General features: G+C 45.5%; 2 long non-coding RNA genes across 2 annotated transcripts; both read right to left on the bottom strand.

Moving 5' to 3' along the window:
* Positions 1 to 31,023: 31,023 nt before the first annotated feature.
* On the bottom strand, positions 31,024 to 40,834 carry LOC146204917 (uncharacterized). Its single transcript, XR_014703012.1, has 3 exons — positions 40,706 to 40,834; positions 38,869 to 38,956; positions 31,024 to 31,133 (listed from the first exon to the last, which is right to left on the bottom strand). It is a non-coding gene; the product is annotated as an uncharacterized LOC146204917 (long non-coding RNA).
* Positions 35,602 to 37,785, bottom strand: LOC146204918 (uncharacterized). Its single transcript, XR_014703011.1, has 4 exons — positions 37,659 to 37,785; positions 37,485 to 37,587; positions 36,170 to 36,211; positions 35,602 to 36,081 (listed from the first exon to the last, which is right to left on the bottom strand). It is a non-coding gene; the product is annotated as an uncharacterized LOC146204918 (long non-coding RNA).
* Positions 40,835 to 72,089: the final 31,255 nt, after the last annotated feature.

Here is a 72,089-nt window from a genome sequence, read left to right as displayed (position 1 = left end):
AGTAAAATTTCATATCCTGCTTCAAGTTCGGCGTCCTCCGTCTCTCTGTGTGCGATGTCGCCTGCCAAGTCGACGAGCATCTCGAAAAGTCGAGGCGCTGAAGAGCAGAACGAGCCTGACATTACTGGCCCCCACGCCCGCTCACGTCACCGTTAAGGAGGACCGGGAGGTCGTAATTTCTGGAGCTCTCCACTAAGGGGTCCCCATAGTCTTAGTCGCTTTGGGATGTCAAACCCCGTCAAATCAAACCAACCTGAATCACTGTATAGTGCAGCAAAAAACCGCTACCTACGTGCCCAGACTAACATTCATTTTCAATGCTCTGAAGCAGCCATTTCTCCCCTCCCCCCCCCCCCCCCCCAAAAAAAAAAGAAAAAAAAAAACCATGGAAGAAGGAACGTCGTAAACAGACAACGTTTTATGTACAAAGTATTTTTCTGATATCTACTCTTCTAAGTGGTCAAACTGCTTTTACTATTGTAAACAGAAGGGCTACAGCTATCCCGCGAACACTGGAAAAAATTAACATCGGCGCCTACGTGAGATCTAGACCCTAAATATTAAGAGCTTCTAGATAACGTTATTAAATTTGAATAAAACGAACACTGGAAATCATACTGAACTTCACGCAGCAGTGAGCAGGAAACAATTCTTTTTAGCAACATTGAATAAATAAGCCCGAGAGGCTGGTTTGATTCCGCTAGCCGATATGTAAACAACCGGGTTTGTTATTTGTCTGGCCCCATTTTGAGCCGAATTATACATTGTCGAGTATAGCTGTATCAGCAAAGCAGAGCGTAACTATATTATACCAGGTGAAACAAGCAGGCGCCGGAAAATAATCAGCATTAGCTGGAATAAGTCGTTAGCTTCAATAAGCAGGAGAGAAAGCAACCTGACGTTTTAGGATAACAGCATTAAAAAAATTTCCCCACCGTTAAGTAAAATGCCAAGAGTCACGCAAGAATGCAGCAACCATTCTAACACACATATGTGAGGTCTTTCCTTTCTGAAGCATAACGTTGAAGCCTAAAGACTTATTTTCTTTCTCTCTCTAGAAGCGCTATCGGCTTGCAACACCGAAAAATATAATACTTACCAAAACACTTTTAAAGATCAGGAATAAACATTTCACAGGAAAGAATCTCGTACACGTGTCTCCAGAAAATGTGAAAGATGTGCAAAATTGGAGCGCATTTACAACAATACTGTCAATTCCACTCAATCTAATTACTTCGGCATGCATACTCTCCTTGCGATGAAAATATGCAACTAAAAAACTCGTGCATCTTCTCTGATCCAGATTCTGGCGCACGAAAAGAAATGCACTGCACTGGTGCTTTCTCACTTACGTTCTGCCTTCCATAGATTTCTTTCTTTAGGCAGATCCATGAAGAGATTGCAGATTCCATTCTTACTGCTTTCTTTCGCGTGCCATTTCAAAACAGCATCGCATGGCTTCTCCTCTTCCCCCTACCCCACGCACATTTTGCTTAATTCTTCAGCGTTGGAAGTTTAGAATCTTATTTTGCTTGTTAAATAACTTTCGTTTCAATTTTTCCTTCATTCTAACGCTCAGGGAGCATCAAGATTGAAGCATCGATAGGTAAGTCTTGTAGGTTCCTCATACCAATTTGTTTTCCAGCCAGACGCCTGCATGGCAATACTTTCGCAATAGTGCTTACAGGAGACAATTGGCTTTCTCAGTTGTGCGGCGATGCTGCTAGAATGAATTCTTGTCAGCATAAAACCAGTCGCAAAAGCACCGCTCATACTTCTTAGGCTTCCTCTCTTCCTCTATATCACGAGACCGAACCCCTAAGAAATACGGACGGGCCTGCATGTCTGTAAGGTCGAGCTCTTTCTTTCATCTGTAGAACTGCTGAATTAAGTATTGAAGCTTGAAACACTGCCATGAGAGACTTTCAGTATTGGACACGTCAACTGCGTTTTTGCAAATATAGGTCGCTACAAATGCACCACAACTTATCGCCAGAAGGTCAGAACAGTATTGCGTTAAATACCAGTTCGCAATAAACTAAAGACTGAGATTCAGTGAAGTTTTAATATTATGGTATTGCCAAGGAGCACTCGCTCAATATGCATTAGGAGCAATATCAGAGCGAAAAACGTTAGACCATTCACGCTTACTAAGTATGTAAAATAAGGACATTTTTTGTATTTGCTGATTTCATGTTTTATAATATGCAAAAGTCATTCTGCATTTCAGCGAAGCAATAACACGAAAATTTCCCAATTTTCTGCAAAAGGAAAGTTGTTCTGATATTGCTCACGAATACATCCTGTCAGTAAAATCAGCAGGTTCGTTGTGTTCGACGAATTCTTCTGCACCTCTTCAAAGGAATCGTTGATTTGGCAGGCGACGTGTAGCTCGCACACACAATGAGACGAAGGACTACGAACTTCCAGTAACAAGACGAAACTTAACTTTGTGTAACAAAAACACGAAGTAGAGAAAACGTATTTACAAAAGACAGAGAGGCGGCTACACTTGACAGAAGACTGACTCACGCTACACCATGCTCCGCGAGCAGGCGCGTTAATTGACATTGACACTCATATAAACGCGGCTTGTAGCCGTGTTTATATGAATGCGACGGTAGCTCATCATATTTCTTAGCGTATCTCGATAAGACGATGCGCGATCGTTTACATGTGCCGCTTCAAGTTAGTGGCGCCGCTCAGCGTCGCATTTTTCAGTGAGAGCGAAACGGACCGTACTCTTCTGAAGGTTGCGTTCCCACGCCACCACGGTGCCTCCCGCTGAAGCGGACAGCCTCTCTTGTCGGTCTTGCGATACGCGCGTTATATTGCCTAGAATATACCTTCGTCAAGCATCCAGCCGCAGCATTTCGTTTATCCATTTTTTTTATTACTTTACCGGCGCAGACTAATGCTCACGACTTAGCTATACACCATGTCCTACATACAACAACTACAGCGTGCCCTCGGATACTATAAAGCCTGCAGCGAAGCGCCCTTGCTTGCTACAAGACATGCTGCAGGGTGGATTGGCAACGAATAGATTTTAAAACAAGGAGTGAGTAATTAAATGGATTTTAATACAGCGCAGGCTTGAACAAGCGTGCCAGAGCTCTCGAATAATGCCCGGCTGTGTGAAGGAAGCTAAGTGTTAAAACAATACCTGCTTTAAAAACATTTTCTCATAGACCCACAGTTCACCGCTTCAGAGCCCTAGAGAAGTATGTCGGTGTCAAGCATCTCCCCGTTCATCGACAAAAAGCGTGCTGCATCACACGGTAGCGTTTCATTTAACATAAACCAGCCGTAGGGGCAGACGTGCCAGCTTACTGGCCGCGATTAGCCAGAGATAGCAAGTAATATTGGGGTACGTGTAGCCAAATTTTGCAGCCATAAAGGCGGTTAGAAGCGCTGTGGAGGTTACGTGATGTACCTACGCCAACCGGAACGCTGCGGCCGAACTTTCATTCTCTGTTGGATGACTTGAAAATGCACTTGATTGCGCTACCGATCTTGAATCGAGTAGCTGACCGATGTTAATATTGCTTATGATTGCGAGAAATGCTGTTGCTTCCTCGTGAGATAGAGAACACGTCCAGCGCATGCCCCGCCCTCCGACATCTTGCGTGCCATCTGCCCGTCTGTACGCCGCCAGTGCGGGACGGATTTGACCGGAAGTGAGCACTGGCGTGCCTTCCCAACATTCGCCGCTCTGTTTACATGCCCCGCGAAAGTCCTCTTCCCCCTCTCGATCTACCCCAGTCCGGCGAATTAATGCGATGCGCTTTCCTGGCGCAGTGGGCTGGTTTACATGACGGCGATACGCCAGGAAGTAAATACGATGCGCTCTTGTCGCATTCATATAAACCTTTATGACTACTTCTCAGCCGGGGCCTGCATACTACTGCTACCGTAGCTCCGCCAAGAACCAGAACCGGCGATCGCCGCGCGACGCGCGCTCAAATAACCGCCGCCGAATGTTCGAGACGTGGAGAAGGAGCGCCAACAGCGCACAGCTGCCAAAGCTAGGCTCCTTTCCTCCGGCTCGTTAGAGAAACCTAAAACTTACTAGAAGCCATGGGCTGTACACGCGGCCTTCTCAAGGACATGAAGTGAAGATGACCGAGTCCGTGCGATGGCCAGCGTGCCTTCACGCCAAAGTCGACGGGAGCGAAGAGTCCCAATGTGGTGTCCAGGATTGCGCAATCCGCTGCTCTTGCTTCTGGAAGTTACTCGGTCCTTCCATCTACGCCGCTTTCTTCGGCGTGCGCGTCGAAACATTAGACAGTAGACCACCGCGTAGTGATGCAGAACTATCGGTAAATTGACTATCCATAGTATCGATAGTTTTTTTGAAACTATCGTTACTGTAAAAAACTATCGATAGTACTACTATCGATAAACTATCGATAGTGCAATCGATAGTGCAATCCATAGTACTATTGATAGTGCTATCAATAATTATGCAGTTTTTGGCCAACGATATTGCCAAAAGATTTCCTGCAACCAACTATCAGCAGTACTCATTTTGTGTAATTTATGATCAAGTTTAGGCGTTTGAGATAAATAATTTAATTCCGCAATGAAAGTGCCGGATTATGTCCATCAATAAATTCGTACTCAAATGTAACCTTTTAAACCCAAGCAACAAATTCGGTGCTCGATGCTTTTATTTTTAAATCACAAAATGCAAATATAAACTTGAAGCAGCGCAGTTCCGCACACTTGTTACGGCCTCCTCTTCGCTGTGAATGAACAGTTCAACAGTTCTCGTTTTCAGCCAAGCATTCTGGTCAAAGAATACAAGCATGTCAACTTTCTTTCCCTTCAGCGTGCTCCTCCTTTCTGAAATTATCTGTCCAGCCGCTGAGAATACGCGTTCTGCCGGTAGCGACGTTGCTGGAACGCACAAGCACTTCCTAGCCACTTCAGAGAGCGGCGTTGCAGAGCATTGTCAAGACCTCCAGAATATATGACCTCCAGAGCAACACAGGCTAAAATTTCGACTAAAAAAACAAGAATCGGTTTCTAACAATGCTGCTCTTACGAGTTCCGAAGAGTTGGCAATGATTAGACTGCCGTAATCGACATAGTCTGCGTCCAGAGGTTGAACGTTCTGTACAAGCTTACCTGGCACAACCGGCAGTTGCTACTGTTTTGAAAGCAGCAGCTATGCAACAGAGATCACGGATCTCGGCAAAAAACGTTTTTCATAATCGGCACGCATACCCGCTGAATTGTTAATTTCAACCGATTTCGGCTCAGAAGCAGACACGCAAACGTTGCGTCTCGGCTCGTTGCTACCAGCACAACTAGGAAATTTGCGACACTTAACACTATCCAGCAACTCTACCTGGTGTAAAGATTTGTCGAAAAAAAGATTAACAAAATGACGTCACCAGAGCGGCGAAAATTGCACCGCGCGGCTGGCACGGCTGGCACTGCACCGTGCTTTTCGAGCAGAATTCGCGATTTTGTTATCGCCGCGGTCGTAACCATGGCGCCGAGCATTGTTGTCGGCCGCTCCGGAAACACGTCCCTAATGCTAATGTTTTTTCAACTCGACTGCAGATCTGCAGATCTCGGTGATGCGTAGAGTACGATAATTGAGAGTCCTGTCGTATTTACCACCACCATCATACCATACGCTCAGGGAAGCAAGTTTTGCTGCAATGAGTTCTCACGATTGATTTTATTCTATCAATAGCACTACAAAAATTACTACCGATAGTACTATCGATAGTACTATCAGCAGCACTATCGAAATCGCACTATCGAAACTACCGACGGACTATTGATAGTAGTATCGATAGTGTTTTTACCATCGATATTTCGATAGTGACCCAACTATCGATAGTATCGATAATACTATCGATAGTTTTGCATCACTACCACCGCGGCCTTAATTCCCTTGACTAATTCCAAATGCAACGTTGCGGGAGGGTTTTTATTCAAGCCTGCGAGCGTTTCACACGCTTCACGACATTTTTCGGGTGTATTGCAACGCACGGCGCAGGAATTAACCCTGAACAATTGCGCTTCAAAAGCAATTGAATACGGTTCACCCCTTAGCAGCAATATTACCATTCTTACAAGACCTCGTGCTGTGTAGAGATGTGCAAATCGATACTGATGCTTTTTTTTTTTCAGGTGCAAATTGGTGACGACCCATTGTGTTTCAGTCTAACGTCTACAGTTTACAGCGTGTATTGAACCGCTTACATTGAAAGCGGAAGCAAGGACATTAACGTTAGCGAATGCCTAGGCACTGCCTATCATGGTTTGCGGCAGCCTAAGGAGCCCATTGAGATCTGAAGGACGACCATACACGCTTTGCAGGCTTCGGATGCCAGATGCAATGCTTCAATAAACCCGTCCGAACGCCAGCTGCATTGAGGCAAGGAAGCACCGAACTCCAGCGGACATGACGTCACTACTGCCTGTTACGTTACCAGAGAGACTTCATAATTCCGTCATACGATGACTTCCTCACCGTGACGTGGTCAAGATTGGTTTACAAGTCCTGATTACGACTTGTGCGACTGTGGGTGATTACTGGTCACATGATGTACTCTGTACGTAATTCTACTACATGTCTTCTATTCATAACAATCACCATCAAATTAGTTATGCTGAGTCAGGGCGTTGCATTCTTGTCATGCTTAGTCTTACGGATTAATATAGTACACTCTCTCCGCTATTCAAGGCGGCATTTTTTTTCATGCGCATTAATGACCACCAATCAATTAATCATGTTAGCTATTACATAACATGATAATCAACTACCATGCACATTGTGCCATGCGCGATCATCCGCCGAAATGCAACCGCACGTACCATGACTGCTACCACAAACAAAAAGCACACAAGTATACCAACCGAGTATGACACTGTCAACAGCAGCGGCAAAGTGCCTTAGAGGGCTCCTTATGCTTTCGCATAAAAATAGATACGGTTTTATTCAGCCTATTATCAGCTTACGGCATTTAAAATGGAAATTAACGCGTCGAACATTTTATTGCTCGGACAGAGGGGGCCAGCAAAGGTCGACCGAAGTAACTAAATCGTTTTTATTCCAGCGGACATATAACCCCCTACAAATGGTTGCTGTCACGGTGGCGGCTACATCCTTTGATGTGCGCGCACGCCATCTCATGTTTCCATCTCTCCTCAGTATTTCTAATGCTTCCGTGCATTGCACACGGCGCGTTTTAAAACAGCGAAATAAATACGAGACTGTGACGGCAAGCGTCCACGATCAAAGAATTCCGGAACACCGTTTATTCGACTTCGCAATGAAGATATGATATTTTTACCGCGTTACCAATCGCAGTAATGTTTCCCAAGGCGGCGTTGCAGTCTGTTGAAAGGAGAGGCATCAGGGAAAGACGGAGAGGAGGAAACCAGATGGCAGGGCGCAGAAAGAAAAAAAAAAGTTCGTCATACCGAAAGGAATTATGACCATCGGCGCCATAAACACGCTATCATTGCCTCGGGCGGTATTATACGTATTACTCGATCTCTGCCGAGACCTCTAAAGCCAACGGCTTATTTTTTTTTTCGCAATAAATGAAAAACAAATGCAGACGTATCGTATCGGAACAGCCGTTTTAGAAGCAACTGGTTTCACAACTAATTCTTTCAAATTTGGCCATTTCTCTAGGACATGTGAACACAAAGGGACGCATGAATGGGTTTTTCAAACCTGTGGCATTTCGCGAACAGAATCATCTAGATACCTCGGAGTATCTCTTGCGACGAATATCAGCATAGCGAATAATCTATTCGAAGTTTCTATACGATATTTAAACTCCATAGCACTAGCATATGAAAGCCCTATAATGATTATCCACCTGCAAAAACCAGTCTCATGGAGACCTAAAAGAAAAATTTCCTTTAGCGTTCGCTGCAAGGTGTTCCTGAAGAAAATCCAATGTCAACACTTTAAAAAATACACCTTCAGTGCCTCCAGTTTTCTGCACGGAGTACAGCTGACACCTCAGGGTATAAAAATGATCTTTCCCGCCATCCATGATTTAAAAGTGCACTTTGATCGTAGCCGTCATCCCTTCGTCCTGCGACGTGTTTTTTGAAAAGGTCGCAAAATAAAAATAAACTGTTTTAAAGAAATACAAAGCACATTATTATGTGTCACACTTTCCCTGTATATCTCAATTACTGCGCGGCAGCCCGGTGCGCTCGGCGAGCAGAGCAGCACCTACTTTAATGTTCGCCTCATGCAAGAGTGGAAATGCCAAACAAGAAAGCAAAAGAGAGCTTGCTAATGAATATTTTGCGGATCATGTCACATGATCGCCTTTCAATGTTTGTTTGTTTTTTATTTTAATTTGATGAAATGCAAAAAAACATTCAATATTTCATTTTATTTTGACGCTATTTTAAAAAAATGGAGCTGCCTGCAAAGGTCAATACCTTTTCTAAGCATAGGGCCGAGTCTTAACTTATCCCAGAGAGCAATACGGCGTGTGGTTGGGCAAGTTGATGGACATGCCAGTGGAGATGTAGGAGCGCAAATGCACAAAAACAGCAAAGCACAGGAGAACATTGACCCTGCCGTTGCTAGGACGTTTCTTGTGTGGATTTTCTACGAGAAACATTTTCTACGGCAAGTCTAGGCGGGCATTCCCTGCCAGCAGGCGGCAGACTATAGTTAGGCGGAACGTACCCTGATTTCTTTCCGCTTACAAACCACATGAAGAAATTAACCAACTAGAAATTCCAACCACTACAGCTGATCCAATCACAACCGCGGTGGTACTTATACAGCGTAGTTTGTGAACAAATACACAGTATCCGACAGCGCACGGGCTCATTTGATGAACAATTCTTGTACGATTTGTCCCACATATGTGGTGGTGAATAAAATACGTTGAGCGCGATTGCTGCTCGCGTGCTTTTGAATACCCCTCGACGTTTCCAAGCAAACTTGACTATACAGAACGCACCGGAGGCCACACGTGAGTGCCAGCGTCGCTGAATGCATACATGCGTTTGCACGATCAGCAGTTTGTTCTGTTGAGCTCAGTAACACCATATAGTTTCTTTCACACCCACGGAGACTATTTTTGTGACCCATGCGCTTCGGAACGAGGCTCAGGCGCACGCGATACATCGCAGACAGCGGAACGTATCTACATTTCGGATGGGAGGCGAGGCTCAGCGCGATGGCAGAGCTCGCGGCCTGCCGGCCGGCGTGGCACAAACTATACCATAGCCTCCTTTGAGGCTATGACTATACCGTCCACATCACAGTGGCGCCTCTTGTTGATCGGACTGCAGACAGGTCATGAAATGACGTCACTGCAGTTCATTTTTCGCGGGCACCTTGAATATGGAAGTGTCTAAACGTTCATTGGTGATTCTCTAAGCAGTGTAGCCAGCTTTCCAGGCATTAAAAAAGCTGATAGTGTTTCCAAGTTGTAATCCATTCATATTCCTTAGTTGGATAGTTCCCACTGTAGTGTGCGTTTGAGGAGAAATTTTCCTCAAAAGCTTTTTTTGCCTAATATTAATGCTTAAGCATTATTATTAGGCAAAAAAAGCTTTTGAGGAAAATTGGTCAACTAAATTGTACCATTTGTAGCTTAATTCCACCTTTGCAAATCTGTCGCCTTTTTTTTTATTTTAGTTCTGAGATAGCTGGATGTTTTCATGTCCCGAATGCAATGAATATGTGAAACACAGTGCCTGCTTTTGGGCTGCTGGACATGGTTCTAATTATAAGTGCACCGCGAAATGGTTTTGTTCGTCTCATCTAGCACTCCAATGTGCACAACTTAGCAAATAATGTTCCTCCTTTAGCATGTAACCTTTCGATACAATTTTAAATCTGGTACATCGTATTCAGTGGTTGGTCGTGTTTGCGCCATGGAGTAACTGCGCTGGGATCGTTGCAATTACAGCGCGAGTGTTTCGAAAGCGCGTGTTTTTTGGCTCCAGACAGCTGAAATGGTGCACGTAGTCAAAGCGTCGACAATAATCGCATTTGCGAAATGTGAAATTATTATATAGCTATGACTAATACACGGTCGGCTACAAATATCTTATAAAATAGTTCAGTCTGCGTTCTCAGTATGGCTGGTTCTTTAGAAAGTGAAGGACAGCTATTGGTGATGTTATGTATCCGAATGTGCAAAAGCGTAGGTTGAGGCTGTGTACCGAGGTCAGACAGTTTTCGGCTTTTTTCGTGGGACCATAAATTCTACAACTGTGAATGATTCGTAGGGGACACTATGGAGCGGTATGCATTGATTTGTTTACTTATCTTTATTACAATTACCTACAGCGCCCATTGGGCATTATCGCAGGGGGATTAATTGCAAACGTAAACATAAAGCAAAACATCGAAAGCCGGAAGCGAAAGCATATATTCAGTTCTAAAGTAATAAAAAAAATAATAATAATTCAAACTCATTTTAGCGCACAGGACGGAAACACATTCAATGCCAAGTGTAAAAGACACAAAGGACAAAAGTATTGTTACTCGGATTCACAATGAAGTGCACTGCATGTAGGCAAAACATGTTTAAGTAATGTTCTTAATAGCAGGTGAAAAATTAGGCACAGATACTACCTCATCCGAGAGTAAATTCCAAACTGAAATTGAGCGCGGAAAGAATGAAAACTTATGCATTTATGCGACTTTAATATGGCCTGATTTTTTCGGAATTGTCCTGTCTCTAAGACTGATAATGAGGTTATTTGAAACATATGTAGCTATCGATTCCAGTGTTACCGTTGTTAATATTGTTCAAAAGCTTTAAACGGAAGATTTTCCAGCGTGCGGAGAGCAGTTTCCAATCTAGACTTCCCCTGATTCGAGAACCTCTACTTTTGAAGTCAAAGATGTACGTTCCGAATCTTACAACCCTTTTTTTAACACGTTCTACCGTGTCATTGCTTGCTTAGTTTGTGGGGTTTAACGTCCCAAAGCGATTGAGGCTATGAGAGACGCCTTAGTGGAGGACTCCGGAAATTTCGACCACCTGTGGGTCTTTAACGTGCACTGACATCGCACAGCACACGGACGCCTTGCTTGTCGCCTCCATTGAAAAGCGGCCGCCGAGGCCGGGATTCGATTCCGCGTCCTTGGGAACGATAGTCGAGCGCCCTAACCACTGCGCCACCCCGACGGGACACGCTCAAACTTATCTTCAAGGCTTTTTGTGAAAGGAGTCCAAGCTACGCACGCGTATTCTAACACTGGCCTGATATTTGAGAGGTACAATGTTTCCTTCAGGACCTTTGGTGCACACTTGAAGTTTCTTTGAAAAAAAAAAAGTGTAAAAGGCGACATGCTTTAGCGCATGTAGTTTGAATATGACTTGTCCAGTCCACTGCCGCCGTTAATGTGACACCCAGATATTTGTCTTCGGCGAGACATTGTACTAGAGCATTATTTAAGAAGTATTAACTAGAGAATGTTTTCTTTTTGTTCGTGAACTGCACATGATAGCATTTTGCAATATTCAGGTCTATTTTCTATTAAACACACCAAGTACATAATTTTTTCAGTTCAAACTGTAACACGCTCATATCTTCTGAACATGACACAGAGGGATATACAACGCAATCATCTGCTTACAGTGTCACTTTCGAAGCAAGACCTTCAATCAAATCGTTTATATAAACGAGAAACGGGAGCGGCTCTATGCCGGATCCCTGTGGCACACCTGACAAAACTTTACCCGCTTGTTCGTCACGCCATTTCGGGCCACTTTTTGCTGCCTTTCGTGCAAGTAATCTTTAAGCAAGCCGTAAAGTGAACCAGGAAGACCAATATATGACAATTTGTGTGGAAGTAAGTTAAGCGGCACTACGTCAAACGCCTTCCCGAAATCAACAAAAACAGCATTTATATGTGCACCATTGTTAAGACCATATGCTACGCCATGGATGAATTCAACAAGTTGTGTGCTACAGGATAACCCCGAGCAAAATTTTTGCTGGGTTGGAATGAAAAAAAAAAAATAACGCGGTGATGAAGGTGCTTAATACGTCCAGAATAAACATGTTCCAAAGATATAAAACAAACAGATGTTAAAGATACCGGTCTATAATTGATTACCAAATCATGACACCCACCTTTGAAAACAGGAGTTACATTTGCCACTTTCCAGTGAGATATGTGCTGAAAATTTAATGACTTGCTAAACAAATCAACCAAAAAAGGTGTAATACTTTGGGAGCAGTGCTTCAAGATCGAGGATTTGACACGCCATCTGAACCATGATCAGAATGCGGATTAAGGTTGTTCAGGAGCGCCCTAACTCCAGCTTCATTCACTTCCATTTGAAGTAACTGCTCGCATATTTCAGGTGCGGGTGTGTGTCGGCATGCTGTGAAAACAGAATGAAAATATTCATTGAAGTCATCAGCCTTTTCAGTATCATCAGTTAACAACTTCCCTTCGTTCCTGAGAGTAGGAACACCAATACTACCTTTTTTATTTTTTTTTACTTTTGGCATATCGCTATAATTCCTTTTAGTTAGACCTTATTTTAGCCGCTAGGGACGATAAGTATGTTCTTTTTGCTGTCCGTAATTCCTGCTTCAAGTTCTTAGTTAGAGTTCTAAGCCTATCATACAAGTTTTGGTTTGGTGTTTTTTTGAAAGCTTTGTATACCTCTGCTTTCTTCCTAATTGATAGACGCAGCTCTTTATTAATCCATGGTTTATCCGTTCTACGCTTAGATGATACGACCCTCGAGAGAATATATCTGATGACCAGACAAAGCAGTTCATCTCTGAACATATCCCATAAATATTCTACACTGTACTGGCTGCTATGTCACAGAAATACGGTAAGGAATAATTCCAACTCTTCCTTTATGGCCTCATAATTACCCTGTTCATATATAAAAATCTTTCTCGGGCAGTTCTTGACAATCTCTAACTTTTTGCATGCTACTTGTTGCACATACGACCTCATGATCACTTATTCCTAGCGCCGCCATAACTGATTCCACTGTTACTAAACAACAAATCTAGTGTACTCCCTACAGCTGACCCATAATGTGTTCGGAATTTAAGACACTGAACAAGTTCATTGTTCCGTAGTAGTTCACAGAAGGCAGACTGGAGGGCCGAGCTGCTTGTTGCCACAGGACAGCGGTCACACCATACAATTTAAGGCATCATAAAATCAACCCCAAATCTAATGGTGTTCGATGACAAGGCAGACAGTGATTGTTAAAGGCTGCGAAATGGCTCTATGCTTGTTGACGACAGTGGTGTGTAAAACAATCTCATCACAAGTTTCTCCTCGCTAGAAAGCAATATTATACACCTAACACATTCTGAAGAAACGTCATCGTGTTGTAACGGCACACTTCATATTTTCCTACGCAAAAGGATGAACACTCCTCCTCCCTGCCGATTGTGGCCTTTCCAATAAGCTAAATATTCGGATGGAAACATGTCACAATCCGATATGCCAGGCTCTAACCAAGATTCAGTCCCGATCGCAATACCAGGTTGCGAAATGCGCAGAAGGCTCGCAAATTCATCTGCATTATTCCAACGGCGGTGGATAGGCGTTCTAATAAGTTCTTTCGAAGCCGTGGCGGCTCACGCTTTATTTCATATTGCGTACTTCCTTACGGAATCGGTTGCACTATCGTAAATATACGTCTTGCATCAAAATTCAACTTGTTGTATTTTGAGTTTAAATTTAGCTTCGGAGTTTTGTTTCGCGCATAAGCAACAAGTTTACTTCTACAATGACGAACCTGCTGAGAGTAGCCTTCACTTATCGATATGTCAGTGCCCTTTAGGTTCGAAGCAGCAGAAAGAAGACGCTGTTTGTCCTACAACAGCCCAAACTTCACTATAATGGGCCTTGGTTTATCGTCTTTATACTTTCCCATCTCATGAGCTCTCTCGACTGTTGACGGTTCAATAGTAACACCTAATTTGTCAAAGCAGACAGACCTAATCTTCCCCTCTGATTTATCCCACGTTTCCTTTTCATTGTCATCCTTTATACAGCAACAGATTGTTCCTACGGGAACGATTTTCTGATTCGTCCTGATTGATTAGTACATTCCACAAAACGTTTGAAAGCTGGATATTTTGACCCTGCACTTTCCCTCTATCCTCAAGCGTGGATAAAGCTGACTGATCTTCTGCTAATCTGCGTACTTCTCAATTTGGATTCTCGAATTTCTCTTGTATTTGTTTTGGTTGTGTTTCTAGAGTCTCTGTTTTACTATTTTCTCTTGCCCTGCCAATGACTTTGACAAAGAAAGTATTGCTTCCATGAGTTCACACTCCTGCTCATTCGACAGAGGATCAGGGTTCTCTTGTACGTCACCAGTTAGCATAATAATAATAATAATAATAATAATAATAATAATAATAATAATAATAATAATAATAATAATAATAATAATAATAATAATAATAATAATAATAATAATAATAATAATAATAATAATAATAATAATAATAATAATAATAATAGTTGGTTCACAGGAAGGAAAAGGCGCAGTAACTGTCACACTTGCCCTGTGGACACCCGAACCGCGCTAGCAACAATCTTATTTTGAACCAAAATCCATTACACCAGCTCAAAAACAGACACAAGCATTGACAAGCATACACTGTCATAAAGAGCAGGTGGGCTCTGGTACCGAGTTTTCGCGTGCACGAGTTGGCTCATAATGTTAAAACAAATCAACCTGAAGAAAGAGCAGGTGTGAGCCTTTCGTCCACATCTCGGCACAGGGACCCGAAGACCTTGTCTCTAGCAGGCGTTGGAGTAGTCCTTCATCCCACAGCGAGCATCCTAGACAACTGCTATCACGCCGGGCACTGAAGATGCATTAAGATATGCACATAACCACCGGTCACTGCTTACAGCCAGACACTGTCCTTCGAGGGGGTCGGCGTCTTCGGAAGTTGTGCACGTGTGTGTTACCGCAAGTTGCTGCTGCTGACACGGATTCATGCAGATGAGGCCAAGCAATCGCTTCGATGTTTTCATCTGGGCATGCGTTATGGACCGGCCCGCACACTCCAAACTGACTTGAAACAAAGCCAGTGCCGGACGATTCTAAGACGATCTGAAACAACTGAAGGAAGAGCAGTTGCGAGCCTTTCGTCCGCATCTCGGCATCGGTTCCACCATATATGCAGGATAAAGTATCGTTTAAAAGATTTGCACTTTAATTCGCTGCTTCCCGCAGTGCCCTATGACATTGGAGCATCAGCTTATTATAGTGTACATGGGCATTGGGGCTCTCATGGGGGATTCAGCAGTGTACATGGCCTTGGGTTCGACGGTCGAATTCCCGGCTCGCGAGGGTGCTTTGGTTTTCTTCATTTCACTGACGCGACTGCTTAATGATCGAGCTGGAAGCGCTCGGTTTTTATCCATATCACAAAGAATGCGAAGTTTTCCCCGGTTTAATATGCTTAAGTGGCTCAGCCATTCACAAGCCTAACTACAACGCCTGCTATAATGAGTTAAAGAAACAAAAGCAAAACAGAATCGCTTGCATAAAGAGCTCAATGAAAGAGGCATTCACTGCACGAACATTCATTGTCTTTATTAAAGGATTCTGCTCCTTCTTGGGGCTTTCTAGCTTCTGACCAGGGTTCAGGAATCGTGGACAAGTTTCCTTAGAGTGCACGCAGGATGTTTCACATACGTCGTTCTAAGATGCTGAAGGTCATGCTGCTTTTTCTCCATGTGATTTCCTCCTTCAGCTATCGCGAAAGAATATCTGTGGCAGGAGTCTCAGTTTCGAAATACAATTTCGCAACTGAGGCTACTATCATACGATCGGATATTACGCTGGCATAGTGTGGGCAGGGTGGGCGTAGAGGTAATGCGCAGCTAACTACAAGAGGAAGGAACTCGCTGCAGATGCCTGCAAAGCGCATTGGCACAGAAGCATACGAGTTTCCGGTTTGTTTTGAGGACAAAAGGCAAACATTTCTTTACTTGGGGCAGACTGCTCGAGTTTATATTCAAGTGCATGTAAAAAAAGACTACACTGCGCCGGCAGCGACGTGGAGATGTAAGCAAAAATGCAGAATAATTTGCGTGTGAGAATATTTCAAAGCGTACACGTCTCTAGAGGTTAGAAATAGGTTTTAACCTTTTTTAACCTGTTCGGCAGGAGAAATAGCCAGGTCGAGCGGTACATCAAAGCGGCCACGGAGGGCTACTAAATTGATTGACTAAATAAAAAAAAAAGGGCCGGTCTAAGCATGGTTAATTCAGTGTTCGTACGAAAGCGGTGTGTGAGTGAAAAACTTTATTAGGAGGAAGCTTGAGGTAGCCGGGGCAACCTCACGCAAGCACTAGGTGGGCTCCTCATTACAGGAGCCCATTGGCGACCGCTGCGGCTCGGGCTCGGTGGACCAGGGCCCTCTGGCTTGCCAGATCGGAGCATCCGAGCAGGGTTGCCTCCCAGTCCTCCCGGGTGGGGTTGGGTTTGGGGGTGAGGTTCGCGGTTGACTGACATGCCCACACCATGTGGAAGATATCCGAAGACTTCTCCGCACAGTGCGTGCACTTCCCTGTACAGGCAGGATCAAAGTGTTTTAAAACTGCCGGGCACAGCAGCGTTTTGGTGTAAAGGCGGAGGAGTATTCGTTCCTCCACCTTTGTAAGGTCCTTACAAGGCTTAGGATAAATTGCTTGGCCGAATTGAAATAATTCAGTAATTTCTAGAAACGTGAGAGCCGGATTGGGTTCGAGATCCGTATCATAAGGGTCTGAAGGCGTTGCCCGGAGAGTGAGCGCGCAGGCGGCGGCGTCTGCCGTTTCATTGCCTTCGAGGCCCATGTGAGCATGGAGCCCATACAATCTTTCGAGACGCGGGGGCCCCGATGTAGTCACTGTCTTGAAGGATGCGGTGCTCAAAGAGAGGAATGTACCCCTGTTTAATATTTCTGCAGGCCCCTCTCGAGTCGGTGATGGTGACTCGCGAGTCCTTGTCTGCGGCGGCTAACGCGATGGCAACTTCCGCGTGTGTTATGTCTTGAGCTCGGAAAATTAGGCCATTCACCGTGATTTTTTGATGGACGACTGCGGCTGTGTACAACCCCCTATGGTGAGGGCCGGAGGCGTCCACGTAGAATATTCCGTGTTTGTTCCCATAGCGACGGGCCAGTGCCTCCGCCCGCGCCTGCCACTGTGGTCGTCACGTGTCATGTTGGCCGGAAGAGGGCGTACGTGCAGGGCGTATCTCCAGATTTCAGGAATGCGTACGCGCTCTTCCGTAAGTGTTGGGTGGGAAATGTGTAGTCGGGCTAATAGGCGGCGTGCCGACGGCGTTTTTGAAAGTCTTGTGTATTGATTGGTCAAGTGTGCCTCTCGGAGCTCCGCGAATGGGTTCATCATCCCCAGGCCCATAAGAGGATGCGTTGATCGGGAGATGGAGGGCACGCCTGTACATCTTTCTGAGCATCACTTCTAGTGCATTCTCATCAAACCTGCACAGGTGGAGGAGTCGAGTAGAGTACTCGACTGGTCACGAATGCATGCGCCAGCCGCAAAGCGTCTGTGCACCGTAACCCCCCGCGTTTGTTGGAAACCCGGCGCACTATCCGGCCCACCTGGTCCCCCACCTTGCGCAGTTTTGCTAGCGTTGTATCAGCCCGTCGATGTTTGTGGATAAGGAGACCAAGTACTCTAATCTCATCGTGTTCGGGTATCGGACCGCTGTCCAGGGACAGTTTCATTTTTGTGGTGCACTTAGGCGACGGGGAATGTGCACAAATTCGGATTTGGACACGAAAGCGGTACGACGTTCCGATTGTTCAGAGGATTTAACCTGCCTTTGATTACGATTACCAGCCTCGAAGCCCGTCCTTCTGGTGCATCAGCAGTTCGTACCGTCTTCTGCCTTTCACGTTTGCTATTCAGTTGTTGGCGCTCGACCTCACCTTCGGGACCCATAGAATCCGCTTGACAGTTTCGTTTGGTGGTTTAGCGTTGAGAGACTAGTACAAAATTTGGCAAAATGCTAATTTTTTTTTTATACGTCAGAATTTTGATCCGAAAGCGTGGTGCCACATGAAAGTTCGTTAGTCACGTCGTACGAGCAAATGGCGTGCAAGAAGCAGGAGAGGAGGGGGGCATGTCTCAGATTTGTTGTGCATGACGTTGGCGTCACAGTTGTTATTACAACGACCCAGAGCCGATCAGACACGATATTATTTTGAGGAGAGGCGTGGCTGAAAGTGTGCTCTTGCACTAAAACCGGAAAAGGTCGCGGTATGCAGAGAAACAAGTAATAGAAGTACTTGCGAGCGGGCTAATTGGCTATACGACTCCGACGACCTCTGGCGCTGCATGGTTATACACAAACACAATACACACACAAGAGAATGGTGTGTTGGTTTGTTCGAAACCCACCTGTTCCGTTTGGACAATGTGACAAGAAGTTACACCTAATTTGCCATTGTTTTCGTTTTATTTTTATTTTTTTTTTTCATTCTGAATTTCTTCGCATTTTTTCTGAATCTTTTGTTTACTTCTTCTTCATATTGTAACCCCACGTTTTTTGTGATGCATTATTCTTCTTCGTACCACAAAAACAGGTAGTTGGTAGCGAACGCATCATCTGTGTTAACGTCTTGGTTTTATTCTCTGCTGTGTGTATGGGGGGGGGGGGGGGGGGGGGGGGGTTGTGTATAACCATGCAGCGCCAGGGGTCGTCGGGGAAACTAGTAATGCCCAGTTCATAACTTATGGGCCAATATTACTCACCCGATTGCTGCTAGTACAAGAAGGACGACAAAATGGACAGCACAAAGCATCGCTTTCCCGTGAGGGACCACGTAATGCGCCTGCTGCTTTCTCAAAGCTACTGCACTGCGGAGAACGTCTAATATTGCTGAACACTTAAGTAGTACATTGCTTTGAGGAAGGCGAATGCGACCTCTTCTTTGGGTCTAGTGCGCAACAAACTTAACTGTGTTATTCCGCTTCCTGAAATTGATATTTCCAGCGCTGCACTGGTATTTGAGACAAGGTCAAAAGAATGGTCTTTTTTTATTATGTGGGTTTTGAAAAGCTGCACAAGCGCATGCAGAGACTTTTCAATCGAGCTTCACACAAATCAAGAACCACTCATCTGGAAAACTAGGAAACAACGCTGCGTAAATTCTCTGATGACGTTTATATGCTTTCTAAGGGCGGTATTGATAAAGACGCGTGCTGCAGCTCGCAAAAATGAAAATAAAGAAAAAGAACTACGTGTCATGTTACTACCCAAGTTCGATGCAGCTTCGATCATCGCGCTTATGGCTGCTCGCTGTGAACGCTGGGGACAACTGGCACCATCCGCTTCCTTTTATTGTGTCTTTTTGAGAAGGAAGAGATATTCTGCACGTAGTCCGGGTCGTGGGCAACTGAAAAAAAAAAATACTCGCTGTTTTCACATTAGAATCCCGTTCACAGGGAAAATCGCATCTAAACTTGTGATGGAGTACGACAGAGCTCGAATAAGTTGTTTGGCGTTGATACTTCCTCTCTTCGCTGTGTAGTCAGATAGCAGCCATACGGATCTAGAGGCGTTACGGCTCAACCATCAGCAGCATATATAGTTCGTCAGCATATCCGGGGTTATGTGCAGAAAACATGCATGCGGGGTACACTGAATGCGGCCGTTCCCGCATTATTGCTTATACAAGGACAGTCCCTGCTGATGAAACGTCTTGGTGTGCCGCTTAGTTACTGGCGATTCTCACCGACTGTGGGCAGCACCGCAATTGAGCCATAATGGCGACATTGAGGATAGGGCTCCATCTATTGTCAGCCTGGGTGTAACAAACGTTCTTGATTTCGCTATTCAATGGCGTTGATTAATTGAATTTGAACGCCTGATTTTAGCTTACCATTTTGCATTAATCGATGCAAAACAAACGACCGGTGACAAACTCGAGATTGTCGGCCTGTGTTTGCAAAGGTCTGCTATGCAGGTGAGACCGCACATGATCGCCACTCCCTCCAGGATGATTTTCTGCGGTACAGAAATCGCCAGCTATGGCGTTTTTCCTACACGTCGGGAGAGTCATAAAACTGCGAGCGCCTCTCCGATTTTAAAGCTGTGTCATTAAAGGTAAGTAAGGGTTTTCGAGCAGCGGTGGCATAGCGGTAAAACATCCGCCTCGTATGCAAGAGGACCGGGGTTCATATCCCGGTGCCGCGCAATTCTCCACCGGATTTAAAAAAAACAAAAAACAAAATCCGCGTGTCGATGGAATTGCATAAACAGGTTTGGGGTGCGACCTGATGCCGGTGAACACCTCCGGCAACGCACTCCCTCACCAGAACAGGAGTTGGCCACCCTAATGCCGTAATTGGCCGCAACCTCTCATGATAAGCTCCACAAAACCCCGGCCCTCAGTCATCAGCGGCTGCGGAACAACTGACCAAGGCGGCGGTCACTCCTCTGACGCAGCAGGGGGTGCTAAGAATGCCTGGCTCCGCTGGACAGGCCGCCATTGGAAACTGACCCTGGCAACGTTTAACGCTAGAACCCTAGCTAGTGAAGCTAGTTTAGCAGTGCTCTTACAGGAACTAGAGGGTATGAAATGGGATGTCATTGGGCTTAGTGAGGTTAGGAGGCCGAATGAGGCATATACTGTACTGAAGGATGGGCATTGTCGTGACGCTGGGCTACGTCGACCCGGCCTTCACTTGGTAGCGTGCAGAGACTCGGGGTTGAAGTAGGATTGAATCTTCGAAGTTGGTGAAATATGTACAAGCAGGTTTAATGGCACTTTGAGAAACTTATTTACAAGATTATTTACACGAAAAAGAAGGGTACATCAGCAAAATGGCAAGCGTTAAGAGTTCATAGCGAGAAGCGACTGGATGAGCCGTTTACCCAGGGCCCAGAGCGACATTTCGTGCTCTGCAGCGTCCTTAAAACCCCCTATGTCCAGCCCCTCTCTGAAGATGCTGACCAACCAAATCCAGGGCACGCCCCTCAGGTATCGGCATCCAATCGAACACATCACTGCACTGATGGTCTGAAGCACTGACTGGTCCGGCATTCATTCGTTGGGCGTGATCACTTGTTGGCGGGAAAAGCTTGGGAACGGCGAGGAGAGGAGGTACATTTCTATTCTTCAGCAAAGAAACCACAGGCTGGTTCTGACAAGGGGTTTTACTTCTCAGAAACCCGAGTGCACGTGGCGCCGCATCCGCTCCCAGCATTGTCCGTTTTCGACAATTGCAAATCTTTCCTGCATTCCTGGGAAATCACTTAATGGCTGTATGCGTCATGCTCCTTTCTTGTCCTGCACGTCAGCGGACATGTCACTCTGTCGTCTCCTTTGAAAAGTAGACATTCCTCACTGGACGATAGCCCTTCTCGACTGGAAGGGTGAACAAAAGAAAGCACTTCCTGCTATTTCCCGCAGGGGGACGTTTCTTTGTGTTTTTCCAGACGTTCTCTTGACAGGGTCAATTTGGCATTTGCAGGTTGTCCACAAAGCAAAACAGGCTTACAAAACAGGATTCCTGGAAACAGGCTCACTTAGAGCCATTGGACCATCACCACATATTCACAATACTTTTCCATGCCCACAGGCGAACAATAGAGCGCGCAAATGCGGATGCTTGGTCGTAACAGCCTCCTCCCCCGCCAGAAGAGTCTCGGAGGGCAGCAGTCGCCGCTGCTGCATGAAGAGACGACTTAATGGCCTGCACGTGAACGCTTGAAGCTCGCTGTTGCTTGTCGCGTTGTCTTGATTGTTGTAGGCCAAATTGCTCGAGCTGTCTGAAACTCAACCACATGTCGAAGCAAGCACTCGGCTCCCGTCTGAAGAGACCAGGTTAAAAGAAAACTGCCATTGTTGTTCGAGAAAAGCCCACTCTCAAGACGTTCAGGACCCACGTATGCCTAGAAAACCAAACGTGCTGCTTTACATAGTCACACATATACAAGCGCACGGAAAAAAAAAAAAAAACTTGATTATCAATTTCGATACATGGTGAGGAACATCTCGGACCGCTTAGAAAGAGCGGCTAAGCGCGTCCGCATTCCCATTTAGCTTCCCTTTTTTGTATCTTATTTCAAAATTGTACTGCTGTAAAATCAAGCTCCACCTAAGAAGGCGACTGTTCTTCGATGTCGCAGTTTGCAGCCAAGCCAGGGGACAATGGTCCGTCTCTACGGTGAATTTGGCCCCTCCAAGATAGCACTGCAATTTTTGAATGGCCCATACAATGCAAGCGCACTCTTTCTCTGACGCGCAATAAGCCCTTTCTCTAGAACTCAGTTTTCTGCTCAGGTAGAGCACGGGGTGCTCATTACCGTCGTCATCTCTCTGGCAGAGAACAGCACCTAACCCTCGATCACTGGCATCACACTGGACCGTGAATTCTCGGGCATAGTCTGGAGCTCGCAATACCGGACGGCTAATCAGCACAGCCTTCAGGTTTACGAAGGAGGCTTCCTTTTGTTCGTCCCAGACTACATTTGTCGGTTCTGTCTTGCGGAGAGCGTCGGTCAGAGGGCTAGCCAAAGCTGAATAGTTAGGGATGTAGTGATTGTAGTATCCCGTCAGACCTAGGAATGCTCGAATTTCCGTCTTCGTGCTCGGCCGCGGGTAGTCTGCTACCGCAGAAATCTTAATCTCGCTGGGTTTCCTGAAACCTTGACCTACATTGTGACCCAAGTAGTCCACGGTCGCCCTTGCCAGGCAACATTTCTCGGCCTTTACGGTTAGTCCAGCTTGACGCAAAAGGCTCAGTACAGCTCTTAGATGTACCATATGGTCCGCCCATGAGTCGGAAAAAACCGCAATGTCATCTAAATAAGGCACCGCGAATGTTTCACACCCATTTAAAACCCTATCCATGAGTCGGGAAAAACAAAATGGAGCATTTTTGAGCCCGAAACTCATCATTGTTGGCTGGTAGCTGCCCGTCGGAGTGACGAAAGCCGCGTATCTGCTGGCGCGCTCAGTGAGCGGTACTTGCCAGTATCCTCGAGTAAGGTCCAGCGTAGTCACATATGCCGCTCTACTGACCTGTTCTACTCTCTCCTCAATATTCGGAATAGGATACACTTGATCCCTGGTGAGAGAATTCAGCTTTCGGTAGTCTACCACAGGCCTAGGGTCTTTACCTGGAGCTTCTACTAAGATCATAGGCGAAGCATAATCGCTTTCCGAGGGTTTTATTACTCCCAATTCCAGCATGCGAGTTACTTCCCTATCCAGAATTTCTCTTTGCCTTGGAGAAAATCGGTAGCACCTTGATCGCACTGGCACGTCTGAAGTCAGCTCAATATCGTGCTCAGTAAAATCAGTTCTGCCTGGCCTGTCCACGAAGCAGGCCTCAAACTCTGTTATTATCTCGCCCAGATCGGACAGCTGGGATTTCTTTAGTTCTCCTCTCTGCTCCGTCTTTTTGAGAAGCTCCTGAGCGTTGCTTCCTTTTCCGCTGAGGCAAATCAAGTTGTCCCCCATCTCCTCGGGAAGGTTTAACGTTAGATTTACCACGGCTTCCCTCTGCACATAAGGCTTCATAAGATTGCAATGATAAATGCGCACTTCTTTACGCCTACCGGGGAATTTCACTTCGTAGTTAGTGTTAGAAAGCTTTGCAACGACTTCATCAGGTCCTTCCCACTGTACTTCGAGCTTATTCCTGAGATCATTGGCTTGCTCCATAGCTAAGTCCTCTCGGGTTCCACTTAAAAGTCTCGTGAGATTACTAGACACTGGCGGCAAGAGGTTACTTTCAAGAACGTCCTCATTCCGTGTCTTATCAAGCTCACTTTCTAGTTGACTTATCTGAGATGCCTCGCTCTCAAAGTTTTCTGACCGGCTATCTTCCGCATCGACCACTGTTTTCACTGCCGTTTCTTCCGCTGTGGATTTTTCTGGAATGAGCAGTGTAGCTAGTTCTCGCGCCTTTGAACGTGTTAAGGCTGGCACAACTCTGTCTCCGAAAAGGATGCCCCTCTTTCGCAGTAGCATGTCCGATTTGTTAGAGAACAAATACGGATAGCACTTAGGAAGCTTTCCTGAAACGGCAGCCTCGGTTGTTAACTTGCCGAAAGGGCCCTCGATGACCACGTTCGCGATTGGCAAGCACACACTCTGTTCCTCAACTACCTGTCGGATCCATGCACACTGTCCTGTATAGTCGGAAGGCGATACATACGCCGGATGGACAACATCCATCGTTGCGGCCGAATCGCGCAGTACCTTGCAAGGCTTCCCGTTGACTACTAGGTCATGCAGGTAGGGTTCCAAAAGCTGCATATTTTCATCGCAGTCACTGACATACGAGAAAACAATCTTTTCTTTCCGGCAGTTGACGGCAATGTGACCCTGCTCATTACACCTAAAGCATGTGAGCGGCTTCCTAGCCTCAAGCTTTTTCTTTGTGTTCTGCGCGTTGGTCACTTCCCCACTTTTCTCACTGCCGTCCTTTCTAGGGAATTTGCCTGAAGAAACCTTCATTTCTTCGTTTCCAACTCTAGCAAAGTGCCTTTCCTGACGGTTTTTCACACTGAACTTGGGATTGCGGGGCCTATCCACTGCTGGGTTGCTGAATTGACGGCGCGAAGCATACTCCTCAATAAGTTCGGCAGCTTCAGTTGCCGACTTAATTTCGCCTCGGTCCTGTAACCAATTTCTTTCTTTTTCTGGGAGGCAGTTATAAAACTGCTCCAAAAGAATTCGCTCGACTACAGCGTCCCTATCACTGTAGGAATCAGTGCTCTTTAGCCACTCGCCCAAATTAACTCTTAAATTGTACAGGAATTCAGGGTAACTCTCGTCCCTGGACTTAGTAGCGTTCCGAAAACGTTGTCTGAACGCCTCGGCGCTAAGCCTATACTTTCTCAGAAGGCAAGCTTTGACCTTCTCGTAGTTGTCCGCGTCCTCCTTGCTTAGCCGCGCGACAACCTCCGCTGCCTCGCAGGGCAGAACCGTCAATAATCTCTGAGACCAAGTGTCTCGCTGGAAGGACAGTTTTTCGCAGGTTCGCTCAAAGTTAGCCAGATACAGACCGATATCCCCTGTTATCACATATGGCTGCATGTACTTTGACATCTTGAAATCTGCCTCCTTGTTGAGAAGAGGTACCGCTAGCTGGGGACAATTGCCCGACCTCTTGCTCAACTCTAGTTCTAATTTCCGGAGCTCAATTTCTTGGTCCAGCTTTTTTGCTTCTCTTTCACGCTTCTTTTCCTCTTTTTCCCACTCACGTTCGCGCTCCCTTTCCTCTTTTTCCCTCTCAAGTTCACGCTCACGCCTCTTTTCCTCTTTTTCCCGCTCTTTCTGCTGTCTGAGCTGCTCCTTTTTTTGACCGATGAGATTCCATGCTTCACTGAGCTCCTCATCATCGGTTCCCAGATCAGTGATTGCCTTTATAATCAAGGGTTTTCGTGCCAAACCACTTGTATCAATTCCCAATTCCTCACACAATTGCAACAGTTCCGGTTTCTGCAGCTTTTGTAGGTCCATGATCGCTCCGAGTGTCGGCTACTTCCAAAACAACAGTGCAAACTACCAAACCTAAAGGCGTTTCAACACTTTTTACCAGTTCTAAAATCTAACCCTGTTCTAGAACCTGGTCCACATCAGAAGAAAAGCCAAGCACTCACCCACACATGCGATCGATGTTCCGAGCTGCTTTCTTGTTGGCCGATTGTTGCTCCTGCTTGTTGCTTGAGATGCCACCTCCGATCACTAGATGTTGTGGCTTGCAGATTCTGATCCACCTCCAATCACCAGATGTTGTGGCTTGTAGATTCAGATCCCACCTCCAGTCATCAGATGTTGTGGCTTGTAGATTCAGATCCACCTCCAATCACCAGATGTTGTGGCTTGTAGATTCAGATCCCACCTCCAGTCATCAGATGTTGTGGCTTGTAGATTCAGATCCCAACGCTGGTCACCAGTTGTCGTGACGCTGGGCTACGTCGACCCGGCCTTCACTTGGTAGCGTGCAGAGACTCGGGGTTGAAGTAGGATTGAATCTTCGAAGTTGGTGAAATATGTACAAGCAGGTTTAATGGCACTTTGAGAAACTTATTTACAAGATTATTTACACGAAAAAGAAGGGTACATCAGCAAAATGGCAAGCGTTAAGAGTTCATAGCGAGAAGCGACTGGATGAGCCGTTTACCCAGGGCCCAGAGCGACATTTCGTGCTCTGCAGCGTCCTTAAAACCCCCTATGTCCAGCCCCTCTCTGAAGATGCTGACCAACCAAATCCAGGGCACGCCCCTCAGGTATCGGCATCCAATCGAACACATCACTGCACTGATGGTCTGAAGCACTGACTGGTCCGGCATTCATTCGTTGGGCGTGATCACTTGTTGGCGGGAAAAGCTTGGGAACGGCGAGGAGAGGAGGTACATTTCTATTCTTCAGCAAAGAAACCACAGGCTGGTTCTGACAAGGGGTTTTACTTCTCAGAAACCCGAGTGCACGTGGCGCCGCATCCGCTCCCAGCATTGTCCGTTTTCGACAATTGCAAATCTTTCCTGCATTCCTGGGAAATCACTTAATGGCTGTATGCGTCATGCTCCTTTCTTGTCCTGCACGTCAGCGGACATGTCACTCCGTCGTCTCCTTTGAAAAGTAGACATTCCTCACTGGACGATAGCCCTTCTCGACTGGAAGGGTGAACAAAAGAAAGCACTTCCTGCTATTTCCCGCAGGGGGACGTTTCTTTGTGTTTTTCCAGACGTTCTCTTGACAGGGTCAATTTGGCATTTGCAGGTTGTCCACAAAGCAAAACAGGCTTACAAAACAGGATTCCTGGAAACAGGCTCACTTAGAGCCATTGGACCATCACCACATATTCACAATACTTTTCCATGCCCACAGGCGAACAATAGAGCGCGCAAATGCGGATGCTTGGTCGTAACAGCATGTACTGTGTTATCGAGGTTTACCAGAGAGGCGACAACTAGGAGTAGGTTTCCTTGTCAATAAGTATATAGCGGGTAATATAGATGAATTCCATAGTATTAATGAGAGGGTGGCAGGCATCGTAATTAGGCTTAATAAGCGGTATAAACTGAAGGTTGTACAGGCCTATGCAAATACATGTAGTTATCATGACCAGGCAGTTGAAAGCTTCTACGAAGATGTAGAATCGGCAATGCGAAAAGTAAAGACGCAGTATACTGTACTAATGGGCGACTTCAATACCAAGGTAGGGAAAAAACAGGCAGGAGACAAGGCAGTAGGTGACTATGGCATTGGAATAGCAGGGGGGAGTTACTAGTTTAGTTTGCAGAGCGCAATAACTTACGAATCATGAATACCTTCTTCAGCAAACGGAAAAACCGGAAATGGACATGGAAAAGTCCGAACGGAGAGACTAAAAATGAAATCGACTTCATAATGTGTTCAACCCCCGCCATTATGCAAGATGTAGAGCTAATCGGGAAAGTGCGATGCAGTGACCACAGGATGGTGAGGTCCCAAATTAGCCTAAATCTGAAGAAGGGACGCAACAGATTAGTAAGAAAGAAACCCATCAACGAATTAGCGCTGAGGGGGAGGGAAGAATAGTTCAGGATCTCGCTACAGAATAGGTATTCAGATCTAACCGAGGATGGCGACATTATCCTAGAAGCAAGGAACAATAATTTCAGAGATATCATTACTGAATGCGCGGTAGAAGTAGGCGGTATGATAGTTAGAGAGGATAGCGATAAGCTGTCTAAGGAGGCGAAAGATTTGATTAAGAAACGCCAAAGTATGAAAGCTTCCAATCCAACAGACCGGATCGAATTGGCCGAGATAACAAAGCTAATCAATAAACGCAAGGTGGCCGATATAAGGAAGTATAACATGGAGAAAATTGAGCATGCTGTAAAGAACGGGAGAAGCCTTAAAGCGGTGAAGAAGAAATTGGGCATAGGCAAAAACCAGATGTATGCGATAAGGGACAATGCGGGCAACGTCATCACGAATATGGATAAGATAGTCAAAGTAGCCGAGGAGTTCTATACAGATCTCTACAGTAGCCAAAGTAGTCAGGATCGTACTGAGATTGGCGGTAGCGAAAAGCAGTTAGACGTTCCACCAGTGACAAAGGACGAGGTCAAGAAAGCATTAGAAACTATGAAAAGGGGGAAATCAGCTGAAGAGGATCAGATAACTACAGATTTGCTGAAGGACGGGGGAGATATCGTGCTAGAAAAACTGGCCATCCTGTATACGCAGTGCCTGGTGTCATCGACGGTACCGGAACCATGGAAGAATGCAAACATTATCCTCGTTCATAAGAAAGGGGACTCTAAGGACCTTAAAAAATACAGACCAATCAGCTTACTGTCTGTTACGTATAAGGTATTTACTAAGATAATCGCTAATAGAATCAGGACAACCTTAGACTTCAATCAAGCTAAGGATCAGGCAGGGTTTCGGAAACGGTACTCTACTATCGATCATATCCATTCCATCAATCAGGTGATAGAGAAATGCTCGGAATATAACCAGCCCTCTACACAGCATTCATTGATAACGAAAAAGCATTTGACTCAGTTGAAACCTCGGTGGTGATGCAGGCATTGCGAAATCAGGGGGTAGACGAGCCGTACGTGAAAGGGCTGGAAGATATATATAGTGGCTGCACAGCAACCATAGTTCTGCATAAAGAAAGTAACAAAATTCTCATAAAGAAAGGTGTTAGGCAAGGAGACACAATCTCCCCAGTACTATTCACAGCTTGTTTAGAGGAAGTATTCAGAGACTTGGAATGGGAGAAGTTAGGGATAAGGGTAGATGGAGAATACCTCAGTAATCTGCGATTTGCTGATGACATTGCCTTGCTAAGCAACTCGGGGGATGAACTGCAAATAATGATTGATGACTTAGACAGGAAAAGTAGAAAGGTAGGCTTGAAAATCAATATGCAGAAGACTAAGGTAATGTTCAAGAGCCTCGGGAAGGAACAGCAGTTTACATTAGGTAGTGAAGTACTGGAAGTAGTAGGCGAATATGTCTACTTAGGACCGGTAGTAACCGCAGATCCGGACCATGAAAAGGAAATAACAAGAAGAATAAGATTGGAATGGAGCGCATTTGGCAAGCATTCGCAGATAATGACTTGCAGCTAACCGGTATCGCTAAAAAGTAAAGTATATAACAGTTGCATCTTACCTGCACTCACCTATGGCGCTGAAACGTGGAGGCTAACCAAGAGGGTTCTACTTAAGTTGAGGACAATCCAGAGGGCTCATCATCATCATCATCAGCCTGATTATACCCACTGCAGGGCGAAGGCCTCTCCCATATTTCTCCACTTAACCCGGTTCTGTGTTAGCTGTATCCACTTGACCCCTGCGAACTTCTTAATCTCATCCGCCCACCTAACTTTCTGCCGCCCCCTGCTACGCTTTCCTTCCCTTGGAATCCAGTTTGTTACCCTCAGCGACCATCGGTTATCCTCTCTTCGCACTACATGGTTTGGTTTGTGGGGTTTAACGTCCCAAAGCAACTCAGGCTATGAGAGACGCCGTAGTGGAGGACTCCGGAAATTTCGACCACCTGGGGTTCTTTAACGTGCACTGACATCGCACAGCACACGGGCGCCTTGCTTGTCGCCGCCATCGAAAAGCTGCCGCCGAGGCCGGGATTCGATCCCGCGTCCTTGGGAACAGTAGTCGAGCGCCGTAACCACTGCGCCACCCCGGCGGGGTCTTCGCACTACATGTCCTGCCCATGTCCATTTCTTCTTCTTAATTTCTACTAGGATGTCGGTAACTTGAGTTATTTCTCTGACCCACTCTGCACGCTTTGTATCTCTTAATGTTACCCCTACCATTTTTCGTTCCATAGCACTCTGGGTTGTCCTCAACTTAAGTAGAACTCTCTTGGTTAGCCTCCAAGTTTCAGCCCCATAGGTGAGTACAGGCAAGATGCAACTGTTGTATACTTTCCTCTTGAGCGATACCGGTAAGCTGCTAGTCATAATCGGCGAGTGCTTGCCAAATGCGCTCCATCCCAAGGGCTATGGAACGAATAATGGTAGGGGTAACATTAAGAGATAGGAAGCGTGCAGATTGGGTCAGAGAAATAACTCAAGTTACCGACATTCTAGTGGAAATTAAGAAGAAATGTACATGGGCAGGACATGTAGTGCGAAGAGAGGATAACCGATGGTCGCTTAGGGTAACAAACTGGATTCCAAAGGAAGGAAAGCGTAGCAGGGGGCGGCAGAAAGTTAGGTGGGCGGATGAGATTAAGAAGATCGCAAGGATCAAGTGGATGCAGCTAGCACAGAACCGGGTTAAGTGGAGAAATATGGGAGAGGCCTTTGTCCTGCAGTGGGTATAGTCAGGCTGATGATGATGATGATGAAGGGTTTTCGAAACCACAAAATGAGGATGAAAGATGAAATGGTTTGCCATAGTTTCCTCTCTAGCATCGAATTCTTAGATTTCAATTCAGCAATGCGAGTCCTAGAAACCTTCACGTGTGGTCATCACTTAAGTAGCGAAAGAAACGCCTTCGTATGTACTTTAATGAGCAGACTTGCTTACAGCGCAAGTCCGATGCGTTGCGAAACAAGTCATAACGAGGAACTTCTGCGGCGAGTGCTTGCGGTAGTTCCTTGGTTTTACTTCTTTATAATTTCGTTTCAGCGCGTGTAAACATACCCCTACGGTGAGTTAGCTCGCCCTGCCTCACTAATGTTTTTTTTTCTTCCCTGCCGGTTTCTAAATTCTCAAGACGCTCCTCTGGCCGCTGCGGTCGCCTTGGCAGGTCCAATGTTTAGGAGAATGATGTTTTGATGCTTTATTTTGCGTGCCATAAAACACAAGCTTTTAGGCTGCACAACCACCCATGAGAAAATATGAAACAGAAAGAGTAAGGTATAAAATACGGCGCTTTAATTGCCGCCCGAGTTGCGACAAGGCAGAATATTTCGAGAGTTACGTTTGCATTGCGGCCGCACGTGCAATGACTAGGTACTATCTTTACCCTAGTTTATCAATTAAAATCAAAGAAGGCTATAAAAGCAGGGAGTTCTTACTTGAAAGAAAGAGGTTACTTTGAAGAAGATGCCGGAGCACACTGCCATCGACGCTGAATTGGTTTGTCAAACCTCAGTTCCGGCATCCAAAGTTGCCTTCTCTTCGCGCTTCGTGCTACTGGAAGGACGGAAAGCAATTGTTTGCATGATACCTCTCTGTTTTATTGCGAAAGCAATACTACTCTGAGTTTCGAGCCTTCAGCGTAGCGCGGCGGTGGCCACGTCGTACCCACGTGACGCTGTGACGTCACACTCCACGAGAGACAAAAGCGAGAGATGGGCCCCCAAATCAAGCGGTCGGCATGGCGCGGTTGGCAGGAGCTGCCAACTTGGGTCTCTCGTTTCACATGGGTCGGTTATGTCAGAATCAGCCTGCCAGGACCCTGACAATCACGTTACCCCTATAGGCCACTAAGGCACGTTCATACGGCTTGGTTAAAGAGGGGCTTTATATGTGGGCTGAGGAAGAAGAAAAAGAGAAGAAGAACGCTGGGTCACCCGAAGCCGGTGCTTTTGCTCAATATTTGGTTTAGCAGCGTTGAACTCTTGTAATTTTATTTGTTTGCCACGACACTGCTGTGACGACGTATGAAAGAGCTTGCTACGAGTACCTCCAGCGCGCAGCACGAACCTGTCTAGCGAGTTCATCATCAGTGCATGGCATCACGGTGCTGTCGCAGTGTGGCGTACAGGGCGTGAAAATTACCAATATTTTCATAGAACAGCATGACAACTTCTGAATACGCCGGCGAAGCACTGACGAAGAAGCAAGCACACGGTTCCGCTTGACGTATTTCCTTCTTAGATTAGTTCGCGGCGAGGCTCAGCGTGGGCGTCCATTTTGAGAAAATTGGCAATAGGCGACCTAGGAAAAATGGATGCACTTGCAGTCAAACATGATGCCGCAAAAGCCATGCACTTCTAGAAGCGCTTTTTTTCACTGGAATTTTTCAACGTTTTCGCAAAATTACTTCGTCACGAAAGTTTCCCTTACCTGATCAAACATAAGATTGAGTGGTTGAGGTTGTTGAAAACTGCTGATGGGATTAGCTTCGGGGTTTGTGTCGCCAATTGTTCCATCAATGCAAAATTAGATGGTAATTAAGGGCAATAGATGAAGCACACATCTGCAGCTTCAATATAATAAACTGGCTTGCACCAATCGCTGTAACAGCTTGAACCACGATTCCCAAATTCTCTCGCCCTAAGATGACGCACCAGCCGCCTTTCTTACGGCGTCACTTATACATACATTATATCGCGCGCGGCTGTGTATCTAAGTCACTTTCAACCTTCGCCTCTCGTACCGAACCCCAACGAAAGTCATAGTGTGTAGCGAAGCGATACCACTGGCTCTGTCTCCTTCTTTATACCAGCCCTCGTGTGTTTAGAGTTGCACGAACCAGCTCATTTTTGGAACATCTGACCTTGATATATGCATAACCTCCGGCGCCCACCTATCCACATGATGCGCTATCAGGCGACCTACACTGAAGCCTACTGCGATATTTTGTCTCCACCAGTGAAAAACAACGACCACGGCTGCTCACGGCAGCGCTGTTCCTTTATATTTGAACTGCTCATTCGTGTTCAGTCAGCTGCAAACGCCTACTACCGTCTGTCACTTGCCGTGTAGCGTCGATTAGTTGGCAGGGGCTACATCTGTGTCCATCTCCGAGGTATCAGCTCGGATAGCGCTCTAACCGCTTGACACGGACTTATTATCGTCGTACCCCAACTTGCGTTCAACAGCAGGAGTGACACTTGGAGTGACCAATTCCTGAGATGCGACCTCCTGGAGGCGCCAAGATCGCCCTCCGCGTCCGTGTTTCCGGGATTAGCTTGGGCCGGATTCTCCGATTCTTGCGACGCACCATTTCCGACGTCCGCGTTAGCGCCATCAGACTTGGCCAGCGTTCCCACTGGGTGAAGCTTCAACGCTGCCTCTGCTTCATCCTCGTCCATGACCAACTTAATTTCGTCATCTGAAGAAATTTTCCCCGCTTCTCGTGCTTATCATCGCACACTGTCCTTCCGCCAGTACCCAAACGACCCATACCTGTTCCCTTGGGGACTCTTCAGTCCCGCATATGCGCTGAAACGAGGCACGAAGTCATAAAGGCGCTGGCATGGGCACCACAACCAGGCACGTACTGAAGCAGACACCATAATGGTATGGGAGGCGTTCAAGTGCAAAAACACCCTACTGCAGCATGCGAATGACACGCGTCGTGCACTCCGCTCCATCAAAACCTGGAACCTTCCATCGTTCGAGGGCAACGTCTTTAATTTAGCCGTACGAACTGAATGTCTTCGGCATGACAACTTTCGACACGTCGAACGCTACCCAATTCTATTCCAAACGCTATTTTTGCCTGGTGGGATCAATGACCTGGCAGATGCGGCCCTTACCCGCTGAGTTTACACTTGACTTTGTCGCTCTTTAAGCTGATGAGCCATACATGAGAAATTCCATGTGCCCCAAATCCAGACATATAATTGGTCACACCGTCGTATTCAAGTTGGTGGCAAAAGTCCTCGATAACGGATATGGTCTACCAGCTACGCCGCAGTGCAGGACGACTGCACGCTTCATGGCATCCCCGGATTGCAGTCGTGCCAGAATGGCACGGTAATCCTCAAGTGTAGAAAAGGCAACTAGACCACGGCATTCATCGTCCGCTACCGCAGCTCGTACAGAACCGTCCATCCTATGTCTCCGCAATTCGGCGTCCAGAAGCGGAATAACGCCATCGCGGTAGACGGTTGCTTAGTATTTCACGCTGCAAGTCCGATGTCACCGTCTTTATCGTTTTCATCACTTCTGACAAAGTTGCACTAAATATCTTAATTACGCCTCTTTCGTCGTATCAGAAGCCCATAACATCATTTAAACACTTCGCCAAACATGGCAAGACATGTTAAATTTAGCAAAGCTAAATGTAAGAAAACTTAGCTAAACAAGGACTAAATACTGCTTTCACGTATGTATTCGTGCTCGGGAAAGCTCAACAAGTGCTTAATTTTTCGTCACATACAGAGAATGCATAACGCAACTATCTTTCTATGCCCTTACAATTGAACGAGTAGCTGATCTCGCTGCTTTTTACCACCTATCTGAAAGGCTGGAGAAGCGAGCAGTGGCGAGCAAAGTAGTCTGGGTGGAACTGTGAATGGGGGTCGTGCGACACGTGCGCTCCCAAGCGACTTGTGGGCATGGCTATGAGCGCTGCAAGGCCGCTTATTTTGGCTTTGACACGCTAAGGTTCACTTAAATTGCTTTTGGTTTGGTTTCATTTATGGGGTTGAACGTCCCAAAATGACTCAGACACCGCAGTGGAGGACTCCGGAAATTTTTAACACTGGGAGTTCTTTAATGTGCACTGACATCACACAGCACACGGACGCCTTTGCTTTTCGTCTCCATCTAAATGCGGACGCCACAGCCGGGATTCGATCCCGCATCCTAGGGTACAATACCAATCCGTTACCAGAGCCATTATCGTCCACCAACGCAGTCCTTTATCTCATTCGTAATCTTGAGCACTGACTTGATACGTGGCAGTCGATCAAGCGCATCGCTGATTACAGAAACATAAATGCGACCTGCACAAAAAACACACATTGTTCAACACCTGTAGGTGTATTAAAAAAGGAGCTTTAAGTCATTTCTGCGCATTTTTTTTTTCTAATGATTTGCTTCCCTTGCCATTTTCTTCCAAATTCGGCTGCCTTCAAAATCCTATCTTAAGCGCTCGGTGCATTATTCCGCCTGGTTTCCATTGACTTCAGCAAATGGAAGGATAGCTCCTAAATATATGATGTGGTCGAGAAACATATTTTCGAAACGTAGCAAATGGCTTGACGCGAAAATGAGTTGGACGCAAAACCCACTCTTACAGCTACGTGCGTTAAGTTCTGCGTTCTTTGCTGTCCTCAGAAAAGCAAGATGGTTCTTTGGAGCCCATGCTGATAGAAAAGGCTTTTTCTTCTGTTTCTTATCGAAAAACAGGCATCATCATGCGCCTATTTATGTGTGGTAATGCATTTTGGACGTCACTTTAATGTTTCCTGTCTAGAAGACTGAATCGTTTCAAATGCGTTTCGAATATCTCCGCTCGAATGGAAGCAGACACCCATATTAGCCCCGAGAAGTTTGAGTGGCGCCCTCTGGCGGTCAGCCCGACGTGACGTCACGGCAAGGACTGCCTGCGCCGATCGCTCTGGCTTCTCCGGGTTGCCGCGTAGCTTCGAGTCTGCGGCCTCGGTTGTTCTCATAACAAAGCGTTATGAACAACCCAGACAGCAAAAGTATTTAATAATGATTCCTCTTGCTTTCAAAACACGAAACATGGGCTCGTCGCGGTGAGCGCAAGTCTCGCGACTGCCCGAGCGCTCGCCGCGACGGGCGCAGCTGGTGCCATCGCCGCGGCAGGAGCCTTTCGTGCGTCGTCCCTTGAAACTGATGATGTGCGTGGAGTCACTGTCTTCATGATTGTATTACGAATGTAATACAACCATGAAGATAGGTCTATATGCCTGCGACGCGATAAATTTGTACCGTTTTACTGTGGACGTTGCTTAGAGCGCGCATTATGGACTGCGCGCTGTGAAATTAGTGCACGGATATTTATTTAAAAGAGGCTACTGATTAAAACTTTATTAGAATCATCTTACTTGTCGAGCATTTTTGAAAAGCAATTACGCATGATTTGCCAAGAGCAACGTGCATTTTGATGGCCAGAAAAATGAGTTATTAACCATGTCTTCGTAAACATTTCCGTCATTCCGTTCGCCTCTGCCTATTGCGCCGCAGCCGTGCGCGCATGGGATGTCTTGGGGGCACTGCTAATTTGCAAATTTCTTTCCAGTCTCCCTTTCACTGAGGAGCATAAATTCCTATGTGGACAAAGCGTGCGAAACAAGTCGCTGCCTTAATGAAGCAAAGAAACCACTTTCGTCAATGATTTTTGCAACCGTTATTAGCTGTTTTTGCTTGAAGATGTCATTCGCACTGAGCTGAATCCCTGCGTCCTTGAAAAGCTTCTGAACCTTCACGGTAACTCCTGAAAAGAAAAGCGCAAACTCTGTCAAAAAAAAAAAAAACAGCTGCAGGTGAAACAGGCAAACAGTGTATAAAACTGTATTACATACCTTCAGAACTTCCTGTGCTTTGGTTAGCGCTGTGTGTTGGTCCTTGAGAAAAAAAAAAAAAAACGACAGAATTATTATGCCATCTAAACCACTCTTTACAGATACAGAGATATCACTAAATTTCCGTCACGCATTGAAAACTTTTTCGTTTTGTTAAATACTACAAACAGCTCATTGAATCCATATGTGAAGAGGATGAAAAATGGGTCTTGTTTAAACAGGCCAGTCCTTCTCTGTTCTTAGGGTAACATTATGCTTAGAGTGATAAGGTTGAAATGCAGTATTTTCATGTACATTTGGTGACGTGGCTAGATAAAAGAAAATTCCTCGTGTATCTACGGATGACTTGCGGTTTTATTACTTCATTTTTATGTTGTAACAAGCTCTCCACTCGAATTTACTGCAGTGATATAGAGATTGTTTAAGGTATTAGTTGTTTGTTTTGATCAATAGTAGTGCTGAGGAAGCAAAAGCCGATAATTTATCACGATTATAGCTTACTCATGTATTTCAGTTTCATAGTCAGAACTAAAGACAATGCGGGATATATAAATGTTGTTCTTTTTCCTGAATGCTTGATAAAAATCATTCACGTCAATGTGAATCATCACAAAGGAATAGTGGCCGCATAGCGTATCCATAGGTAGACATACCGTCTCAATCTATAACTTCCACCTCCTCTTCTAGTTGTGTAGCATCGTCCATTGGAACGGCGCTCGAATTTTCACTACTGTCCCAATTCTTGTGTGTTGTCAAAGCCTCTACGTGTGCGCAGAACTGCTACGACTTTGCGGGAACGCCTCTTTCACCTCGAATCAGATAGAGAGATTCAGGCTACAACCTCAAAAAACACTGAAACAAGGCCTTAACGAAGTTTGGGCATTACCTCAGAAAAGCGCAGAGCAGCTGCACATCACGTGCACTTTAAAGCCACGCTTGTTGCATAGCACACAAATCTGAGACGTAGCTAAGGCAGGGCTTCACGGAGCCCGAAAAAAAAAATTCCCTATCACAACCGTTACTGAAGTGCTGTTTTTAGGGACGCGTTGCATTGAATCTGCGCCCCATGTCTTGGAAAACTTGGAAAATATCAGCATTCAAACAAAAAGACCAGCACAGCTGTGCGGACTGTGTCAAATTTCGCGGCATGAATGCACACGAGAACACCACTGCCGTGAGACACATTTTAAACAAAAACTTCAGCAGAGTCACAGTTGATTTAGCTTGGACATTCCGCTACTGAGCAAAATGTCTGAGCACTCACTGACACAAAGATCGAGGAAACGAAAGTTTGAGCAATGGCTGATTTACTTACGCCGCCGCTTCGTCGATCCCGGGAGCGATCGCCTTGCATCGCTAGGACGCACGGGAATGTTGACGGATGGAACAGCGTCTGGCAATAGTTTTGTTCTTGTACACTAATAATTAAAAAAAAAAAAAGACTAGTTGACAAACAGCCCGTAAAAGCGTCGCTACACGTACGGCTTACCTAGTATCTTGTACACCGGCTACACAGTCTTCCTTTTTGAAGTGCTTACTGCACACTAGTGGCAATGCCGACGGTTGCTTCCCCATTCTTAACTTTATCTATCTAACCTCCTTCATTTTGAACAACTTTGGGTAAAGTGGAAGCTTACACCGGCTTTCTTCAGTGATTTTCACTGCGCACTGAGCAATAAGTTACCATCATGATTATTCGTGAGCGAATACGAACGAAAGGAGCCGGCATCGGTCGGGAGGAGCAGCAGCCCGGCTGGCGGAGTCCTTGCCGTGACGTCAGACTGCGGCGATCGCAGCGGCGCCAGTGTTCGCTCTCGGGGCTAATAGAGCGTCGCTCGATCTGAACCCCTCTTGGCAGCAAAATCTCCGAACTGTAATTTAAAAAAGAAAAAAGAGACTATGCCTCTTTTAGTTTATATATTTTTTTCTGCTTTGACACTTCTCATCTAAAAGAGCACGCACTTTCTCTTACGCAGTTTTTTTTTTTTTCGAAAACGTTAAACTGTCACATATGCCGAAAGATAACCTCTTTATTTCCCTCGTCGTCATTCATACTGCTCCTTATAAATTGCTCGTTCATGTGCTTGATTGAACTTTCAAAACGACTTTGGGGGGAAAAACGAACAATATAACGCAAACTCTAATGGTTGGAAGCTCCGGAGACGTCTAAGTTTTCCTGTGAATCTTCATACAGTAACAACTATTCGATTTTTAGGAACGCATGTTGGAGAAGCTAAACGCATTCGTGCGTCTTCTTTTGGTCGTTACAAGCAATTCTTTAGGGCTGTCCGGGATGTGCTATTTTTGTGCAACCCGCTCGTGTAATGCGCGTCCCACAGACCTGACAACTCGTTCGTTTTTTCTTTTTTTCTTTTTTTTTTTTTTTTACTGAGATAAGTAAGTATGGTACTTTGCGAAAACAGCGGTGTTATTTGTATGGGGAGAGGAAATTGCCGCTGACGTAAGCTTTGGCGAGTTGCGTTAAGCCAGTGTGGCTTGCAAACCAGTAGTCGTGGGTTCGAATCCGCCTCAAAGCTAAAATTTTCTTTTTTTTTCATTCAGCGAAATATGTGTTAAATTTTAAATAACTTGAAATATACGGCGACCTTTATATTCCTTTACATGTCATGTTGCAATCACTTTCATTCCACACATGAAGTCACACTTAACACGAGCGCTTGGGGTATGTTTGAGATTACCATGCACGATCATGTGGCTGGGAGATTCCGAGCCTGTCTGCCAATCAGTAATTTACGCTCGCTGCCAACCACGCTGACGCCGGCTTTCCTGCGACACAGAATATAGCATGAAATCGAATTAAAAAAAGAAAGAGTGGGAAACAGCCATCTTACACAAACTTCAACCACCAGCGGCACTCTTGCCACCACCTTTACAGACAATGTCAACAATGCAAACACGGGGACCAGTTGGTTGATCATACTGTGGAATACTGCGCTACTTGTCTCTGCCTATCAAGTAGCGCAGTATTCCCCAGAACCTTTACAGACCAGTAAAGTGTCTCATTAGTGTAAATGCATCAAAGTTATCATCGATGAAAAATCATACTCCTTGGTAGCTTTCTCGCATCAGGTTTCATGATCGTACTGCAATTTTTCGTTTCATATTCTGCGTACAGTTTTCCTCATAGATCGACAATAAGCAAAAATCCTAAACGCATCATAAATCGTGGTTGTCAGCAGAACCGGCAGAAAAAAAAAACATAAAAAAAGAAGGAATTATTGCCTATGGCGTTTGGCGGTGTCAAGTCATTTTTGCCTGAGATAGAAGAGAACGTTTCGTTCGTTTTACCTGTTTTCTCAGTGGGATTATAATGATCTTCATACCTACAAATGAGGGAGAACTCTGTAGGCACTCCCTGCTAGCAAACCAGAAGCACAGTAGGATGCTGAGTTGGGCAAGTTGGTCGAAGTTCATTTTGGATGGGAAAAACAGCGCAAAAAGACGAAGGACAAGGTAAGAAGAGTACACAGACGAGCACACAGACATCTGTGTGCTCTTCTTACCTTTCACTTTGTCCTTTTGCGCTGTTTTTCCCATCCAAAACAAACCAGAAGAATTTTCGGGTAGGAATAATGCATTTGCATGTCAGATGCTACATTCCAAAACTTCGTGCCAGGCAATGCCTTAGCGAAAGCCATGACGTTAACTCAAACGCTCTGACTTGCGCACCCTAATGTGATTTCACCCGTAGACTGCTTGCTTTATTCCTTTTAGTTTTTCGTTAAACGTCACATACACCTGCTCAATATCTCTAAAGGACTCGAAAGAAGATTCCACTGATTTTTATTCTCCTGTTCTTATCCACGCTGATTTCTTCTCACAAAACCTTCAGCGAGGCAAAGCATTCGCAGGCTTAATTCTGCCGCCAGCAAAGGTTATTAGTTTACCCACAGTGAGATGACCCTAACACATGCGTCATCGCCTATGGCGCGGCGGTATCCGGGGCGACAGCACGCTCAGGATTAGGGCGTTTAATTGGTTCCCGGCAATCACAGTCATCTCTGCGGCTACTGCGCTGAGCGTGTCCTATTGGGACCTAGCCTCTTGTGGAATCTCATCTCACGAGTTCGCTGCTATAACCGTCAGCTCGTTGCGTGCACACACACACACACACACACACACATATATATATATATATATATATATATATATATATATATATATATATATATATATATATATATATATATATATATATATATATATACGTATGCTGCAGACAGGCGCAGCGCACGAATTGGTTTTACACGCGACAGTTTGTGTTCTCGACCCCCCTGACTTGAGTTTTGCCCCCTTTTAGAAAGTTAGAGAATACCTGAGAATAAACTCTATATTAGGTTGGGGCGCAGGCGAATTCTTACAAATGGCCGCGTCTTTTTCGCCCACGTTCTGGATTTTTCGCGACCTGTAATAAACGCCAGCGGCTCGCATATATTCCCGGCTTCATTTTAGACTTAGCCTTTATTAGGAAAGAAAGTTCGACGTAGAGTTTGAAGAGAGAGAAAGGGGAATTACTGGCACACGTTGAAGCAACAAACGAAGTTGAATCAGTCACTCACAATTCCCAAATCTCGTAGAGTCACGTCTGCCGTGAAGAACTTTGCGGCGTGGAACTGTTCCTCAAAGCTCAATGTCGACTGCAGAACTTGATAAAAATGCCGGTTAATATCCTGTGCCCGTTATTGTGGTATTCCGTCCACGGGGACAGTATGGAGTGTGTTTCCTAATGCGCAGCTTGAAATCAAGGAGGCTGTATGGGCGCAACTTCCCTTTTGCAGCACGCGTAGAGGTTGATGGACTTGGCAAAGGATTCCGCCTCGCAGCAGCAGGCGTCCTTGGTGATGACGTCGGCCAGTGACGCAAATTTGATATTGCGAAAGAGGCTTGCGGTAGACTGAGAGCCCTCTCCATTGATTTCTGTCTGCCTGAAGCACCGCAACGCATGTCAATGCTATTACAACCTCAGGCAGACTGTTCAGACGGCTTTGAATTTTGGGATGATTTTCGAACTTTGAAATCAATTATTTGCGTTCAGCGTTTTGTGTTCACACGCATTCTTTCTTTGCTTTGTAGATAGAGTTGAGGGTGGAAGTAAGCAATAGGAAAAAACTGGAAAACCAGCTCGGGAACCCCCTGGAAAAAGAAAGCAATGAGAATTTACCAAGTAAGCCGTTTATATTGAAGTAAGCGTTAAGTCTCCAAATACAGCAGCAAAATATTCAAGTTACGGTATAAGTCTTCGATCCCTTCGAGTAATCTGAACAAGCTAAACTATATAATGTTGGCATTTGCGGAACTGCGCTTCGGTACAGTTTGCGTATGCTGGGAGCGCTAGGAAATAAAAAGCCGCCATGCACGCAGCATTTCAATTGTTTTCACTAGGAAGCTACTCAAAGTTTGCCAGGGATATTTTTTTATTCACGAATTTGGCTTCATAGAGGCGGCAAACGGGAATACAACACTTGACATAAGTCCAAGGCGTCTTATTATTCTTTTTTTGTCATCAAAAGTAGAAGGAGGTTAGTTTATTAATGGATGCTCTGTATATGAGGAGTCCGCCCGTAAGAGGATGGATTATTTTCGTTCGGGAAAACGCTTGAAAAACCGCTTTCGCCGTAGCTATATGTAGAATGTCATTGCAGCGACAGCTGCTTGCAATGATCTGATTCTAAACCTTAGTCAATAATGTCTGTCCAGAAAGGCACAACAGTGCCACGCGTTCTGTTTCCATTTGTGCATTGGTTAATTTGTAATCAGTCTTCCATCAGCAGTTTTGGCATACCCACTCATGTCAAAACTAAGACTAGAACAATTAGCAACTAAAACACGTAGTTCAAACCACCGTTAAGCTTGGTCGTAGCTGTTCTGAACTTCTCCGGTTCGTCCTCTTCATAACTGACTTTCACGTTTTGAAGAATCACACTCTTCGCTATGAATGTTCGTCTCTTTTAATACTCAAGAGTAAACCTACGGCCTTCTAATGTGCTACAAAATTGTTCTCACTGCCTGTGTAGAAGTCTTTCCGCGATAATAGCTATGCTTGCGTTTTCTTCTGTGTGGTGTCACGAAAATGGGCACAAAAATAATTATTTTCTGGACAGCTTACCAGTCCAAGCAGATCACTAGTACTGTGTCCTAACTTCTAAGGTTATCCTTCATATTTGTTTTATGAGTTCCTCCGAATCCAGAATAGCGATTATTAAAATGCCCTATTATCCGATCTAATTGTTAAGAAATTGATTGCCGACTTCAGTGTGAGCATGACGATGTTGATTACACCACAGTAGTTCCCTGTCAGCTGTTGTCAATTAAGCGACCGAAACCAAAAACGATAGCTAAAGAAAAAAAAAAAAGCATTTTTGAACGTGGACGAACCAGCCTGGGATAAGAGCAAAATACGCATACATATATTTAAGTTCAGGTAAAACTTAACGGTTATCGTAACCTCTTCTTCCCTGTCACTTCATGAACTGTTATGTACCATTGGTCGTCGCGTTGGCTATCGTCCGTCCAAGGGCACATATCAAAGCGACCAGGGGAGAAAGATTAGAGAAAGAGGTGGATTGTCAGCGATGGGGGATAAAGGAGGGGAAGAAAGTGATTAGGTTTTCTTGTGATACGGGAAATGTCCGTGCAGTGCTTGCAGCCATGCTTTGCTCATCGTTACTATGATATGTGAACAGGTGGAGGAGGTGGTATGAAATGACAAGTGAAAATATAGCCGTCCGCGGACGAAGACGTAGAAAGCACAAAAAAAAAAAAACAACGCTGGTCACGAAAAAACCGACAAGACAGGTGCAAGAGAAAAGGAAAGGCTGTCTGTAGAGAAAAAAAAAAATCGGGGCGAGCTGGTTTTCGCAGAGAGAGAAATAGAAAGAAGAGTAAACAGTTGGTAGAGCTAATTAAGCTTACTGGCTTAGCGTATATCAATCACCAGTCAGCATGAGCTGACAGAGCGTCACATGCGTAGCGCAGCTACAATGCTGGGCAGTGTTACGCGAGCGACCCACGGTTAACGCTTGCGGTCTGGTTTAAATAATACCTAGAAACCCGCCACCCTGAGGACTGAAACTGCGGCCATGGTGACTACTACGGGCCGATACTAAGCGACATCGAGGGTCAAGGGGACGCAGCTGTGTTCGGGAAGAATTTTTTTTATTCAACATATAAACCATACAGGCTGTTGAGAAAAAAAGCCAATCTTAGATCGAGTTATCGCTTCCTCTGCTGCTACCGATGTCAGGTCTCGAAAGTAGACACATATGCATCGAAAAGAGACGCGTCACACCGAAAATGACTTACATGGGCATACGTTGTGCTTGCTGGCACGCTCCCATTCTCGTGCTGGAGAGGCTTGATGGTCGTAGTTTCAGGCAGTCATTTCCTCAACTCACTGGCTGTCCCGAAGACTCATTTTATGCCATTCACGCTGCAAAAGCGATCTCAATCTTAGGCTGCTGCGCCAGCTATGAAAACTGCTAGAACGCGCGGAAATGGCGAGCGCCGCTTGGCTGCCGCGCACTGCTTGCAAAAGAAGCCGCGAAAACGCCATAGGGCACGTGGGCTGTGCCGAAGTGCACAAGTGAAAGTGGGGACTATTTAGCAGCCTCAGCCAATATTCTCATTTTGGGCTTCCGGGGAACAAGTTCGACCCGAAAATCAGCGCGCACGATGGTATACCTCAGTCGCGCTCGGCGTCGGCATAGAGAACACGTCACTCTGCTTGCCGCTGAGCATGAAGTCGATCAGCGGCCTATAGCAAGACCAATGAACGGCGGGTGACGAAGCCCACAATGCAGCAAGAGTGGCATCGGCGACAGCGCGTAGAGGTTGTACGGTTGTACCTACAGCTTTCGAAACCGCCGTCTCAGACGACCATCGTGCTGGCAGAAGCGAGCTCAAAGCGAGAATATACCAAGCATCAGTCAAAAACAACCATCGCCACCAAGCCGTCTGCTCAAACCAATTGCGTTAACACAATTCTGACGTGAATACCAGGGGCAGGGAATCCAATTCATAAATCTGCAATACACGAAAGCCAACTCGAATATGCACTTATGTTTCTGGCGTTCTTTATCTTGACGAAATTTAAAAAGGACGCTCACATTTCATGTTCACTGCATACACTATCACTTTGTAACATTTTCCCTAAAGATTAAACAGCTAAATAGTTAATTAATCACCGATTTATTAACCTCGGTAACGAACAGTACATAATGCCGTCTTCGGTGTACAACCCATCCGAACAGAGCGCACCCCGGTATCTCTCTCTAACATATTTACTAAAAGAGTAATATCTAAATGATATTACATATATTCAGATGTTTTATATATGTGTGTGTGTGTGTGTGTGTGTGTGTGTGTGTGTGTGTGTGTGTGTGTGTGTGTGTGTGTGTGTGTGTGTGTGTGTGTGTGTGTGTGTGTGTGTGTGTGTGTGTGTGTGTGTGTGTGTGTGTGTGTGTGTGTGTGTGTGTGTGTGTGTGTGTGTGTGTGTGTGTGTGTGTGTGTGTGTGTGTGTGTGTGTGTGTGTGTGTGTGTGTGTGTGTGTGTGTGTGTGTGTGTGTGTGTGTGTGTGTGTGTGTGTGTGTGTGTGTGTGTGTGTGTGTGTGTGTGTGTGTGTGTGTGTGTGTGTGTGTGTATACGTGAGCCCGACGCGAGCCCGACGCGAGCCGTGAGCCCGACGCGAGCCCGGACATTGTTGCACTGCGTGAGATATATCAATGACACAGTACGCGCCAAGTACGTCATGAAACCCTTCAGGTGCGTTCAGAGGCAAGCATTAGGAACACCTTTTAATTACGCGCGCTGTGTGTGCGTGTGTGTGCGTGCGTGTGTGTGCGTGTGTGTGTGTGTGTGTGTGTGTGTGTGTGTGTGTGTGTGTGTGTGTGTGTGTGTGTGTGTGTGTGTGTGTGTGTGTGTGTGTGTGTGTGTGTGTGTGTGTGTGTGTGTGTGTGTGTGTGTGTGTGTGTGTGTGTGTGTGTGTGTGTGTGTGTGTGTGTGTGTGTGTGTGTGTGTGTGTGTGTGTGTGTGTGTGTGTGTGTGTGTGTGTGTGTGTGTGTGTGTGTGTGTGTGTGTGTGTGTGTGTGTGTGTGTGTGTGTGTGTGTGTGTGTGTGTGTGTGTGTGTGTGTGTGTGTGTTTTGGGTGGGGTCTAAATGAAGCCAAAGTTGTTGAGAAGTGTCCGTTAAGAGGAGCATCCCAGAAAATAGAAGGAATTCAATTAAATAAATTTTCCCCATTGGTGTTCGATCTGAGGCCCTCTATATAGAAGGCACGCGCACAATGCATAGGAAGGATTGTTTTTCTTTTTCTGCTTTTCACTATAACAAATAAAGAGTGGTGGAAGTCTGAATTAGGGTACGATACCACTGAAAGGCCCAAAGTAAAGAAATGCTTTAGGTTAGCCAGGTGCATCAATACTGGCATCCATTGAGGTTTCTCTTTGGGAATTGTAGCTTGCTTTAAGGTGAGTCCCGCTTTCTATGAAATACTAGCTTGCTTTCAGGTGAGTCCCGCTTTCTATGAAATACTCTCTCGTTCAGCTGGCATCCACACCAGCGTGTTTCACATCAGCTCTTGTTTTCCGTACAATGTGGATGCAACGCAACAGGAATAAGATATACCAGAGAAGTATTGCGTTCCAGTAGTCAAAACAACAAAAAAGGTCTATGGTTTCCGATTTATGACAAATCAATCAGTTCAACGACCATTGGATGAAGAAGAAGCCTCTTCCCCTCAACGATGGTTTAAAATGTCACGCACCATTGTGTAAAATAAAAAAGACACTTTTCGCTGCCGACCATGGTGTCATTTTTTAGCATTTGTTAAGACATCATTACCTTCTCTGACGCGGTGCAATGAACGATTAATAGGTACTGGCAACGTGGCATCAAGCAAGTCTTGGTACAAGTGCTCTTGGGCTGCAGTGCTAAGGTATTCCAGTGAAAATATCACTTTCATAATGTTACAATTAAGAAGCCACAACCTCACGCAAAAATTACTCAGCCTTCTGCGTTTGATGTTTCTAGATACACCAAACATTTGGGCAAGCCATGACACAGTCTAGCTTGCAGTACCATTCGTAGAAAAGAATCGCGTCGATCACGTAAGAACGCAAACCTAACATTATTTTGCTTAAAAATAAGTTATCCAAATCAAGGCCTACCCTTTCTACCAATCTAAACATAGTTGTATTTCTTGTTCGATCCCAAACTGAACTCCAGATGAAAACGATAGTAATCTTTCAATTTTTGGCACGCTTGCCCTGGACATGAATAGCGCTTTCAATAAATACCAGACGTTTGCAACAATGAACAAATTGCGTACAGTTTAATGCACAACCATCGTTAAATGAAAACTACCCCGCTTCGTTGTTTTCGACTGGACGCGTTCACATTCATCGCTTCGGTATTATTATTGTAGTGTGTTCAAGCAGAACACCGAGGTTTACCTCGCAGGTGTAACAGACCATGAAATATTTTCAAAAATGAAAAGTGCGTTGCACCAGACCCCATGCCAGAGCCCAAGACTTTGATGGACATCTTTGTAGGACATATTTGTTTGTTTCTTTATCATGACAGAAAATTACCATGTCGTCAGCATAAGACAACATCAGTACTTTCGCTTGACATTAGTCTGAATCATCGGATCCTTTCACTTTGACTCAGCTCTAAACAAAATGGCGTCTTGTAGATGGCAAATAACAGAAGAGAAAGCAGACAGTCTTGTCTAACAGACAATTTTTCAGTATCTGGAAGCCGTCTGTGACCTGCTTACTGATGATGATGCTAGCAAAAAAAAATGTGCATAAGCCAGTTGAACTCCCCTTAATATATCTGAGTCTACATTCACGTGATCCATTTGGACGCGAGGGGCCGTTGCTACCAGATGTAATAAAGATGAGCCTATATTGAAGGAGACTCAATAGCGTGTGCCGATTCTTTCCCTTCCCTTGCTCTGAGTTCTCAATGCATGGAGTCACAAATTGAAAATTAGCCTCTGTGCCTTATTAGTTCTCCCAGTGACGCGCGTTGCTGATCCCGTGCCGTAAACTCTATTTTTGGACACGGCCGTGCATGGTAGGTTTCAACATCCTCTTACACAACCTAATGACACTTGATAAGCCGCAGCGTTCTTGCTACAGTAGAATTTGGTCCTACCGCCCTACTGCCGATTCTACGATAGACTGACAGGAAAGGCAGGAAAATTAGTACTGTAAACGGGGCATAACACCAGGTCAGCTACTCCACACATGGGAACGGTAATAAAATAAGACCGAGAGTACAGAGAAGAGGGTAAGAAAGGTTCTTCCGTCGTATCCATGAGATATGCTAATAAAAACAAAAACTCCTAAGTTGCCTTCGTTTCCCAAGCTCAGTCTGTGGCTTTTACGGCGCAAGCTGTTGGAGCGGTGATCCCCCGCTTCCGGACTGAGCGGACTGAGAACACGTGGCGTACGGGTTGGCAACAAGATGCCGAAAAACTTCTTGAAACGTCAACAACAACAAAAAAAAATCGCGTCGAAAAGACTAGATGCCGCGGCCCACTAGCAGCAGCCGCAGTTACGATAAAGCCGGCAGCGGTGATATGGCGCATCAATCCCTCCGCAAGAAGCCCATGGAAAAGCACAGGTGGAGCGTCGTTATGCTGCACGTATGCGGGAGGCCTACTTCGAAGTATACAGATCATTACACAAGTGGGGAGAAGGGAGGTTTCCTATGTTAGCTTCCTCACATTACTGCACCGACCCTCAGACAGACACAGCGGCCTTACGTTCTGCTGCCTGCACGGCTCAAGTCCACCCTATCTACGTTCCTAACTGGCCAACAGGTGAAGGGGGTGGGGGGAAGATTTGGTTTTGGTTTTGTGGGGTTTAACGTCCCAAAGCAACTAAGGCTATGAGAGACGCCGTATAGTGGAGGACTCCGGAAATTTCGACCACCTGGGGTTCTTTAACGTGCACTGACACCGCACAGCACACGGACGCCACTCCATTTCGCCTCCATCGAAATGCAACCGCCAAGGTCGGGTTCGAACCCGGGTACTCTGGCACAGTAGTCGGACGACTTACAACTGCACAACACCGGCGGGGGTCTTTCTGTCTGTGCATCTTACGGCGATGAACGATGTTTGTCCTGGAGGAAGCCCTTCACGCGGCTTCCTCAAAATATGACTGCCACGTTACCAAGTGGGCTCGCACCGACCTGGCGTGCGCCAACAAAGGCCAACGGGTAACAGACAGCTCAGGACGAATAGAAGCGGCGGGGGCACGTGCCATAAGCCATCTGCGGCTAAAGGCTCGTCCACATTGTACAGCGGGCCCCGTCGGATCAATAGTGCGACTGCCGTGTCCAAGCGCGCGCGGAAGAGCGATGCGTCCATCGGTCGAATTGCCGGAGTCGTTGCAAGCGATCGATGTTGCAACCCGGCCGTCACGGTCACCGGTCGACGAAGTAAGACACCGCTCCTGACACCGGCGCACTGCTAAATGCTCACGACCTCCAAGAGAGAGCAAACGCCAGAAGAGCGATGGCCTGCACGGAGAAGGTCAATCCTGCCGTTACCACACGCGACAGCATTATTTTCCGCGGTGCTCGCGAGTCACCTGCAAAATGCCGGGGCTTCAGTCACCTTTCCACGCATTAAAATAATTATTTTCTCGTTTTCTGAAACACAAATTAGACAGTGTAAAACCACTAGCAATTCTTTTTTCTATCTTCTTACGTAGACTGGCTCTAGAACAGAGACAGCAGAAATTCCTTACAGAGTCGTTCAAGCATTATTCGTGCAAACGAGCAACAGCCTCCATAACCAAAAAAGAAAACATTTGATTAGAGCTATGCTGGAAGCTTTATTCAGCTACCTAAAGCCGTGTGTGCTGCAGCTACCGTCTATACTAAGTGCTTCAGCTGGCACTAAAAATTTCTTTAAATAAAGAAGTCGATTACTAACAAATATACGTTTAGGAACAAACTTTCTGCCTTGACGCCTGTAATCTGCTGCAAAGCTTCGCTCATCACATAGCTGATTAACTAAAGCTCACTGTTTCAATTTATTCATATATATATATATATATATATATATATATATATATATATATATATATATATATATATATATATATATATATATATATATATATATGTATATATATTTGGAGCATACTGGTAGCCTCCTTCGAGGCTGTTGCAGACTTGGGGTACATCATGATAGTTAATTTGTAACACGTCATGAGTTACACAACCACTATTCAATAACTAGAAAAACTGGCCACCCTGTATACGCAGTGCCTGGTGTCATCGACGATACCGCAACCATGGAAGAACGCAAACATTATCTTAATTGATAAGAAAGGGGACGCTAAGGACTTGAAAAACTAAAGTCTAACCAGCTTACCATTTGTTACGTATAAGGTATCTACCAAGGTAACCGCTAATAGAATCAGGACAACCTTAGACTGCAACCAAGCAAATAATCAAGCAAGTTTTCGGAAAGGGTGCTCTACTATCCATCATATTCATACCATCAACCAGGTGATAGAAAATTCTCGGAATATATCTAACCTTCACACATAGCATACATTGATGAGGAAAAAGCATTTGACTCAGTTGAAACCACGGCAGTCATGCACGCTCTGCGAAATCAAGGTGTAAACGAGCCATACGTGAAAGCGCTGGAAGATATGCATAGTGGCTGCACAGCGGCCATAGTTCTGCATAAACAAAATTACTATAAAGAAAGTTAATAGGTAAGGGGACACGATCTCCCCAGTACTATTGACTGCTTGCTTAGAAGAAGTATTCAGAGACTTGGAATGGGAGCAATTAGGGATAAGAGTAGATTGAGAATACATCAATAATATGCGACTTGCTGATGACATTGCCTTGCTAAGTAACTCAGGGGATTAACTGTAAAGAATTATTGATGACCTAGACAGGAAAAGTAAAAATGTAGATTTGAAAATCAATATGCAGAAGACTAAGGTAATGTTCAACAGCCTCGGGAAGGAACAGCAGTTTACGTTAGGTAGCGAAGCACTTGAAGTAGTTGGCGAATATGCCTACTTAGGACAGGTAGTAACCGCAGATCCGGACCATGAAACGGACATAACGAGGAGAATACGATTGGGATGGAGCGCATTTGGCAAGCACTCGCAGATTATGACTAGCAGCTTAGCGGTATCGCTCAAGAGGAAAGTATACAACAGTTGCATCTTACTTGTACTCACCTATGGGGCTGAAACGTGGAGGTTAACCAAGAGAGTTCTACTAAAGTTGAGGACAACGCAGAGGGCTATGGAGCGAAAAATGATAGAGGTAACATTAAGAGATAGGAAACGTGCAAAGTTGGTCAGAAAAATACTCAAGTTACTGCCATTTTAGTGAAAATCAAGAAGAAGAAATGGGCATGAACAGGGCATGTAGTGCGAAGAGAGGATAACCGATGCTGGCTTAGGGTAACAAACTAGATTCGAAGGGAAGGAAAGTGTAGCAGGGGGCGGCAGAAAGTGAGGTGGGCGGATGAGGTTAAGAAGTTTGCAGGGGTCAAGTGTATGCAGCTAGCACAGAGAGACCTGGGAGAAGCTTTCGCCCTGCAGTGGGTAGTCAGGCTGGTGGTGATGATGACGATGACGGAATAACAACGAAATTAAGTAGTCATCATGCGCGGTATGGTCTAATATATAAAGCAACATGAGTACAGTTGAAGTAGTATTTGTTAACAAATAGTATACAAATGCTAGATTATCATTGTAAAAAAAAACGGTTATGGTAGGTTAGAAAGAAACATATGCAGAGATTCCGAGGTAATAGAATCTTCGGGTGATATGTTGCAATTCTTAATCGCTTGCAGAACAAAAAGTTAATAACGAAAGGTGTCAGCATGAAATTTATGCTCTTAATGCAATTATTAATGCATTAGGTGACTAGTGCCAACAAAATTTTTGCAGACGTGAGCAGGACAATACCATACCAGGTTTTCAAGCCAACAAAAACTCAATTCTTTTGAGAACCCTGTAGCAAGAGAAAATCCAAAGATTTCTTTTTTTGTCTCGCATAAAGTGAACATAAGCGCACAAGAAATGCGGGTGGCGCGATGGAAACGCAAACGCGGCGTCTGCTGCTCACGTTGGCAGTGACTAAAGAGCCCAATTCAAGCTGCGTGGAGCATTGTGCCACGTCATGTATGTCCGTGTGCTGCGCTAGTTCGTGCAAGGAAAAGTACAGCCATTGGCAACCACGCGGTTGTACATTTTGAGTGGTACAGAAACAAAAGTAAGCACATGGCACGGTGCAGTTGAGTGAGCAGTTCAAATATGATCATAAATAGCTGCAACGTCTTATCATTGGACCAACCACTTCTACCGAACTTCCTGAGCGCCGAACCGTCACCACCGAAAACTTACAAGGTTGGCACACCACACTCTATCCCAACAGTCAGTGTCACAGTGTCATTGGTCAGTGTCATTGGTCGGCGGTGTCAGAAAATAAAACTGCACTCGCGGGTATCAGCAAAGCTTCAAGGGGTCACCTCATGGCCCCACTTCTTCACGACACCTTCCATAGTAGAGACATTGGTTGCTGGTTTGGACTGGCCTTTTGAAACTCTCGGTCCTGATAGCCAAGTGTGCTGTGTTTCGGTTTCGTGTAGAGAAAGCGTCAGATCTAATAGTAGGGCAAGCCTTTAGGAAATGATTTTAGGGCCAAAGCCTGATATGGCATAGACTTATTTGCGTCTTCAAAATCCCTATTGGTACTGAGCACCCAAATGCTTTTTTTTACATACAGGGTGTCCAAGCTAACTTAAGCCAAGAGTTAAAAAATAAAACATTCAAGTTAGGCCAGAGAAACCACCTGTGTACAGCTGCCAGCCATCTGGCGCACCATAGGCAATTTTTTGTTTTGCATTTAACTAATTAGTAATTAAGATACTTTTTCTAAGCCTTTAGACAACAAATGTGCTTTTCAGAGTTGGAGAGCATCTTCTAAAACCCCCATTCCAACTATTTCCGATAAAGAAAATCTCACGTGTATCGTTTTTCCAAGCCCTAAAGAAAGCCCGCGAAATGCAAAAAATATCACGTGACTGGCGCATTCGTGCGCCACGATTGTGGTGTTCTCAATCGTGGCCCGGGTGAACGAAATCAGCTGCGGCCGTGACTCGACAGTCCAGTCCCAGCGGCAGGCTGACATGTTGGCGCTGGTTGCAGCCGGCGCGGTGAGTCGTTGCGGCTTGCATCGTCACGAGCGCTGACTGCGTAAAGTGGACGAAGAACCACCGCAGACATATCGGCTTGCCAATCAACGGGGGCGTGGAGCCAATGCCGCATCCATGGAGCATAAGCCCTGTATACATGGACTCGACAGAGTCGGGTCGAGTAAGCCTGTCGAGTAAAAAACCAGTTGTCGGGTTCATGTATACCCAGTCGGGTCGAGTAAAATAGCCGCGGAGCGGGTCGCGTTAACTCGCTTGCAGGGGGTAGGTTAACTCGCTTGACCCGCTTGTCTAAAAGCATGTAGACGCTGTCGAGTCAGCGAGTCGAGTTATGGCGAACTCTGGGATTAAAAAGCAACCGGAGCGGCGAGGAGCGTCAGCGAAGTTGAATATTTTTTAGCCCTCATCAACGATAAAAAAGAATAATCGAAGCTCTCAATAGTAAAAGGCAACGGAATCAAATACTAGTAAGAAACTTGCACAATAACTACAAATCTCGACGCTACGCGCCGCTGCGATACTTACTCGCTAGAAAGCGAGTTCATGTAGACACCAATCGGGTCGAATAATGGTGACCTCACTTACTCGACGCTTACTCGACCCGGTGCTGTCGAGTCCATGTATACAAGGCTATAGAGTTCCTTACACTAACTAGAGGGAAAGCTGAGGGCGCTGCACTTCAGCCACCATGGGCGCGCTAGGAATCATGGGCCGGTGTGCTACTTGTTGCGGGACAGTCGGTTTTTCTCGGGTACGTAGAGTGGCGTTACTGCGATGTTTCTTTTTCGTCATCATCATCATTTGAAGGTGCGTACATAGACCACGAAACCCATAGTAGCGAAGGCGCAAAAGCAGACGTCGCCAATAAATGGTTTTTGTTTCCCGAAATGCCACTAAAAACTTCCTTAAGTGATTGCACAACCATAAATATTTTCATAACGTTTTTTGTATTTCAAACTTTGCTTATTAAGTGCGAAATATTGGTATTTGTGCTGCTCGAAACTAAGCCAATAGGAGAAAGAGCCATCGCTTATATTGGATATCACACCGACATGCTGTTTCTCTCTCTTTTTGCAATTTATAGTCGCAATATTCAATGTTAGGACATTATTTACGGTTGAACAACGTTTATCTTTGCATTAGTTTTGGCCAAAAGTTGTAGTTCTGCTCTCGGTAGCTCTCCGGCCCATGATGCTTTGAGCGCCCATGGTGGCTGAACTGGCCGTCTGGAAACTCCATGTACGTAAACTCCCATAGACGGCAGCACAGCTTTCCCTCTAGGTAAGAGTAAGAAACTCTATGCCATGGAGGAAGGAAAGAACTTACTCCATGGCCGCAGCAGACTTCGTTCGCTGAAGGGCAGGTTGAGAGCAGCACAATCGTGGTGCGCAAATGCTCCAGTCACGTGATATTTTTTGCATTTCGCGGGCTTTCTTTAAGGCTTGGAAAAACGATACACGTGAATCTTTCTTTATCGGAAATAGATGGAATGGAGGTTTTAGAATATGCTCTCCAACTCTGCAAATCACATTTGTTGTCTAAATGCAATTGTTCGTAAATCAGAAAAATTATCATAATTACTAATTAGTGAATTGCAAAATAAAAAAATTGCCTATGGTGCACCAGATGGCTGGCAGCTGTATACAGGTGGTTTCTCTAGCCTTTTTCAAAGATTCCTTTTTTTAACCCTTGGCTAATGTTAGCTTGGACAGCCATGTATATAGAAAGTACATTAGTGACATTTATTTAATTGGTATTATATTAAGAACGTTTCACTAAGTTACGTCTTCCATGGCTTGTTTCTGAAATTATTTGTTTTCTATTTCGCACTTCTTATTTTTAGAAATGTTTGAAAGCGCTCGCTGAAGCACCCGGTATAAAAGGCAGCAGCATCGAGGGACACATAATGAACAAGCTCTTTCTATATACCACCTGTGACACACAGCAAAGTCAAAGCAGAATTCGATTCTTTCAAACCAAACGAAAAGAAGAAGGCAATGTGCATGCATTTCGATTATATAGGGCTTTGGTTTCGCTCCGTGCAACTAGCTGCGAATTCGATACTTTCACGCTGATTTTCGTAACCCTTTTAGTCTCACTGATTTTCACTGGAGTCACCTGATATCTATAAAAGCAAACGTCAACACGGGAAACAATTTCTGCTGACTTCGTAATAAATTCTACACTTAGCTGTTTAAAAACACACGATAGATGCTTTTGGCTTGGCAGGAAAAGGTTTTTATCTTGGGACTTGCGAAAATTAGCTTTTCCAAGCCGAATTGATGACCTTACGTATCAAATGCGAATGGTGTAGCCAAAATTCGCCTTTGTTTGGACTAGCATGAAGCAAACTCTAACGCTGGCTGTTCTATCTCCGGAGATGCCTTTATGTCGAGGTACGACTGAGGCGTTCTGAATATTTGATCTTAAATTAAAGGGGTCATGACAACTAACCTTTGAACATAAACTGATTATCGTATTTCACTCCACACACGTGAAATTGTAATTCCAATAAATTTGGGCTCATTGGATGCAGTACTTATTGTTGAAATATTTTTTAAATTTTTTTTTTGGAAGCATTTGCTGGTTTGGCAACCATTGGTCGCTGACGTAACAACGGCATGTCGTCCTCATGTCGTCTGCTATTCATGGTGTCTGCTGCATTGAGGCGCCCATCTTATATGCACGCCGTGGATGGTGGACGATGGTCGCCGAGTTTTTTTTCTTCCGCAAAAGGGTTATATTTGCATATTTTCTTTTTTCTTTGAAAAGCCTTCACTATGATATGCGACCTTAGTAATCCTCGGAGAACTGGACTTGTTTCGTGCCTCAGTGTAGAGATTGTCGAGGAGGCCGAAATCGATCAGACTGGTATACGTTGCAGAAAATAAGTAGCCGATTACAATTACTCTGTTTGAAATGTAATTTTTTACAGCGGTCAATTACAGCTCTAGAAAAACAATTTATTATGACAGAACAGTAATTTATTACAATTGCATTGCTTTTCACCAACCTTTTTTGCCAAAGCACCAATTCGCTTAAACTGCAGTAAGCTAGTGCGGCTTTCTTGAACTTTTTTCCGCACGCACCTAATTTTAAACAGGACTTGTTTTTCAATGTTATCACTGATTTTTCAACGTTTTATTGCGAAGACATCATCCTCTACACTGAACACTCCTCTACAAATAGGCCCCTGAGGGTAGGCCGGTGTTATAGTGTATGAACATCTTGCACACAAAAGCAAAACGCCTGTACTGGGTGATATCAGTTAACATAAAAAAACCAAGCGTGCTCGAAATTTTCGGAACCCTTCCCTTCAGCGCTCCTAGTAGCCCAAGTCCCTTTGGGACGTTAAACCTTACAAACCAAACCAAACATTCTCTATGAAGTGCCGTACTAGGTTGGCGCTGTGTCGCTGCAGGTGAGGTCAATAAACATGAGCAAAAAAAAAATGTGTAGGAATTTTCTTTGGAGCTTCAGAGGCGGGTTATCGTGCAGAAGCATAGGAAGGCCTGTTCAATTCCTCGTCCAAACGCTGTTGGAGCTCCTGACGTCGTTCTTCCCTGAACAACCATTTGGCCTTCAGTCGAGGAATAGCAACAGATGCCAGAAGAAGCTACACCAAGCACAAAGACTGCGGAGAGCGCAACATACCGGGTAGCCACGTGCACCGTGATGCAGCCGAAGCATTTCACGCAATCTCATCGTCACAGACGCTCCGATTCTTTTCTGCACAGAAGTAATTGATAATTGCTAATCAATTACCGGAATAAATAATTGATTTATCCCAGCTTTACTGTTTGCAGAAAGTAATCAATTTTGTTACAAAATTACTAAAAAATGTCATCATTTATGTACAACTTCTAAATCGATGAGCTTATGCTTTATTATTTAAGCATGCAGAATATTATTCGTATGATTATGAGAGTAAATTTCTTTGTTTTAACAACCAAGCGCATCCGCATATAAAAAGCAATATGTCCACTTTTTGTTCGGCCGTGTGCGTCGTCGACGTCGATAAGCTAAAAAACCTAACTGTGCAGCTCACTGACTGTGAACGTAACTGTGCCAAATAAAACATACCTTACATTTTATCGTTTTGTTTTTTTTTGTGCAGTAACATGTTCATCAAGCACTACTCTGTGAGGGACGACCATTACTTCAATCGTACACGAAAGAAAAAGAGTCATGTCCTTAGACATGCAGGACTGCAGCCTGCATCGCAGACGACGCTCCGCCGCCTATGCTCTTGTGACGTCAATGAGCCTTTCAAAATTGCGGTCACTCTCGGTGGGAGGAGTTTTCTGATTCCGATTTGTATCGCGCTTTTCTTTAATATGCGCGGCGCGCGCGAGGCACTAAAACTTTTCAAGACTTGTATATTATTCACAGAAGTATAAAACTGCAATACATCTAACGACCCAGTTATCGCCCCTTAAACTCGGTCGTCGTGCTATGCGGACCTAATTGTTACATTTAAGTCAGGAATAGGAAAGGACGCCTGTCACAGTTTTTACAGCTTTGCGGTTTAGGGTATCTAGCCGCTTTGTTTTTGCGCAGGTGAGTCGGTGCTGTGTGAAACGTGATACAGCTAGTTATTAGAGCTTGTACGAAATGAAGATTGCCAGCTTCTTTTACGGCCTTGATGGCTGCTAGTAAAAAAGTGCCCCTGGCTACCGCTCGCAACCGATTAGGGTGACACCTCAGCGTGCTCTCCCTACCAATGACGTGATCGGGGCTACCTAGGCGCGCCTGCTAATTATACGTTCCCAAGCGAATCGAATGGGACTAGTTTTCTTGATTTTTTTTTTCTTCGGCGCCGGCTTCGCTGAGTTGAAGGGGAGAGGAGCATTATTTTCGATCGCCGATTCGTAGGGTGCTAATGAGGCTACACTCAAAAATTTAAGGACGATTACGATACTCTCTAATCAGAAATTTGAGCAAAGCTATTTAAACGCTTTCGCGAGAAATTGAGGCAAATAATTTGAGATGTATGTATGTATGTATGTATGTATGTATGTATGTATGTATGTATGTATGTATGTATGTATGTATGTATGTATGTATGTATGTATGTATGTATGTATGTATGTATGTATGTATGTATGTATGTATGTATGTATGTATGTATGTATGTATGTATGTATGTATGTATGTATGTATGTATGTATGTATGTATGTATGTATGTATGTATGTATGTATGTATGTATGTATGTATGTATGTATTGTGGAAGAAGGCCAGGTCGAGACGGCAAGGCAAGGGATGCCGTGTCTGGCGTTATTCCGATGAACAAAACCCAAGCGCGTGCCGGAGCCGGCGCCGCGGGACGATGATGATGGTATGTACAAGCGGAAGAAGATCATGATAGGTACAAATGAAAGAAAATGTATGGAGGGCTCACACAATCTGCCTGGGGGGTCGGAAGCGGCTAGCCTGGCCGCTCCTAACCGACCGATGTATCGCGGCGCACAAACGGCTTCAAGCGAGATACATGAACGTTCAATTTCAATTCCACGGTGGCGTCGGTCGGCTGGGGAGTCAACAGGTGTGACTTGGTAGTTTACTGGGGACGTTTGGTTTATGACCTTGTAGGGACCAAGATAGCGGCGCTGAAATTTATCACTAAGGCCAGGGGTGCGCAGTGGTGTATAGAGCAGTACTTCGTCACCAGGACGAAAACAGACCACGCGATGCTTCGACTCGTAGCGACTCTTGCGGTCTTGCTGGCACGCTTTTGTGTTCAGGCGGGCAAGATGACGGGATCGGGCCACACGGGATAAGAACTGAGCTGGTAATGATGAGGAGTAATCGGGCGTTGAGAAGAAGGAAGTGTCGAGGATTGTAGTGGGAGGAAGGCCGAAAACGAGGAAAAATGGGGAGTAACCGGTAGTCGCTGTACTGCAGTATTATAGGCGAATGTGACGAATGGTAGAACGGTATCCGAATTTCGATGATCCGGTGTGATGTACATGGATATCATATCCGATAGGGTGCGATGAAATCGCTCAGTCAGTCCGTTAGTCTGGGGACAGTAGCTTGAGGTTGTCTTATGGAGGGTGGATGACGAACGAAGAACTTCGGATACGACTGTCGATAAGAAGGTCGTCCCGCGGTCACTTAGAAGCATCCGAGGAGCGCCATGACGCAATACAATTGACCGCGAAAAGAAATTGGCTACTTCTTCAGCGGAACCAGTCGGTACAGGGGCCGTCTCAGCATAGCGTGTAAGGTGGTCGACAGCTGTTATAATCCAATGGTTATCCCCATCGGAGAGAGGTAGGGGACCATATAAGTCAATGCCGACTACGTCGAATGGCTTGGCGGGACATAGAAGAGGCTGTAGGAGGCCAGCGGGCGAAGAAGTCGCGGCCGCTTGAAACGTTGGCACAGATGGCAGGAAGCGCCGTATTTAGCTACGGTAGAAGATAGGCCAGGCCAAAAGAATCGTCTTTTCACGCGGTCATATGTTTTGTCAAAACCAAGGTGACCGGCAGTAGCGTCATCGTGGAAAGCCGCCAGTATACTTGGGCGAAGCGCACGCGGCACGACTGGGAGCCAACGAGTTCCATCAGGGCAATACACGTATCGGCGTATGCCATCTTCGAGCTTGAAATTGCGAAGCTGTCGGCGAAGCCTAGCATTGGGCGGGTTCGAAGCGCCGATAAAGCGGTCGATGATGGGCCGGCAGTAGGCATCAGCTAATTGCTGCGAGCGGAGTGCGTGTTTGTGCTCAGAATCGTCAAACGAAACTGTTGTGAAATGCGTGGGGGAAGAGATGATCGGCTGTGGTCAGAGGTGGAAATGCATTGCGGAGACGAACAGCAGGCTGATTCGGTAAGTGGGCAGCGAGAAAGAGCGTCGGCGTCTTGGTGTTGGCGACCCGATTTATAAACGACGTCGAAATTGTATTCTTGCAGGCGTAGAATCCAGCGGCCAAGTCGGCCTGTCAAATTTTTCAGTGAAGACAACCAGCAAAAAAGCATGGTGATCGGTCACAACTGTGAAGTGCCGACCATAGAGGTAGGGGCGAAACTTTTGAACAGCCCGGACGACGGCAAGACATTCCTGCTCAATAATGGTGTAGTTTTTCTCAGCTGGAGTCAAGGTCCGACTAGCGAAGGCAATGACTTTCTCACGCGAAGTTGCATCGCGCTGCAGAAGGACAGCGCCAAGACCTTGACCACTGGCATCAGTGTGCAGGATGGTAGGAGCGCTATCGCTGAAGTGGCCAAGAACGGGATCTGATGTGAGGGCGTGCTTTAGGTCGGTAAAAGCAGTGTTTCACTGTTAGTCCACACGAAAGAGCTGCGCGCTTTAAGTAGTTCATGAAGTGGCGCCGCAATAGTTGCAAAATGCCTCATGAAACGCCGGAAATATGACGGCAGACCGAGGAAACTGCGCAAATCTGCAGTCCGTCGCGGGCGAGGAAAGTTCAAGACCGCGCTGATTTTATCAGGGTCTGGACGAATGCCGTCATGGGTAACCCGATGTCCCAATATGTTAATTTCCTTCTGTGCAAAGTGGCACTTCTTGGTGTTGAGCTGAAGGCCCGCTGAATAAAGACACGTCAGGACTTCATTCAAGCGCGTGAGATGGTCGTTAAAAGTTGCCGAGAAGATAACCCTTACAAAAATGAGTTTTGAATCTCTATTGTCGGATTATTGACCGCCTTTTGAATTTACTGAATTTCGATAGACATTCAACCCCAGCTGAGTGCAATCTTTACATGGCCAACAGAATTTTCATTGTGTTCTACCCAATAGAATTTTTGTCCTATTTTTTTATATGCTTTTTGTTTTCAGTTTTCAACGTTCACGAAGAATCAGCGTATACTGTTCATGCTGACCCATGTTTTTAAGTAGTCTTAGGCACCAATGATAAAAACATGATGTAACAATTTCGTTATGCATATTTGATCTCACTTGTAATCAACTATTGTCCACATTCTGCAGAGGGAAATATAAGAGCAGCATGCAGTTGCGTACTCGTACATGTTATATAAAAGTGCATATTAACGGTGGACACTTAGCTCAAGCTTCGCGACAAAACAGTGAAAATATGCCCTAAAAACTTCATGATGGCAAAGGCTCCACTAATATTGCAAATACATCGTTGAATGTCAATCAGAATCGGTAATGGATCAGCTTCTGTATGTCGCAGAAGGTAACTTTAGTGGTAGGACATATTTTATATTTATCATAAAACAAGTTCAGTGAGTCATCATACTAACAAACAGGATCCTAGATTAAACCTACTATATGTAGGGCCGGACAAAGCTTTTTTAAACCAGTTGCAAAGTTCACTATATGCTTCAGGGTCAGACATTCTGCCCAAGCCTAGGTGTTTTTGACCGTAGCTTATTGCCGCAAAATGAGGTGCAGTCTGTATTGGAATCCTCCACCGCTCTATGTCTTTGGAGAGTTTTACTGTTATTTTTTTTCTTTTCTTTCCTTTCTTAAAGTGGTCACCATGCTAAAATGAAGTCACTTTAAACATTGAGAGGTTCTAATAATCACGGATTGATCCTACGGATACTATAGAGTTAACACGCACAGAAAAAACATTCGCGTATGAAAAAAAGAAGAAAAAAACAAGATTGCATGCGTCTTCTCTCGGCGACTCTTCTTTTCAAAGAAGCATTCGGCCGCCGCCTTGCTCCTGTCCGTACCCACTTCCCCCGTGCCCCGCGAACGGCGCCAGCATGTCCGGAGGGGTCTCTTCCTGTCGGCTGGGGGGAAAAAAAAAGGGGGGGGGGGAGGGGTGCTCCCCGCTCTCTGCCTTCTCCGTGGTTTGTCTTCACGGAGATGACCTTGGCTTCAACATAGCCGGAGCCGCGCAGCGGGGGCGGCGTCTTCCCCTTTTCACCGAAGCTGTTCTGCGCCCCGTTTTCTTTGCACGCAGACGCGGGTAGGGTGAGTGCGGCGATGTGCCAGTTCAGTTGGCGTTTTCCCGCCACCGTGGTCGCATCTTGCACTGTGAGCGAAGCATCGTATGTAGGTTTTTCGCTGGTGATTATCACGAAGATCGTTTTGGTCAAATTGGAGCGCGAACGTACGAATTTAAGTCTAAGTCTTCGGAGGACTCCGCTCTTCGGCGGCAGCTTCTGCGCAAGGAGGACGTGTTTAAGAAGTTCTACAGTCGCAGGCGTTTTGGATTCTAGGCGAAACGCCGGCGCGGGCGGAGCGTCTGCACTTTGGTGAGTGTTTTGCTTTTTCCTTTTCGTGTTTGTGCCAGTCTTGTACAATGTGTGCTACAAGGGGAAGCGCGCATGTAAATATTTCTAGCAGGCAAGCCAGCCTCGTCGAAAAAAAAGGAGGGGGAGAGAGAGAGAGAGAGAGAACGAGACTTATCTCTAACGCGGACGCTGGGGTCGATGGAACGCCAGTTGGGGTGGCGACATTTTCTTTCTTTCTTTTACATGGTGACCGTTTTTGAAGGATTGTTCGGCACAGTGCTGTACTCTTTCGATACGGTACTCGCGCTGAGATGGACACATTATCGAGATCATAATATGCCTCTGTCACACATTGTGGGCTATCTGAATCTGCGCAGCTCCACCATTTTTGCAACGTTTTTGTTTCCACTAATTTCAGTTGGTAATTTTGCTTGAAGTTTTCTGGGTAGTAATGCTTGTGACCTGCGTTTTGCTATTTATATTCACAATTGGATCTTTGGCGGCAGCACATATTGTTTATCAGGGAGAAATGAACGATGTGGCAGTGCTAGCTGCCGAGCTGTGGAGGCAGCGGTCGATGCCATCTAAGCAGTGAAAGACAGTGACAACTCATTTTAGACAAGGAATTTCTTGAGCTATGACGTGGAGCAGCGCACAAATGCCTTTGCTTGATTTTTAGGTTAGTATATGCCACAACTTAATTATGCTTTCCATTGTTTATTTCAGCATCACATGCGAGGAGTTCCCGGACGTATCAGCGTTTTGCGCAAAAAACAGCCTGGAGTCATACCTTCCACATGAATTGAAATAAGGCAAATAAACAACCCAGCTCATGTTGTGGGTTCACGAAAGATGCAATCCTTATTTTTTCTTTCTCATTAACGCGTATTTTTATTCTGTGTTCCCTTTCCGCTGCGGAACAACAGAAAATGGTGCATGATCAACGGTTAGTCAGGAGCAGGCACGAGGTGGTTTACATTAATGCAAAAGTAGCACAGCACATAGCCTTGATGCGGTCAGTCAACACATTCTATGTTCTACTCGACCAATCAACAATTTAGTCAGTTTAGTGTAGGTTAATGAGTAAGTATAATGGGGCTTAAAAGATCAAGATCTGTTTTGTTCTTTTAAGCCTCACTATGCTTATCATTAACCAGCACGGATCAGACAGGATTGTTGATTGGTCAGGCAGAACATAGAAGGTGGTGACTTATCACAGCTAGGAGATGTACTGTACTACTTTTGCATTAATGAAAATCACCTCGTGTCTGCTCCTGGCGAACCGATGGTCGTGTACTATTTTCTGTTGTTCAGGAGTGGAAAGGTAGCAGAAAATCAAAAAGCGTCACTTGCAGAGTTTGTGAAGCATTTGAGCCTGAAATCAACAGAATTTCAGTGGCGCGAATTCGAAAAGCGCTCTTAAGAAACACATGGGCCACTATTCCAAAAGAGCACAACATGGGGTCAACACGGCACCTTCAAAGATGTCGATGATTATCGATAGAGTTTCAACAGCGTATGTTGACACATCTGATCCGAATTTCTATAGACACCCAACATGCATTTTTGTAACATCCATTTTTGTAACACCCAACATCCATTTTAGACCACGAAGTACCGTATCAATCATTCTTTCAAATGTCGCTGGTGCGTTACACAGGCCGAAGGGCATAACATTAAACTCGTAAAGTCCATCGGGAGTTGCGAAAGCGATTTCTTCTTTGTCGCCCTCATGCATAGGTATTTGCCAATAACCTGAGCGGAGATCCAAGGTCGAGAAATATTCGACGCCTTGGAGAGAGTCAAGGGCGTCATCTATTCGCGGCATCGGGTAGACATCTTTACAGGTAATTTTGTTGAGTGCGCGATAATCAACACAAAATCATACCGATCCGTCCTTTTTTTTAACTAATACTACTGGGGAGGACCATGAGCTTGTTGATGGACGAATAATATCGCGACGGAGCATGTCATTCACAGTTTCTTCGATTACTTTTCGTTCCGAGGTCGTCGGCGTACGATCGAGTTACCTTCAGTAATGATGCGGTGGTGTGCAACACTAGTCCGTGCCAGTGTTGGGGAAGTGGCATCACAAATGGCTTGATGGGCTTGAAGTAATTCCAGTTGCGTTGGTGCGGCATGAGGTCCGGACTGATTGTCTTCGACAGCATGGGAAGAGGGACGTGCGATGAATCACGTTGCTGAGGTAGCGGGGCGGTGAGCACCATCATGGACATAGGGTGCGCATCCATTATGCATGGCAGGGAAGTTCCTTTAGTCAGCACGAGGGATTCACGGGATGTGTTCGTAGCAGCTACTATCGCTGAGCCGCTGCGGAATCGTACAAGACTTGATGGGAAGGCGATTCCACGTGAAAGATGACGATGAGATGGTGCGATGAGTACATCCCCGTCAGTGATGTGTTCCGAAACAACGGTAACAAGCTTTTCGCACTGTGGAGGCAATACAGTATCAACTGCGGCAATGAGGGAATGACGTCCTTCAGAAATGTCAGATGAAAAATCACTGTCTGTCATATGAATGACACGGTCGCCACAAGAAATTAACGCTGAAGCGGTCGACAAAAAATCCCATCCAAAAACCATCTGATGCGCACACGGTGAAAGCACAGCAAACTGCACATGGTGGCGGACGCCGTCTATAACAATTCGAACTGTACACTTTGCTGAAGGATGTAGAGGGACGTAATTTGCTCCACGAAGTTCAGGTCCATCATATGGTGTCGTTACTTTCCGCAAACGGTGGCACAAATCAGCGCAAATAACAGAAATTGCAGCCCCTGTGTCAATCAAAGCTTCGACCGGTAATCCTTCAGCTAAAACGTAAATCATATTGTACGGGCGATGAGGAGGACTTTTGGTAAGTTCGCAGAGTGCAGTTTCACCTCCGGAAACTGCATCGCTTAGTTTTCCGAATGACGGACAGGAACAGTTGTTGCTGGTCGAAGTGGAGAAACAGAGCGGCGGTATGGGGAAAGGGACCGGCGTCGGGATATATGGGCACCACTTGGTTCAGACGAGGATACCGGCGGTGGAGAGGATCGACAAGGTGGGCTGGGAATAGGTCGTCGCTGATAATATGAGGGTACGTCACTTTCGAAGGCGTCGTAACCGCGCCGCTTGTTCTGAATGCGTCGACGACAGAAGCCGGATATATGTCCTCGGATTCCACAGTAGTAGCATACTGGGCGAGAGGGGCGCCAAGGTGCGTAATAGGGTGGCGTAAACTGAGCCGTCGTCACGGCGTTGATGTGGTTGTAGGGCGATGCCAGTTGGGGCGGCGGAACAAAAGGAGGGGTTGATGCTGCGACGTGCGCGTAAATCGATGCTGGGCGGGGTGCAGGAGGGTCGGACGCCATAGGTCGGGTGATTGTTGCCAGCTCATCTTTAATGATGTTGCGGAGACCGGCGTCATTAGAAGGTACGGAAGAATGATCACACCCGTGTCGACAGACAGGCTTGAGGGCTTGGAGCTCCTCCCGGATGATGGCTCGAATCAGTGCCCGCAGGTCCAGGTCAGCAGAGGTCGGGCCAGTATCAATGCCGGGCTGCAATCGGGAGGACTGCAGCTGGTCGATGCGTTGGCAGGTCGCAATAATGGCGTCAGTAGTAGAAGGATTCTGGGTAATCAGGGTGTTATAAGCCACAGAATTAATTCCTTTCAAGATGTGGCGTACGCGTTCAGGTTCCGGCATGGTGGGACTAATACGCCGGCAAAGTGCAAGTATGGCCTCTATGTAAGACGCGTACGACTCATCGGGACCTTGGAGGCGAGAGGCGAGCTTGTTCTTCGCGACCTCAGTCCGAACTGCTGCGTCCGCGAAATATTGGCGGAACTGCTCCTTGAATGTGGTCCAGTTAATGCTGTGGGGTTCGCAGTTAATAAACCAGGTTCTGGCGACCTCAGTGAGGTAGAAAGAAACATTCAGAAATTTAAGAGCATCGTCCGACCGGTTGTAGTTACTGCAGCGTTCATAGGTGTCCAGCCAGTCATCGACGTCTTCATCGCGACGACCAGCGAACAGCGGCGGGTCGCGTTGTCGTGTGGGCACAGTCGGAGGGGGTGGTGCAGCCGAGGTAGAGGGTCCTGCCGATTCGTGGGTACTCTCGGTAGACATAACGATGGTGGCAGGCGGTAAACAGCGACCGGAACGTAGCTTCAGCGAGAGGCAGGGCACAAAACAGCAAGGAGATCAAGTTTCACCTCCACCACTTGTGGAAGAAGGCCAGGTCGAGACGGCAAGGTCAAGACGGCAAGGCAAGGGATGCCGTGTCTGGCGTTATTCCGATGAACAAAACCTAAGCGCGTGCCGGAGCCGGCGCCGTGGGACGATGATGATGGTATGTACAAGAGGAAGAAGATCATGGTATGTACAAATGAAAGAAGATGCGTGGAGGGCTCACAGTATGTATGTATGTATGTATGTATGTATGTATGTATGTATGTATGTATGTATGTATGTATGTATGTATGTATGTATGTATGTATGTATGTATGTATGTATGTATGTATGTATGTATGTATGTATGTATGTATGTATGTATGTATGTATGTATGTATGTATGTATATATGTATGTATGTATGTATGTATGTATGTATGTATGTATGTATGTATGTATGTATGTATGTATATATGTATGTATGTATGTATGTATGTATGTATGTATGTATGTATGTATGTATGTATGTATGTATGTATGTATGTATGTATGTATGTATGTATGTATGTATGTATGTATGTATGTATGTATGTATGTATGTCCAGTCAAGCAGAACTTCATTTTTCTCCGACCAAAAGTCATGGTTCGTCTTCTGAAAAGTCATCTCTGGCTCGTGACTCTATTTCCCTTGGTTACACCGGCAACGGCGCCGATGGTATTGCGGCTCAACCGCCGGACGGGCGCACAAGAGCAGCGTCTAACAAGACAATTCCTGAAAACGTGATCTAGCGATGCGCTATCGCGTCTTCTCCCCTAACCAGCTCGTCGCCTACTTCTCCTTCATTACGTCTACCCAGAGCTGTGTGCACCGTCGCTTTGACATACGGTCATACTAATCGAGGCGTTGTCAGCCCCTCGAGCGCACTGATAGTTTCATGGTTTAGTTGCTCAACCATTACAACAACGTAAAAGCCGCTGGACGTATCGTCTACATGTAGTCATCGACATGTCGACTTCCTCATTAGTTTATAAAGGTTCAATACAAGAGTCTATAAGACCATTTTATGCTGTTTTTAGGATAATAGGAGACTTATCCAGGAATGACAAGAATATATAAGACCGTTATAGACTTCTATCATACAAATAAAGAGCACTTAGAGTAAATAATAGAATGTATTAGATCAGAGCACGTTAATAGAAAATTTTTGCATGGGCGTGTACCTCGAAGGACTGTGATTATAAACGGCAAACTAAGCCGGACACATGTACGACGGCTCAATAAACGCAAGTGCAATAAACTTTCAATCACCTCATTCATACTTCATGAGTAGCAACGACTTTCTTCCGGCAATGATAATGAGGTAGCATACTTCCGCTTTCTCAAGTTCATTGGCTAAGTGGTGTCCCGAAAGCCAGCGACCATTTCAATGAACGCCCACATGGGCAACCATCCCCCAGATGTGATTTTCATTAATCTGGTGTGTTTTGTTCGCATTTATTCAACGCTGTTTAATGCTCAGTGCACCATGCGTTGATGTCGCGTACTTCCGTTCTGTATTCGACTGTTTCGCGCTTTCTCTATTGATATCTGTGAGTGGAAATGTTAGTGTTTGGGCTGGCTACATTCAATGTCCCCTTTATTTTTGACCGTACGATGGTGGTGAAGTACGAAAGTTAAATACTAGGATACCTTCAGATGAAGTATACTAAGGACTTCCTTCTATTCTACTACCATAGAGTGCTCTGAACAGAACAGGCAACCAAATCAGAAAGGGAGGCCCGGAGAGAAGCTCGTCGAACCTTAAATAACTCTATGAGTTTTTGAGAAGCAGATAACCTTTTAAGAACGTAAGCTGTTTCCCAAATAAAAGTTTCCATCATTGTCATAAAGTTAAGTCAAGAAATTCGCTCATCTTCAGCTGTTAGTCGTAATACTGGTGCCTTGTTCTTTATTTTTTTTCGCGCTAATAAAGGAAAATCTGACATACTTGCACTAGGATAGCTTTACACTTAAAATGTCTTGTGCACGACTCCAATGGTATATTCCATGACGGTATCCGTCTACTACTTCGAACGTGCCGTGCTTGAAGAAGCGCCTTTTAAACTTTAAGAGGCAGCGTAGAAACTGTTCTCAAAAGTTTCCGCAAACGTGTCTAGACTATGAGCGTAACCAGGACTTCGCTAACACTGACACTACGCTTTCGACTTTGACCATCACAGTACTCGCTCTTAAATCAATGACTAGGTACCTTGACTGCTCAGAACGTGCGAGGAATATCACAGCATAAACGCACACTACGAATTCCGTCCCTCCCTGCCTTCCCGTTGTCGGTGCTAACTGTCGGCCTTCGCACTTCTGCATCAACGCAGCCAGAGCGAGTAGAATAAAATCAGTCCACACTACAAAACTCTTCTTTTCAATATGATATTACAAGAAGCGACGAATTTTAAGTGAGCAACAAAATGACGCAGCCGCCGAGTGCTGTCGGCAACACGCGGCGCACCTTTACGCCCTCTATCGGGAGGCAGATTCTTCCACAGAAAGCAGGTCCCCCCAGCCTTGTGAACTCAGAAAATAAAAACTTGGGGATGATTGCCCCCGCCGAGCACCTCCTTTTGTTATTACTCATAAAATATCAGTAAATTGTTTCCCACAAAGATACAGCTCCAAAAAGCGGTCCTTCGCAAAAAAACAAAAAACAAAAAAACAACAACAACAAAAAGCACGGGAGAATTGCAAACGGAGTATCGATCGCAGTACTTGTCTTCATCGTTTCGCTCAGTCAATACTTGCTTATTTCCAGCAAAGAATCAATGATTTATATTGCAAAAGGGGCACTTCAGAACAAAATGCCGGAAATGCAGATCTGTGGCGAAATTGGGCGACCTATTATGTTAAGAAGACAGTGAGAGACCGGAAAGCGTGGCGTGATATGGTCCATAGGGTCATGAAGAGTCGGACATGACTGAACGACTGAACTGAACTGATTTTGCAACGACTGTTTCTCCCACTTCTTTTCTTTTTTTTTTATTCACCATTGCTCAGCCATGCAATTGACATTGACAGTCGCCGGTCTATGTGTTTGCTTCTGAGTCCGCGTCCATTGCTCTGTGTTAACAGTAAGGTTCAAATTGAAGCTAGCGATTGAGAATCTGCATGCTGTATGAACCCTTGTTGTATATTAAATTATGAACATCACTGAGACGCCAGTTAGAAAATACAAACAAGATGCAGCTCTCGCTTCTCTCTCCTTTCTTGATTTCCACAAGCAGCCCGTCTGCAGTGCGATGTCAGTACATGTTAAAAACCCCTGGTGGTCAAATTTTCTGAAGCCCTCCAATACAATGTCTCTCATAGCCTGAGTTGTTTACGACCGTTAAACTCTATGAAACAAACCGAACCACACCGTCCTTGCTTTTTGAGAAAACACGTATGCCTTTTCGCACAACCGGCAGCTTCCGTGCAAGGCTCATAGGCATATCTATTTACCAAAAAGTGATTTCCGAAAGCAAAGCAAATCACAAGCTTTGGACATATCGTTTCTAGAGGAGACAAATATAGCTAAACAAGGAAATTTAACTTATATACAGCAGATATGTAGGCCCTGCCTAAGATATTTTTTTTCCAGATTTCGAAGAAATCAAATTAAGCCATCATTCCGACACTTTATAATTGCAAATGTACCCACATTCGGAACGAATATCAAAGCAAATTAGCATTGTTAAATTGTGTGAAGTCTGTGTCTTGCAAGTTCGCGAAAATTCTTTTTCCACTTTGTGTACCTCATAAGAGTTTTCTGAATGCCCCAAAGCCCCAGTCGCACAAACTGAATGAAACAGAGATAGGAAGTAATTGTTTTTTATCGAAGAATTGCCTCATTTCTCATTAGCATTTCTCAGAACAGGAGAGATGAGCAAGTATTGGACCTTATGTGGAAGCGTCATATTCGTGTCCCCTGTTTCTTCACACAGATTGCCTACAGTGACGTTAAATATTTGCACCCGAACGCACTTGGAGTTAACACGTACACGTTAAACTTTTTATTCAACCTCCGTAAGTAATAAGCACACGACGAGCAAACGGTATGTCGCAGGTCCTGATATTTGACAGTGTGCTTTATACGTCTGGTAATTTAAGAGAATTCTGCATCATAAAAAAAAACTCCCAGGCAGCTCCCGTGTATTCCTCTTCACCCCGTAAGTTCTCAGTTTTAAAGGGCCGTTTAGGGCGCATGCATTACAGTTTGGACGTTCTAGCGTTTGAGAGAGCTCCCACTGCAACTTAAGAGAGTAAGATTGTAAGCCTAGTTTGTGGGACAGGGTAAAGAACAACACCGCGGAAACGACCGGACAGAGAGAGGTAAGGAGACAACACAGGGTGGCGTTGCTTCCTTGCTTGTGTCCGGTCGTTTCTGCGGTGTTGTTCCTTAGCAGCTCCCACTGGCCAGTTCACATGTCCATTATGCCTCAAGATTACCTGGTTAACATTCTCCTGGCCAAAAAAAGGAACGTGGTAGGTTTTGATTACGATACACAACGTTGGCATCACATATACTTTGTGTCAATTCTCTCCATTGTATATGGCTGCTAAATCGAAGTAACATTGATTATTCTGGTTTCCCGCGAGACCAAGTGCTGCTTTATGTTTCTTCTCTTATTTAAACCTCGAACTTAAGATATCATGTCATTCTCCTAGCAGAGCCGCTTAACCGTGCTTCCCGGAGATGGCACATCAACTGTGCATTTGGTCACAATCTTGTATAAACTTAAGTGCTTAAAAGTGTTCGATAAAGTCTCGACGTCAAACTCGTACACTGTTGCTGGGCATCTAGAAGAGAGTAAATGGAGTGACGAGCGGGATGGACCAGCTTGCCTTGTGCTCTCAGTGGCGGGAAGCCCTTTTGGTCTCACTGGCCCTCCGGGGAGCTGGGGCAGTCGCTCTGCGGCGACTCGTTGGGACTTCTGCTGGAATCATCTCGAGCATCCACACTTGGCCACGAAGAGGTTACCGTCGTCGGCATGGTGTTTACATTGTTGCCCGTAGTCCAGATGACAGCGCCGTGTACGTGACTCTGTAAAAGTTACTGTAGTCTTTATGCGCAGCGGAGGGAGACCCGAATCCACCTCGCACTTAATGGACACCTTGGGCTCTCCTTCCTCTGGGCCGCCCGGACGCCTCCGCCAGCTCCCCGGTAGACTTGCACGAGGATCTCGGTGGATATATAGCATTTTCGACCGACCGCTCAAACAACTCCATTGATTCCAATCGATGACGGCTCTCAAAACCGCGAGCGGGGGTTCTTCTCCGTCTGCATGCGAAAACTCGTGAATTCACACAATGAAAAGGAAAAAAAAGAAACACTTAGTAATCTCAGCTTTCAAGAGTGGGGAAAGATTAACTGTTATTTTTTCCTTTCGAAGTAACGTAAAATAATGATTGCCGAAAAGCAGTCTGATTTTAAAGTTACAAATTTACGATGTCGCTTGGAAGTTCGCAACACTCTACACAATGTACGCACAATGACGGGGATTAGCATAGAAGATTAAGACGTTAGATTTTCCCTGTTCTTTTATATTGTTTTTCTTCCTTTTGTTGGAGAAACAATTTAACACCTCATTCGCACACCTCGGTGTCCATCACACGCGCGATATTGTGGACGCGGAGGTTGAAAAGTGAAAGAAGGATTGGGTTGCTTCGACTTCGTCCCGTAATAGTGCCTTCAGGTAGTGAAGGTGGAAAACGGACAGTTCCACAGAAAATTCTAAAGCTGTTTATCACATGAGTGCCTGCGAGCAGGACCTCAGCTCGGCGGAGAAGAGAACGGCGCAGAGTCAAAGCGATTTTCTGTCCTTTCGGACGAATACCTACCCTTTTCTGGGGCGAACTGCGTTGCGGCAACGATAAATCCCTTTCGAAACGTACTGCGGCAGCTTTACTATTAGTCTGCTAGCAATCGTTCATTTGGGTGAAACTTTTCATTCCAGTGTGAAGACTTAGGCGTCCAATCATCCGTCCAAGGGCGAGTAACAGCGGCAAGACGTGCCAGTGCTGGGAATAGAAGCGCTGTCTTGTCGGTTGGTAGCTGCACGCTCTATCCCCTAGATAAGTGTTACTGCTTGTCCTTGCTGAGTGGGGAAAGTGCTGAAAAAAAATTGCGGGCACACTCTTGCCTAATTTCACCACTTTACGTAATACCCTTCCCGCTATATACTTCCACAATTCTCCACTAAAACAGACGTCAAGATTCTGGAAAGTGCACACACACACATCGAAACTGGGCATCCAGTCACGAGGTTCTTGTCGAGCAGCCTAGTAATCACGGCTCCAAA

This window comes from Amblyomma maculatum, chromosome 1 (genome assembly GCF_055883805.1).
Source record: "Amblyomma maculatum isolate TAMU_Amacu chromosome 1, ASM5588380v1, whole genome shotgun sequence".
Taxonomy (NCBI): Eukaryota; Metazoa; Arthropoda; class Arachnida; order Ixodida; family Ixodidae; genus Amblyomma; species Amblyomma maculatum.
The sequence above is the reverse complement of the archived record's forward strand: the minus strand, read 5'-3'. Positions and strand labels throughout refer to the sequence as shown.